This window comes from Eutrigla gurnardus (assembly GCF_963514095.1).
Source record: "Eutrigla gurnardus genome assembly, chromosome: 1".
In the NCBI taxonomy this organism is placed as follows: domain Eukaryota; kingdom Metazoa; phylum Chordata; class Actinopteri; order Perciformes; family Triglidae; genus Eutrigla; species Eutrigla gurnardus.
In genome coordinates, this window is record NC_139915.1 from 6,148,378 (window position 1) to 6,220,466 (window position 72,089).

General features: G+C 42.5%; 3 protein-coding genes across 3 annotated transcripts in view; all 3 read right to left on the bottom strand.

Annotated features, from left to right (window-relative positions):
• Positions 1-3,274: 3,274 nt before the first annotated feature.
• Positions 3,275-47,579, bottom strand: cskl (c-src tyrosine kinase-like). Its single transcript, XM_084016740.1, has 13 exons — positions 47,408-47,579; positions 23,507-23,590; positions 20,232-20,345; positions 18,563-18,675; positions 12,280-12,499; positions 8,291-8,384; positions 7,634-7,699; positions 7,436-7,535; positions 7,232-7,322; positions 6,520-6,593; positions 5,645-5,840; positions 5,032-5,118; positions 3,275-4,707 (listed from the first exon to the last, which is right to left on the bottom strand). Exons 2-13 carry the CDS (start codon positions 23,519-23,521, stop codon positions 4,525-4,527), a joined length of 1,353 nt encoding a protein of 450 aa, XP_083872866.1. The 5' UTR covers positions 23,522-23,590; positions 47,408-47,579; the 3' UTR covers positions 3,275-4,524.
• A 2,968-nt stretch (positions 47,580-50,547) lies between these two features.
• Positions 50,548-69,226, bottom strand: LOC311018248 (enhancer of mRNA-decapping protein 3-like). The gene is made up of 7 exons (XM_084017114.1): positions 69,142-69,226; positions 68,042-68,221; positions 67,290-67,483; positions 62,132-62,494; positions 54,163-54,316; positions 52,618-52,835; positions 50,548-52,223 (listed from the first exon to the last, which is right to left on the bottom strand). Exons 2-7 carry the CDS (start codon positions 68,203-68,205, stop codon positions 51,889-51,891), a joined length of 1,428 nt encoding a protein of 475 aa, XP_083873240.1. The 5' UTR covers positions 68,206-68,221; positions 69,142-69,226; the 3' UTR covers positions 50,548-51,888.
• A 158-nt stretch (positions 69,227-69,384) lies between these two features.
• Positions 69,385-72,089, bottom strand: part of LOC311016137 (cytochrome P450 1A1-like) — a 3,727-nt gene continuing 1,022 nt past the window's right edge. The window contains exons 2-7 of the mRNA XM_084013650.1: positions 71,662-72,089; positions 71,457-71,583; positions 71,278-71,367; positions 71,015-71,138; positions 70,672-70,758; positions 69,385-70,490 (exon numbers count right to left, since the gene is read on the bottom strand). The exon at positions 71,662-72,089 is cut by the window's right edge and continues 459 nt beyond it. Coding sequence (XP_083869776.1) covers positions 70,193-70,490; positions 70,672-70,758; positions 71,015-71,138; positions 71,278-71,367; positions 71,457-71,583; positions 71,662-72,089 — 1,154 coding nt within the window. The 3' untranslated portion in view covers positions 69,385-70,192. The remainder of the gene's footprint in view (positions 70,491-70,671; positions 70,759-71,014; positions 71,139-71,277; positions 71,368-71,456; positions 71,584-71,661) is intronic.

Genomic DNA, 72,089 nt, shown 5'->3' on the forward strand with positions numbered 1-72,089 from the left:
TTGCTCACATGGTTCATTTTGAGTCATTTGTGAAATCTATTTATGACTTTTAACTCGTCAGGTCTCATTTCAGCTGCAGCCTTTGAGCCAGGCAGCAACACCCAGCAACAGCACATGAAGCCAAGACTGGCTGCAAGTAAAAAAAATAAAAAAATAAAACATGACCTGACACCCCCACCACCACGCACCCTCATTCTGTCACACATGTAAATCTGTCAGGTCCAGACGACAATGCACATGTTAACTCCACGGAAACATGTGCAGCCCTCAGCATCCCCCCACAACCAAAAAAAAAAAAAAATGTGTTGGCGTAATCAGATTAATTCAGGACATAATTTGTTGCCGTTGAGTCTGCCTAGCCACCGTCACAGATCCATAACTTATCGAAAGCTGATTAACACATCAATCCTCCTGCTTGTGCCGACTAAGAACGCCGAGCTGTGCGGTTGTCAGGACCGCTTAAGTGTGAAGGGAAGACCGAGGCATCCAGACGTGAGAGCTGTGTATTAACGCTCACTCCTGTCACCACAATCCCTCATCACAGTGATACCTCTAGTTGGGCTTTACATTTTAAAATGAATCATTTTAATTCATCATATTTCATAAAATTACAAGGGTTTACTGTATTATGAATGGAGAAATGATATGGTCCTACGCAGATTGTCTGGAGGCGAGAGAGAATCTTCACACTGACTACCGTGTCCAGCTCTGACACAGTGTCCTTGAACAAGGCGTTGAAGATCATTAAAGGATGCAGCTGCCTCTGACCTTTGACCCCAGGAGAATCTCTAAATCTACTGTTTTCTAATCACGGACTGTACAAGAAGTGGACATCGTTACGTCCCTTTTGTTTGTGGACTACAGTTTTAAAACCTCGAGTTTGGGCATTTTGGCTTTTTGCAACCAGTGAAGGAAGTGACCATATTTGGACTGTGGAGGAGAGACGGGTGGATCTGATGAACACAAGCAGCAGAGCTTTACCACGAGCGGCAACCTCACTGGATCTGGATCCATCTGGCTTCTGGTGTGAAGCTGTTAACAAACTTAGCTTCATAATTCAAAGTCAACTTTACAGCTAAGTAAGTCATTTTAGCAGCTAATGGCATGGATAGCGTGATAGTGACGCCGCCGTGGCGAGTTGCCAATCACAAGGTAGTCTCACCCTAAAACACACCTTGCTTTGTCTTCTATTTACTAAATGAACATCATCAAGTGAGAAGTAGAGATGTTTTCTCATAGACTTCCATTCAATTATACTATTTTTTCCATCCAGAGTCGCCCCCTGATGGCCAGTAGAGAGAATCATTTGAGGCACTTCAGCCTTGGCTTCACTTCACAAACCGGAGGTTGCCACCTGCCAATTCATACTAACAAACTATTTAGTAGGCCAGGAAAATATTTGGTATGTCCCAAAACAGAGTCTGTCAAACGCAGTATGCCACAAATACACGGATGTCCTATACTTCATGAGGTCGCATTTTGCAGGATGCAAGCCAACATGCTTTTCAGGCCATTCTGACCCACAATCTGTGCAGCAGATATATGCGGGGTCAAAGCACAATGTCATGATGACGTAGTCTGGAGACAGTTCAGAGAGCACACACCCCAAGGAGACTTCCTTTTCACGGGGTTTCTCCACTGCCCTGTCCCCTTGAAGAGACCAGCAGCAGGTCTGGAGTCTATTTGCTCCAATGAGAAAAGTGAATGTGAACACAGATTATGACAGATTCTTTTGCTCTATAGTCACCAAAGAAAATATATCATACCGTCTTCACATGCAACATACAGTATATCCAGCACATTACAATGAACATACAATAAGGAACACAATGCTAATGTCTGATATCTTCAGTAAATCCTTCCCAAATGCAATTTAAACTGAGATTGAAGCTCCGTGTTGCTCCTTTTCAGCTCCCTTGGGAACTCAGACTGTATCGTGCCTTTTGGCAGTCAGGCGACGTCCAAAAACGTTCCCCCGATCGGCTAATGAGCAGTACTTTTTGCCAAAGAGCCGAGGAGACAAGGGAGGGGGAAGGGGACTCTGCAGCAGGCCGTCGCGTGCTGCCGTATAGCAGGATGGTAAACTGGAGCTGGCGTGATACGCCCTGACAGCAGCACAGTCTTGGCCATGAGCACAAACTGCCTTGCTTACGTAACTAGCCCATTGTCGCCACCCTGTCGCTGTCCTTAAAATTCATAGGAATCACTTTGAATAACGCTCCAAAACACTTGTTTGCAGCAGCAGAAGATGCAGAGTTTGAGTCAAAGTTGAAGACAAATCCAGTGAGACTAGAGGACCGCTGGTCTCATCTCACCCCGCCCTTTAAGTCGCACTGTGGGCGAGTGGACATCCTCCAGAGAGCAGAGGCGGCACAGTTGAACCCGGCTTGGTGTTAACCGCTCAGCTGACACGACACCGACACTCCTTCACACCTATAAAGGCTCTGCTGACACTTCACCACCTGTTCACGGCACTTCTGCTATCAAGAGATCACTGGAGGATTTATTTATAGTCGTGAGGAGACTGTGCTTTGAGATACACGTCTTTAGGGCATCAGCTCACTTTATCACTTCATGCAGTGCTTGATTGTTGCATCAACTTTTTTCTCTTTTCAGGATGTTTAATGGGATAAAATGGAGAAAAATCATCACAGCTTAAAAACAAAAAGACGCAAAATATGATGCAGTGGTGACGAATGTTCCATCATCACAAACTTCTAATAAAAGGCAGCTAAAAAAAGGAAATCTAGTTCAAATAAGTGTTTTTTTAATAGTTCTGTTCTATTAATGATTAAAAACATGTTGCAGTTTGAGCTGTTGGCATATGGACTGCATTTAAAAACCCGGATGGTGCTTTGAGCAAGGGACTTTTCTTAATCCAATACTCACGTGTGTCTGTACACTGAGTGGGTTCTTGATCACTGGGATCCTTCCTCCCGTCATGCTGGCCATGATGAAATCCCTTCATAGTGTCTCCACTGTAAGAATTTGGACACAAAATCTAGTGTTTGTGCAAAACTGTAATTTTCTTTCTCTCTCTCTCACACACACACACACACACACACACACACACACACACACACACACACACACACACACACACACACACACACACACACACACACACACACACACACACACACACACACACACACACACACACACACACACACACACACACACACACACACACACACACACACGGAGCTGTGCTTGTATGTCTCCAGACCATAAGCTCACACTTTCTCTAACTACATACACGCTGATACAATGATGCAGGTGTCTCCACACTGTTCAGATGGAATGATTTATTCATAATCATGATAGCATAACAAAACAATGAACATTGAAAGCACTGACAGTTGAACCCAAGGCCTCTCACACAGCATGCACCACCCAGACCCCAGCGTTCACAGAGACACTGAACATTCCTAACGCCGAGGCGACGCCCGGCTTCTGAAAGTCCTCCTATTTTATTCTCCGCCCAGTCAGTTTATTCCTTGTTCTTTTTTTTAAAATCCTTTAAATATATTTTTGATATAAAAACAAGCCCACGTAAGATGAATCAACCATGTTTGAGAACGGCCTTTCCTCCATGTTGCCCTCCCTTCCCAACAGTCCTCCGGCCTGTATTGGTTGGAGGACGAACACGATACTGGCCCTCAAATATTCTCTCTTCCTGTTCACGCTCTCTTCATGGACACGTTGAAGAAAAAAATCCCAGTTTGATAGGGTGATGATGGAGTTGGAGGAGATGGCACTAAAAAAAAAAGAAGAAGTGGTTTGATAACCTCCCTGAAAAAAAAGAAAGCAATAAAAAAAGATTTTATAAAAAAAGTAATAAAAAAAAAAGTAACTACAACAGTCGTGTTGAAAGACGTGTTGGAGGGAAGTCTGGAGCTCTGTAGACTGGAGGCACTTTAGCACAGAGCGAAGGCCCCACACCTGACACCACGCCGAGGGAAAGGAGGGAGGGGAGGGATGGAATGAGAGCTGGGCTGAATTCATGCAGAGTAACACGTTGATGCAGAGATCCAGGAATGATGGAGGGGGGAGAAGAAAGAGCACCTGACAAACGTGGAGGAAAAGGCCAGCCTCCCCTCCAGTTTATGCCATGTTCAGGAGAGGAGGGGAGGAAAAAACATAAGAAAGCAAAGGGGTCTTCCTGGTACAGGAAGAAGACAAACTTGGACCATAGAGAAGAGAGACAGAGAGAGTGAGTGAGCAGCGGCAGGTATAGAAGGAGGAAAGAGCAGTGGCCCATCGAGAGAAGAGGAAACTGTCTGGCAAAAGCTATACAACACAAACAGGAAAACAGTCCTTGTATGGAAGCAGAGGGCGGCCGGCGGACGCCTGAGGCCGGGGGAGGGGGCTTAGTGTGGCAGTCCCACAGGTCAGCAGGCTGTGCAGGCAGGAGGAAGGTGCCGTGGTCCCTCTTTTTCTCCTCCTCCTCCTCCTCCTCCCACTTTACAGCTGTGTCTCGCCCCCCTCCTCCCCCCCCATCGCCCCCTCCGGGTCTCCTCTTCACAGGTAGAGCTCCTTGGCTCTGATATGCTGCAGCTTCTCCCTCAGCATGCGGAAGGAGGGCCGCACGACAGAGTCCAGGGTCCAGCACTGCTTCATCAGGTCGTACACCACTGGCGGGCAGCCGTCGGGGGCGTCCATCTTGTATCCCTTCTCTACCCGGGGCACCACCTCTTTCAACGGCTGAGAGACGGAGCAAGGGGGAACATGTTGATTGATATCAGCTGGCACCACAGCATCCCACGCAAAAGGTTATTCCTCACAAATAACTAAATATGTCAATTTAACAAGCTGCGAAGCGTGCAGAAATAATTAAATTCATAATGCAGTACATAATGTGACACATTTTCATCACCTGCTCCAGCAGTCTTATGCCACAAATCTAATTATTTTGAGGTAATTTCACTAATCCTGCACAAAAAAAAAAATAGGATATACACACTGGTCCCAACAACGAAGCCTGCCATCTGCTGGTAAACCACAGACATCTGGTGTTCAGGTACTTACAATTCTAGGGTAAGGCACGCGCCCAAACGAGTAGATCTCCCAAAGTAGGATTCCATAACTCCAGACGTCTGACTTGGTGGAAAACCTCTGTTGGACAGAAAAAAAAAAAAAAAAGGGAAGCGCATATTCATTCATTAAACAAAGGCATTCAGAGAGCAGCGTGGGTATTTCCTGCTTCCCCCATCTATAAAAACAGTTAGTTTGTTTTAGTCCCATTTCAGGGGTTCAAGTGAGGAAACAGGAATAGTATGACAATAAACACAAAAGTCCTGCCAAATGTGCTCAGTGAGTTGGAATTCCACGTCAGCATAGGCTCCACGGAGCATGTGCACATGCACGTTTGAAAGATTAAAGGAGAAAATGAAGACGCAGCAGCCTCTTCTGAGAGTCCAAGACCAATATTGCTAAGCTTTTCTACAAACACGCTGGGCCTCGTGTCTTAAAAAACAAGCTGTTCTTAATTGGCACGTATTCATGACAATTGTTTTGCACATAAGATTTTCACTTTTTCATCCTGCTACTTTAAATCTTACGAGTTACAGTAGGTGGGAAAAAAAAAGCAACAGCACATTAGCACAGGTCTGCTACCCGTCCTCCCCTCGTCGCCTCCCACCTTTTCTCTTAGTGCTTCGGGCGAGGTCCATTTGACGGGCAGCTTGGCAGTGTCCTGTATAGAGGAGGCCTCCTTGGTGAGGCCGAAGTCGCTGACCTTGGCGATGTTGTCGTCAGACACCAGCACGTTACGGGCGGCCAGGTCTCTGTGGACGAAGTTGTTGTTCTCCAGGTACTCCATGGCTTCGCACACATCACTGGGTGACACAGTGGGACGGGAGAGATGACGAGAATGAGATAGCAACAACCCACAGGTGTGCAGCTACTCCCTACTCCTCCATCTATGTGGAGGTATTCGTAGCTGTGGTTAAGACTCGCCAGACACATCAAATGACGACCGAGGTGCAAATATAATCAAGGCAAACTGATGGTGAACGTGAAGGACACAAACTGGCTGAATAAAAAAAGTATTTTTTTCCCCCTCCTCTACTTGCTTCCTGTTCACGGAGTTACAATCTAATCCCTCTTCAAGTTCATGCCAGGGTGACATGGCCCGCACTGAAAATGAATCATGAAGTATTGCCTTGTGGAAGCGTGTTTACACTTATGTAATGGCTGCACTCGTTTTAAGTCTGGCTGGGTTACATCGGCCAAACGGCTGTTAAATTAGAAAATGCTAATGAAGACGTTAAGGCACTTGACTTGCAGATAAAGCAGCCGTTTATCAAGGCAAACACCCTGCGTGATGGTTGCTCGGGTAAACAAAGGGCTCTTTTATGTCCCCGCTTTACGAGCGTGACGACGTTCTATTGAAACTCAAGCTCAAATCCTGACAGCTAGAGAGCAGCGGTTTAGCTCTCGACCCCGAGCCGCGCTGATTAAACTTTTGTGTTTTCTGCAGATGTAAGAAGATGAACGGAGACGAGGAGGACTCACAGTGAGAACTTCAGTAAGCAGTCTCCGCCGAGCACGGTCCGTCCTCGGGAGCGCAGGTAGTCCACTAGGCTGCCCTGTGACACAGTTCAGGAGGACGGGGACAATTTGAGCATGAATAGAAAACAGATCTCTGACCCCCAATAGTGTTGGTGCATCCTCAACCGACCAACATGAAACCACAATGTAGTCAATCTACAAATTCAAACACTTCTTGCTGTTTCGCGGTTGTTAATGTTATCTTAAATTATAGTTATCTTGTTGACTTAAAGGAATAGTTCCACATTTGTGGGAGAAAAGCATATTTTCTTTCTGGTGGAGAGTTGGATGACAAGGTTGCTATTACTCTCATATATAATATATAGAAGCTATTGGCAGCAGGTGATTAGCTTAGCTTAGCATAAGGACTGGAAACTAGCCTGGCTGTGAAAAAAACACCAGTATCTCTGATGCTCACCAATAAACACAGAGTATGATGTTTGTTTCTGTTGTGTTATCTTAGGGGCCAAACTATTTATTGTTAGGGTGCAGTTGCCAGGCAACTAGCGGAAACTACAAGACGAAACTGCTCCATGCCAAGAGATAGCCCAATACATAAAACAGCTTCCGTTGTTGTCGGGATTAAACAAACCACATAAAGTTTTAAATTCTGAGCATTCGTCAAACGGTCATCACAAAATTTTAAAGGAAACGAGGAAAAAATTGTGTCACAAACCTTAGCCATGTACTCTGTGACGATGTAGAGACTGCCCCTCTCCTCCACAATCACCCCTAGCAACTGCACCAGGTTGTTGTGCCTCAGTTGCCTGTACAGAGCAGAAGCAGAACAAGCTAATGTAAAAAAACAATATTATGTGAAAGAGATGTGTATATCTGACAGGTGGTGTTAAGGACGGAGCAACAGTCGGGAGGCTCTTACGTCATGACGGAGGCCTCTGCGATGAAAGCCTGCGCTGTAGCGTCATTTTTGATGCACTTGACCGCCACCTTGGTCCCTCTGTAGTCTCCTACCATCACATCTGACAAGGATTCAGACAGGAAGTTTGAGTACAACATGCAAGGTGACCTTGGCCTCCGTAATAAAGGCTCAGAGATCCTTGTGAAAGCTATTCCTCACCTCCAAACTCCCCTTTGCCAATGGTCTGCAGGAGTTTCAGCTCCTTTCTGTTCAAGGCCCAGCCGCCTGTCACAACAAGACAGGTAACACTTAGGGGACTTCACAGACAATCATGCTATACGTCCAATATTACTGCAAATCTCCCAGAGGAAAGCATGCATTAACAAAGGCAACATCTTCATTGTTAAGTAAAACGCTGACATCAAAGAAGCAGAACTACATTATTAGTCAGAAAATGTATTAAAATATTCACTCAAAGATACATCTTCTGGTCAGAGTTCTACTTTCTCAACGATTCATCTGTTTTTTTGGGAGGAAATTAGGTTTATTTGAATATTAAGCTCTCTCCAGTTCTCTGGTGTAAGACTTCGCCGGGTCAGATGGGTACATGAAGCGAGACTGAGGCGGAGGGAGACTCGGATCGACCTTGGGAACCGGTGAAACCCAGCGGTCGTCCCCAGACGCACAAGGATTAATTACCCTCTGCTGATGAATGCTATTAGGACGAGGATGATCGCGGATTCTTGGAGGAGACGCAGGCCGTGTGTGCGTGGTGCCTTTACGGCATGCGTGTGAGATTAACGTGGCAGTATATAAAACACAATAATGTCTCAGTGTCCCTGTAGAGGAAGTGTAATGAGCTCAGTGTGTCCTTACTCCTGGAGAACTCGTCCTGTGCTGCCACTGTTCCTTCCATCAACTTGGGTTTAATCAGCCGGGTGCAAAGGCCGTCGGCATCTTTGGTGTAATGCTGGGGGCAGAATCAGAAACAATTTAATGCATTTCCAATACCTTAAGACAAACTGCAGTATGCAATAGTTGGAAAAGTACAACACAAATCCAGATTGTCATTTCCACAAAGCGTTGCATTGACTTTTTTTTTTTTTTTTTTTTATAAATCTAACACTTGACAGTCTGCAGATTATACAGCAGTCACTGTCGCTCTGCCATCTTAGACCTGAATGATCAAGGACTGATGTTGAAAGATTAAATCTCAGTCGTGAATGAATCCGTGTAAAAGCTTTTGAAGAATCAGGTCAGAGCTGATGTGCGGGGGGGCTCCATAGATGTAATAGGTGAGGGATGTCACCGAAGAGAGAAAGCATGAGAAAACGTATCAACACGCATCGACGAGGAGGATGGTTGTCTTGAGGAAATCCCTGCCTCAAAAGATGTAATATCAGGATATAAATATAAATAGGATGGATATAGAGTTTATCACCATGTGTGAAAAGAGAGTTGTTTGAATCAGGTTTAGGTTTAACTACGGCGATGACTGGAACAGGACTTGGATGTGTGGTTGAAGAGATGACCAAGTCGATAAGCCGAGTCACCAGTGTTGTCACTGTGAAAGTGCTTATTATAGCTCTTATAGGGCCGCTCCTCATCAGCATCAAGAGGGATTATTGGGAGGGGATCGTCTTTTAATAAACATTAAAATATGTTCATGTTCTTATTTCATGAAAAAAAAAAAACGCGTTTGTCATTTAGAATGACAGATGAGTTGCATTCAGCCCGTGTACTCTAAGGTCACAACTTGAGCTAATGATGGTAGTTAGAGCTCTTCGATCTGTTTTCTTTCAGTGTGGCACTTATCTCTTCCAAAACCATGAATCCAAACATTAACTGAAATCCAATGCACGACTGTACGGCAATCACACATCGATCGAGGTCACCGGATCAGTCTCAGCTCGGCTGAAGATTGACGTGGTGCATCTGAAGAAGGCACTGGAGTCGCTCCCCTGCTGCGAGCTGTGAAGGTTATTGTGGGAACCAGCAGCAGCAGGAGGAGGACGACGAGTGTGTGGGTGTGGGAGAGGTCACCGCATCTGAGCTTTCACCCACAGAAACACAGCCAACCAAACAACACATCGACATGTGCTTATCCTAATGAAATCAGGCTATGACATTATGAATGCGGATGTCCCATGTTCCCCTCTGGGTGCACCACAACACAAAGGAAAAGAAGAAACTACCTCTCCAACAACCAAACCAATGTTATATGTCAGTATGTTAATGTTATACAACTGCAGCACGGCGAATTGACCACAGGGTGTAAGCTACTGTGACAACCAGCAGGGGGCAGCATGGTGAAGGAGGGGTCTGCTCCACCACATTACATCCACTGACGCTCACATATGAAACCACATATGGAATCTATCCGTACACAGTTACACATAATAACATGTTCTTCAGCAGAAATGTAGCTATATCAACTTTTATGTGAAGTGCTTTTTGATAACGGGAAAAACGTACATTCAAAACAACTACGACTGTTGCATAATTGCTCATTTAACACTTAAATCCAGTCTCTTATTGCATGAACATGTATTTTAGTACACAATGGTGCTGAAAATAAAAACATTCCCTATTAAATTACATACTGAGCCATCTTTGTTCCCCTCCAGCAGCATCGATGCATAAATGTGAGAGATGTGGATGCTGTGATTGACAGAGAGGAGGCCTGGGTGTGCCAGTATATAAGTATGCACATAGTGTGTATATGTAGATCTAAGAGAAGCCTGCTGTGACGGGTGAACAAGGCAACAGGGAGCGAGCCGGATAAACACACAAGAATGCGAAGCATCCTCTCATAGCTTATTATAGAGAGAGAGAGAGAGAGAGAGAGAGAGAGAGGAGACACGGGGGAGAGGATGAAGATAGAGTGATACTGAGAGGGAGAAAAACGTAGGGTGGGGAAGCAAAGGAAGAGGTTGAGATGGATAACAAAGAGAAGCGGAAAGCAAGCAATATGTCAGGTAGACACGAGGGAGGGAGGTGGAGAAAGGAAGCGGAGGCAGAACCAAGCCTGGAGGGTGTGAACTAGAGAGAGAAGGATAGAGAGATAGATTGTGGAAGGCTGATAACACCAATGCACCGGGGATGTAAATGGTTTCGGTGCCAGCTGGCACATTCCTGTCGTCCACTTCCAAACGCCCCGCGAGGCAAAGAGATGAGGTCCAATTAAAAGTGTGATAGCCGCCAATCCAGCTCTTCTCTGGTTTATCAGAGAGGATGACCCTCCCCTCCTCCTCCTCCTCCCCCCGAGTCTCCTGTCTTCCCCTCTCCACACTCTGTCCTTCCTCTGAACCGGCTCTCAGATAACAGGCAATGAGAGGATCACACAGCTTTTTGAAGAACGAGAGTCTGATTTTAAGGGAGGCTGAATCTGTGTTTACAGATTCATGTAATCACATGGCTGCATGATCGATGGCAGTTTACCTCAATTTAATTTTTAGAATCACTCCTACTGCCATACAATTGTAACATTGTGACAGATATGGACTCATCACTAGGGATGGGGTAATATAGGATTTTATTGCCGTTCGCAATAAAAAAAACACTCACAATAAGTTGAAATCTGAGAATTTCCATTATTGGGATAATCGTAAATAGTGTCACGGGCAATATCTAAATGTATGATACATAAATAAACATACATAGGACAATACATTTATGCTCATCTTATTTAAGATTATTTGATTCACTAAAAAGGTTGTTCAGTTGTTGAAAATATAAAGTGATCCTTTATATTTTTTATTGTTTTGCCAGGATAATTGTGAAATGAAATCTTTCCATCGTCCCATGCTGACTCATCACTGCTCTGACAATGAATATTGATCCAAGAGGCAGCATTTTGACAGCACAAACATTACCCGAAGCAAAGTGAGAAACAATGGAAAGTTGATGAGATAACTTTGTGGGGACGCATCTTATGTTTGCTGAATTTTTCTTCACGCAGAAGATAAAACAAGAGCTGACGAGGCATTAATAATAACATCATTCCTAACAATTTAATATGGGGTTAATTCCAAGGCTGTAACTAATGAGCATCTTTTAATAAAGGATGAATCTGGGAATCCCTGGAATAACTGGGGAAGGTCAAAAATGATGTAAAAAAAGGCCATGACAATCTCCCAGAGTTCAATGGGACTCTTTAAATAGCATGTTGACGACAACGTGGTACAAAGACAGAAAATCCTCACAACTGAGAAGCTGTAATGGGGTGGGGGGGTGGGGGGGATATAATATGACTTCAATGATTCATAAAGGATCATAAGAGTTACAGCTGTCATTTTCTGCCAATCAAACTCTACAGTCTTCCCGAAGAAACTACGGTGTAGCATAAAGTTTGCAAATGCCTGAAAATGTACAGCACAGTACCGAAGTACAAATACTTTTTTACTGTACTTAAGCAGAATTTTCAGGTATCTGTACTTGAGTATTTCCTTTTTCTGACAACTTTTTACTTTTACTCCCTACATATTAAAACAAATATCTCTTTTTACTTTCAAAACAGCAACAGCAAACTGCAAAACAGGTAAGTATCTGTACTTCTACTTTTGACACCTGTGCGTACGTGGCGATGACATTCAGGAGAGAGGAAGTATCTTCTGGAACAACATGAAACAAGAGTGACATTTATGAAGAAAATGTCAGATGGCCAAAGGTTTCATTCTCTTATAAATAACTTCATACTCTACGGTTAGGCTGAACCACGTGACAACCGGCACTGATAACGAGTGGCCAACAGTCCTGTTCCTCCACTGGACTGAACGCCAAGTGTATTATGGGTATCAAGTGTTTAGTATGGAGTGAGTTTAGAACAGATAGAAGCTTGGATGGTGTACTCTGCTGTTCCTCACCTCAACCAGCTGCATGAGGTTCTCGAAGTACTCTTCCTCGTCAATGGTGAGCTTGCCATTGTGATAGATGATGCGGTAGTGCTCCACCTTGCCGTCGCAGCTGACGCACAGGGTGTAATCGCCGGGATAGTTGGTGCTCTCCCTCACCAGGAACAAGCCCGTCTCCGGAGGGTAGAGGAGCCGCTCGGCCTGCTCCCGAGTTATCTTCCCGTGAAACCAGCTACAAGGAGGGAAGAGGGGCAGAGCATTAATCACAAGACGGGACAAAGAGGGGAGGGGGCGATAGGAAAATACTGGAGGAAAAAAAGAACAATGAAGAGGAAGAAAAAATGAAAGGAGAAAGAGTTTAGAAGGAGGAGGCGGGGAGTTTATCAGAAATGACAAACAGAGACAAAGATTTAGAAGAAAGGGAAGAGAAAGAGAACTGGTTTGACATTCAAAAACTGACATGTACTGTTTGCATGCCTGCACACACACAAAGCGTACGAGTTGATGTGACGATCGTAGACTAATAAGAGGAAAGTCACGTTCCAGTTCTAGTAAAACACAATTGAAATCCTCATCTGCTCCGTGTCATTGCAACTCTCAACTTCCACGTACGGTGGCCTCCCTCTGAAGTAAGCCGGCAGCGCCACTTCCAGTCTGTTCGGCCCGAGCAGAGGTGGGGCGAGGTCGTCCCGACTCCAAGAGTCAGCGAGAAAGTACCTGAGCCCAAACAACAGGAAGCTCGGTGCTCACAAACACACAGACAAGGAGCCTGAGGCAGAGAGGGAAACTGACGAGCAGGCACTGCAATAACAGGAAAACGCAAAAAAAAAAAAAGTGCTCAGACCAGGCGGTGCGATAGGACACAACCAAGTCACCCATTCCTGTCACTGAGACCAGTTCATAATTCAGCCCAGATAAAAAGCTGTTCAGAGTCGTGCTGGCGTTCACGTGCTCTGAGAACATATAAAGCTCTTGCTTGGCTGGCTGTCTAACCCTGCTTCAGCCTCACCATATGGCCTGGTGGATGCATCTATAGGCTACTAATGGAGGGCTTAGACAGCTGCATTACAGCGAGCACATTTACATTCACAACAGTATGCTGGCTGTGAGCCATGTCCTGGTTTGGATCATATTCAGAATATGGTGTGTACAAGGAACATGGAAGAACCTGGTTAACCTTCCTTAACTTAAGGCCCACTTCTGAGGACCACCTTCTCAAAGAAATTAGAAAAAAATGAATAAAAATCAGCATAAAATGACAAAATAGAGAGAAAAAATCCTAACTGGGCTACATCTTTCTTGGTAATAAATCTGTTTCTGATTATGCCACTGTCGGCTGTATTGCTCATAATACATATTCTGCTTTCACTCAACCATCACTGCCTGCCATTATGAATCCTAATTAAGTGTTATGTGGGTCATATTTCCTCACCACAAGCTTGACGTTATGGCACAGGGTCGTCTCCGACATCACTTTTTCATTTCAAAAACTGATTCACAACTAATCCATTTGCTATAACTGTTAGTTAACAATAGAAAAAAACCTTTGTCTACCTAATTATGTGTCATGGTTGGCATGGTGATATTCAAACTTAATTAGGAATTCAATTATGCTTATTATTTTTGATGTTTTTTTCATTCATGTGAATTCTTGCCCGCATTTAGATATAACACTAACTAGCTTTGTAAATGACCAAAAAAATATTTTTTAAATTTAGCATAACAATTTGGCAGTAGCTCCACAGATGATGCCCACCAGTGGGGGGGCCGGCTCAGGGGTTGACAATAGCTCTTATAGAGAGGCTAAGTCCCGCCCCCTTCCAACCTCATTTTGGAAAAGAATACTGGTATGTATGGCATTGACTAAGAGACAAATACATTTTTGGTCCAGTACAAATTGTGGCCCGTATGAATTACACATATGATGCTGGATAAAACACATCTGTGATGCAAACGTTACTTTGGGATGGAAGCTAGCCAAGCTGGCTAGCGAACATGTCAAAATATTTATTTCCCCCAGGGTAGAAGTCGATAACTTAAGTTATTATTAATGGGGTTTCCCATTCTTCCTTGTGTGTATCCTCATTGTTTTGGTCTAGCAGCTTATAAAACCAGTGTTGCATGCTTTACGCTGTTGTTAGCGAATCCCCGCAACATTTTTCTGTTGTTGGCTAGCAGACGAAAGTGACAAGGAGGCACCATCACAACACAAAGTCAATGGAGAGTCATTCATAGTTTTCCCCTCTGGTGTGGGCGGGACTATTTGTGGTCCTGAGCTCTCACACAAACCACAATCCAAGCAACCTCAACCACAAAGCAACGCACCGTACCCCATTGATTTAAGTCACTCTTCGTGTTAAAGGTCATATTAGCAGAAACCGTTAGCAGCCTACAGGTCCCTCAATCCATCGTGGCGAGGGAATGGGTGCCAATCAACAGTTATAATTGATTTAGCCCGGTTTCCTGCGGCTGCCTCCGTCACTCCCTGCTCCTCCTCTTCGTACTCGCACTCCTCACACAGCAGAGGCCCTTGTGGCAAAGCAGCTTAGCACGGGTTGAGTTGATTAGATCAGTGCAGGCAGCTTCTCCGATGGACAGCAGCTCCTTAACTCCCACTAATCCGAGAGCAGGCGCCAAGCGTGGACGCCCCAGAGACACACATAGCCCTTTGGTGGACACACACTAGCTGCTCTGTCCACAGAAATTAACTGCAGTTTTCATACATTACATCATGGTGGGAAAAAAATGCACAAAAATGTGGTAAACAATGTGGTGGATAACAGGGAATGAGGAAGTAGGGCAACATGGGTGAACATTGATTACCCCAGCTTTCTTCAGAGGCGGTGCCGTTATGTGTGGCAGATATCTGCCACATGGGGGCAGCAGAGAGAGCACGCTGTTGGATGCCAACTAGGGAGGTGAGGACCCCATCTAATGCTGAGTATCAATCGGTCAGGGCGCGTATGGGGACAGAGGAGCACAGCTGAACCCTTATGTAACCCAGACGAGAGGGAGAGGTCTTCTCCGAGACATCTGTTAGTGATTCACAACTAAATCAAAGAGTCCCTGTGGGTTACAGCTAATGGCTCAAAGAGAACGACTTCTGATGACTGGAGCGTTTTGAAAAAACACTTTAATATGCAGTGATCTCAGGGGCAGCAGTAAACGGCCTGGTGGTCAGCAAGTGTAACCGCCCAAAATGAGTCTATTCGTTCCTTTAAAGTCGAGCTGAAATGAAAAATGCCTTTTATCCCTTTAAGATCACATCCCTGGCCAATTTGTGCACCAGTTGAAATATATATGACAAAAAATTACAAAAAAACATATTTCTTTGTATTTTTATATCAAAATCCCAAAAAAATTTTCTTCCCGAACTACAAAATATGAGCATGCTAGTAGTACCAAACAATTTCAACCAATTACATCATCCATTCATCCATCAATCAATCTGTATAGAGCGGAAGTTACAGAGCTACAGAAGGTGGTGAGCTCATCTTCCCAACGTTTTATCCCACCTGCTCATCCTGTTTCACTCGGACATACGGGAGACAGAGACTCTTAAAGCTCAACTTTCAGTGAAATCCAGGTAAAATGAGTGCCTGTATTGACTGATGCTGGCAATCCACCCCGTCTTTGTGCTCTCAAAATGAAAAACATACTGTGAATAACTTTTTGGTACACTCAAATGGACAACTTGGTCACACTACAGACATAACAACACGATCAATCAAAGTGATCTCCTCTAAAGTTAAATCTAATCAGAGCAACAGCAAAGTAGGAGCTGTCATTACTGCTACAGCCAAGAGTCTGGTCTGCTTCAAGCCAAATCTGTTAGCAGTTTTTTCATTGTCGCTCCGTAACGCTTGTTCCCGAGATAACGTTTGTTGTGATGAATAAGTCCTGCTCTTGTGTGTTAGCAAACTTCTCATTGTTGCACAAGTCTAAATTTAAAGTTCTCTACAGACCACACATACAGCAACCTGCCAGAGCTGGGCGACCCCAGGACCAAGTTCATAATGGTGCAGACAGGCAGCATGAGTGGTGGCAAAAGGAGAGGCTAAAGCTTTCAACAGCAGTTGATGAAGCGAGACAAAGAGGGTCAAAAGTCTATTTAAATGTTTCCTGCCATCTGGACGTTGCGGTGCTTCACCATCGGTTCTATAAGCACCGAACTAAAGACTGCCATGCTTATGACTGATCTGTTTGGGGTAGAGCACACTCTCTGGGGTTTATGGACTTCATTGTGGGCATTTAATGCAATGATGGGTCAGCTTAGTCACACAAGAGAGGTCCTTACATTCTCAAGCTGATCCAATCAGGAAAACAAGAGGACAAAAAATATAAAAAACATAACTCTCTTCTGTAAAAGCACTAGAAACACTGATACCCTTAAAGAAATATGTTTAAGGGGAGACACTACTAGTGAATAGGGCAATCACTTAAAAATAACTAAATAAACTAATGAAAACATCCACAATTGATGACTTACATTACATTCATTTTTTTTATTACAGGTTTACTGTCATTTTATGTTTAAATATGATAATTAGACATCGTCTTATGCAAATTTTCAGTTAATTTGTTTTCTTTCCACAAGTCTGAACATGATGACATGTTATGGAAGTACCCTAAAATCTAAAATGAACCCTTGCATGAAAAATTAGGTTTATTTTTGTTGTCAGTGGTTGGTGTCCCAATTCAGGTTCAAGTCACGGTTTCTGACACGAAAAAGGTCTGATCTGCAGAGGATTTCCTGTTTGTGTCACCAGCTGCTCCCGCCCCGACCTTTTGTTGCTTCCGTCGCCTAGCAACCAGCTGCGGCTAACAAGAACACGCATAGGAGGAAACTAAAGCCAGATATCATATTTTATTCTCATTATTTGATATAATGATAGAGGATATGCATCGTGATATATTTCAAGCTGTTGCATCCCAAGCTGATAAGACGCCATGTTGATTACGATCCAATCTTTACGGACATGTGATGAATCTTTGGATAAGTTGCTATGAAGGATCGTCTGAATCTGGAAAAAAGGCATTTGGCAGCCTCGCCACAGCCGCTGTGACTCATTCGCTCTTCTAATGCAGCCTCCCAAGGATCCGACCGCTGAATTGGGACACAGCTCAAGACAGCAAAAGACTGTGGCGTGAGCTCTGGGAACCCCTATAGTGCCACGTTGGGTGGTTTTTCCAGGACAGTTTTGGGGCTAAACCCAACACAGGTAACACCTGCAGTGAGGTTACACTCTGGGAAGACGCTCTGATGTTGCTCAAATATGCTTATTTCAATGTAATCGAGATCTGTAGGGAATTTGTGTCCAGAGGTGAAGTGAGAAGGGTCCATGTATGTTTCTGGTGTCGGGGCTGATTATGAATTGAGCACAAGACATCGAAGTCTCAGAGTTTATCTTTAATAAGTCTCAAATTAGCTCCTCTGTTAAACCACAGTTTTTAATTTTGCTATACAAATAAAATGTATTATTATTATAATTAATACAGTTGATTGTGGGACATGCCTCAGTGCATCTTTTCCTTATTTTACTACGTTTACTCACCATCACCAAAACAGTGAAATTAATTAACTCCTTTGATTAATCTGGAGAGGTTGAAAGACGTCATTATTACCACTTGAGGGACGCGCACAAAAGCTTCGGCAGCTTGCAGATGACAACACTTCCTAGCTGCGTGCTGAAGCTGCAGTAGCCTGCATGCTCTCGGCTTTCCTGTCTCCTTCATTTGCATATGCCATATCGTTATGTTTTCCTCTTGTTCAAATAGCTGCTGTTTCAAAGAGCCTGATTCAAATGTAGTGTGCAGCTGTTCCTGGCCTCCGTGGCAGTCAGACACAGACAAGAGAAAACTCACAGCACGAAACCAAAATACTTTAAAAAGACGGAATTTCCATCTTTTGATGCTTTGCCTGAAATCAACACTACATTTTCCCTCGCTGCAGGGAACTGAAGTGGCAACTTGTTCACACACTTAAAAAGGAAAGAGAGCACAACGTGGCAAAGTTGCAGAAGAAAGATAACCAGAGTTCAAGTTGTTATTTTGATAAATGCTGCATAAATACTACAAATTGGCTATAGAAATAAGATTTCAGTCCCGTAAACATGCTACAATTATTTATTCTAGAAATGTAAAGTCCAACTCTGCTTCTATAATGTCTTTCATCAAGACTCAGACATAGAAATGAAAAAAAAGCATTACATTTGAGTGTGTTAGTTTGTAAATAAATACATTGAAGAAGAACACACACACAGTTATCATCCTCCATTACCCCTCTGGTACTTACGGCATAAGACTGAGCTTCCCTCCTGACTTGACTCCTTCCCTTTTCTGGACATAGTTAGCCGGGATGGTGCCCTCTCTGCCCACCGTGTTCCTCGCTCTGTACCAGTTGGGATCCTGAAACAGCCGAACACTTAGTACTCATTTTTTTGCATTAAGGTACCAGGTCATTGTTGACTTTGCTAATTGTATGGCTGCTCTGATTGTTAGCAGCATGCCAGTTGATACATTAATGGTATTAAGATATGAGCATTAAGGGGTAAGCTTTTGATTGACTTTTAGTATCCCACTTTAAATGAAATACAACAAATATGAACAGCAATCTTACCCTTCAGACAGGTTATATATACAGTTATATATTAGATGAGATGGATGCCCGGATAACGCCCCGGCCACACTGTCTGTATGAGCAACGTGTGCCTTTTATAATGGCCAGAATGTTACTTTTAATTTATAATTTATATTCATTTTAGATAGAAATAGGTATATAATACCAATCTACAGTTAAAAACTGGTAATATTTAAATTATAGAGCTGTGAAAGTGATAGAACAAAATGGAGAACTGTCTTCTACTCCTGTATAATGTAACATGCTTGTTTCTCCAATAAAAAGATTATAAAAAAAAAAAAAAAAAGAAAGTGATAGAACCACAAAGTGGTTGAAATCGGTTGGTAGTATCTGATGAAAGCACGTCATAATGTGTTTCCCAGGAAATATCAATATTTTGGATATAAAAATACAAAAAAATTATTTGATCTTTTTTCTGCACACATTGTTAAAAAGGTAAATGGATCTGCATTTATATAGTGTCTTTTTAGCTCAATAGCTCCTCAAGGCGCTTTTACACATTCAGTCACTTTTACCCGTTCACACACACATTCATTCACACGTCGATGGTGCAGCATCGGGGGCAGTTTGGGGTTCAGTATTTTGCCCAAGGTTACTTCAGCATGCGGACTGGAGGAGGAGCCGGGATTCGAACCGCCAATCTACCTCTGAACCAAAGCCGCAATATGACCTGGATGTGAGCTAAAAAGGTTATTTCACCTCAACTCAAAGAGAAAAATATCTAAACTACAGTAATGCTGCTAGTGTGACGTCAATGTGAAAGATCTTTTTCAATGTTTACTTCTGCTGTGAGCCGTGCGTGGCCAGTGGGTAAAATAGGCCAGACCATGAATCTCTAGAAGAGACACAGCTGACACTAGGCCGAGTCGCACCTGAGCTGTGCAGCTCATTATCATCGTTGTTGCCTTGTTGTTGCACCTGGAAGAAGGTGCTGTCCTTTCACTCTGTAATCAATAACACAAGCTGCTTTCTGAGACGGAAAAGGAAAGCATGTATTGAGTATTGGAGCTGTCATGACCTTAATTGATTTAGATTAAGTGCGATGAGAAGAAAAGGTGCTGCTTGTGTGACAGTAGTACAGATTTAGGATGACATGGTTGTATCCCGCAGTCTTTTTGTTTTGTCTGTACTAGTATTCAGTACACGATCATTAACTGGGGAAAGACAAACTGTAACACATAATTCTATATACCTGTACTTAACTGTACATGATGAAGTACATTAAAAAGAGTTTAAACCATCAACTCTTGGCTCACTTCCTGGACATTAATGGTGGGGCCAGAAAGCAGCGTTGAGCCATATTGCGAGCCACCTGCCTACTTACCCTGGTGGCTCCGATGATGGTCAGTAAATCTCCTTTACAGAAAGGCAGGTCCTGTTCGTTGGCAGTCTGGAAGTTGTACTTGGCTACACACTCTGTGCCAGTCGACCATGGTGCCTACGTCACATAAGACAGAGAGAAACCAACATTAATGACAGCAGAGTTGAACTGAGATGTAACAGAGCAACAGCGTCAAAAAGAGAGGGAACAAGGCACTGAGGGCGGACTTAGAAATACTCAAACGGGCCGGTGTTTTTACATGATATGCCGCGATCGTTTATAAATAACTGGTTTGTGGCGTAAAAACCGCAATGGTGTCTCCTTTTGCAGAAGCATCCCGGCTTTGCGGAACCAGAGACGCCATGACGTGTTACACACTGAGGTCATTGCTGCTCAGAGGAGGAACGCTTGTGAGAACCTATTCCGTTTCAGTACCTTTTACAATAACGACTGTGAGGAGTGATACTCCTGTAACGAAAAGGCAGTGTAAAAGGGGCTTTAATGTTAGTTCAGTCATTAACGCCACAGCCTCTCAGCAAGGTGTTGCTGGGTTTGAATCTTTCTTTATGGAGTCGTTCTTCTAGTGTTACTGCAAAGCACACCATTCCATATCCGTTGAATGTGTTCATCCTGTGCAGTTAGCTACAAAAACAGAGTAAAACGACCACAAACAAAGTAAGTAATGACACTAAAATTACTTGTAACAGCCGTTCACATTGCAGGTCTAAATGGATATTCACATAACAAGAGGCAACCAACTAACACTATAAACATCAGCATGCATTTTCAATACAGAGTGCTGAAATCTCAGGGATGTGATGTTGCACACATCCCTGGCAATGATCTATCGTATGCATGCTAACACCACCCACTTCACAGATTCATATATCCCAAGGTGGTTGTGTGAATCTTGGCAAAAATGTTGAGAAGACAAAAGCAGAGAGCAGGAACTACAGACGCAATGAAGTTGAGGAGAAAAAAAAAGCATCCTGATTATTTTACATCGCCGAAGAACCCACTTAGTACCAATAAAAATGCAGATGCTGCACTCTGTCTTAGGATCCTTTTAAAGTTATGAGGGGGAAATGTGTAAATAATGAACATTTCTGGATGCATGAAATACATTTTATTTGATCATTTACAATTCAAAGCTTGCAGTAATTAAAAGTATTTCCGCTCAGCGTCTCACCAGCTGGCTAAAGCTCCCACATCAACTTTTATGTGTTGCGTTGTAATTTTGGACTCCTCCCTACTGCTGACCTGTCCAAGGTAACCGATTGCCATTTGTCCTATGGTTGCTGGGACAGCCTTCAATTTCTCTCCCACAACAGAATATGAAATGAAAAAAATTAAACATATGCTACGCACAACTATGCATTTTAAAAACCAAAATAATCAGTTCCATTTTTGAGCAGCCACTGCCTGATCCCTGGCTCATATGAAAAGAAGTCATAATACCACAGCCGCTGCCTCATAATTTGATTTACTGAATACGTCTTGAATGGCCACCTGTGCTCATTGCCAGTCACTGTGAATAATGTAAATGTGGCAGCTACACGCCTCAAATACAAATGGAAATGACAGCTAGGATAAGGATGCTGTGTGCATTCAGTTTGCCCCGTTAGATCAGAACAGTGGGTGTGATGAAAAACACGCCACAATAGAGTGAATGAGATGAAATGAGAAAGCCGGAGCACAAAGCAGCAGGTGTGAGTGAGCGGCTGTAAAGCTGAATGTGTCTGATGCAGTCTCAGTCAGTGGTGCGTAATGAGTGAGGACCGCTGGTGACGACGCTGACTGACGGGTATGTGGATACAGAATAACCCCTATTCTCCCCTGTTGACTTCCATGTGGTCATGTGGTTCCTTTACACAAAGCCACTGGGAAAGATAACCATCGGCTGCATTTAACCTGATGTTGCATTCACACATTTTAGATTTTAGAACACAGGCTTCTCTTTTATTTCCTTTTTATTTATCCAGTTTTTATGACTGAAAACGTTAAAATGGCATATTCCTGTAAGCGTCTTCCTCCTGCAGAGTCAGATATATTGCAAGTCAACTGTATATATCATTACTTGACATCCAAATCCATCTACTGAGTGAACCTACAAGGATTTTTCTCCACCGGATGTAGTGGGTGCACAGCACTTGCTGAATCTTTGACCTTATGGTCAAAAGATTGGTAAGATTACCAGTAGGTCACACTGCTGCCCATCAAAACAGTCTAGGCCAAAAGAATGTTGTGACCTCTTGACCTACAGAAATCCACTGAATAGCTCTGGAAAAACACTCACAAACTTAAGCCACAACCCACACAGAATCCATAATGCATTCATGTTGCTACGAACCAGAGTTTTCTGTCAAATAGGCTGAATTATCTGACATTATTATTTCTGCATGAATCATTAGTTGCAATTAACATTCACGATCAAAAACATAATAAAAACTAAAGACAGAAACAAAAGCATGATAACAAAAAAAATCTATGAAAGTAGCACAGCCTGCCTGAAAATATTGAATTCATCAATTTTATGTGATTAAACAAACACAAGATTATAACAGATTCAAAGTGTTTAGTTCCATCGCCTTGATCTTCTTAAATCCCCCCAAGAAATGTAGGCCTTTAAAGATCTTTGCCTGACTGTGGTGGAGCAATTCGGTGTGACAGATTAAAGACAACCTGGATCAATAAAGGACATGAGAAGGCAGGATGCAGGAGAGAAAGTAATCCCACTTTGAAGCGAGCACTTGTGAAGCATTAGCTCAAACCACTGCGACTGTCGGGTAATATGAAACCACTAAAACTGACCCAACACTTTGATGGATGTGTGTTCACCAGCTATGTGGGCTAATACATTGCTACAGATATGGGTTTCTTTCAGCACATCTGAGTCTCACACACAAGTCCTTCAGCATGTAATATATAAATGATATATCATGTGAATATATATATTTATTTATTATTATTATATATTATTGATTTATTATTATTATTATTTATTATTAATATTATTAATATTATTATTATTATTAATATTATTATTATATTATTATTTATTATTCATATTTATATATTTATTTTCTTATAGACCTAGTCATTTATATAAAAAAAAATATTAGCTCATTTATTGTCATGGGCAATAATCAGTTGTTGCATATACATCCATAGTTTACCTTTGAACAACTGACTTCCTTGTTAATATGGACTTTTACATGAAAGAGGTTGTAGTGTTTAAAAATTGCAGGGAAAAAGAAAAGAAGTAATGCTTCACTTACATGCATCCCAGACATGATGAAGGGAATTGGGCAGCAGGTGTCCTCAGGCAGGTAGCGGTCACTGTTCAGCTAGTACCATCAGAGCTGTTACCAAAAGAGAAGCAAAGCTTTAGAAATATAACCAACAATCTGTGTATTTCAAGAGCTCATAACGAAGATGATCACAGTCCACATTTTAACATCTTGACACGTTGCATGCAGTGCTAACACGGACAGGTGCATGTCCACAGCACACAAGTCAAGTGAAGCAGAACTAAACAACCCCATCCTGCTTACCAGGCAAGCAGAAGGACAACCATTTCAAATGACTGGTCCTCAAATAACCTATTTCACTTTTATATTACATATTATTCTCTTATAGTTGCACTGTGTGGAATAACTGGTGAATAGAAAAGCTATAGATTTATGTATGATAATATTGATTAGGATTTACCGACATTGTTAATAGACTAATGACTACATCACATATGTGACCCTGGACCATCGGTGCAACTTACAGCATGGTAACCTGTATGTGAATATTTTTTACTTACATATGAAATGAAACATATTTGTGTGTGCATTGAAAATGTATTTGTGTTTTGAGTCACATGTATATACAAATCCCCAAATACATTTGTAAATCTTTTTTGTGCATTTATGAATTTCTGTGTGCATTTATGAATTATGAGACTGTTCTAGCTCCATACTGTGAGGGTGTGCTTCCATTCTGTGCTAAGGCTGTAGACGACACACCCAGGACCAAAAGATGGGGAAATAGTGGAATAGTAAGCAATACGCTCTGGCTTCAACATACATGTAGATCAAATAAAGTCTCTGTCCTTTTTAATCCAAGAAGAATCAATGTACAGATCTCCATCAACAAATAATAACGCACAACAGTAAACATATTTAAGCTGAAAAATGCATTACTTGCAATAACTCAAAATGTCCACATATAATACTCAATGTCAGAGCAAGATTTTGAATTCCTATTCCTCGGACAAATAAAGTTAGCTGCAGCAAAAAGACACATCGCTAGCTGACAGGTGGCTTTCTAACTCTTTAATCTGATCCACGCTTTTTAGCAATATTCTACAGAATCTGAAATCCATGGAAGTGAGTTGAGGGCAGCTCTCAGGTGTGAGCCAAGTCTAAGTCTTTGTCTTTCAGCCAAACTGAATCCAGGCTTTTAAAGAGGTGTTCTTGGTACAGTAACAAAAATGAGGGAGAGGAAGAAGGGGGGAAAAGAGGGAGAGACGACCTATAAATACAAATTGTTAGAGATGAGAGAATGTACAAACTGTCAATGTGTCTCAATCAGCATCTAAAAGTGTCCTTGTCTGGCTGGGCGTGTGTGGCTGGAAGTGGGTAAAAGAATGTATAGGGTGCTGGTTTGTGCCTGACCGGGTGTGTTTCTAAAGAATGCCATTTTCAACCCATATCTGTTTCTTGTGTGCTTAAAAAGTGTGTTTTACATCTCTAAACTGCCACCCAGAAAAAGGTTTCTCATTTCATTAATTGTCAAAGACGGTGGTAAATCAGCGGCATCAAAAATAAATATTACAACGGTTCAAAGGTAGCTGAATATCCCCAAAGAATCTCACTTCCGATCAGCCAAGAGAACAGGAAGTTGAAATGTGGAGGGAGGTGAGTGGGAAGGAGGAAGTAGCCGACGCATATTTTCCAGTGCTTTGTATGAGTTAGGGAGGAGCCGTAGTAGGAGTCCACTGTGAGTATGGGTCCCTCAGGTCACTGCCTTCCTTCAGGCCGACGACAGTTACTCTTCACGGAGTCACATCGCATAAAATTTTCTTTTTAATAAGGGCCCCTGGTTTTCATCATGATTAAGTCGCTTTCATGTAAAGTACCATTTTGCCACCGAGTAAGCCAGTTGTTTTCCACTTACAAAGCTACCGTGTAATTTCAGAGCCATGAAAAAGATGCATCTCCTTCAGAGGGCCTGGCTCCTGGCTAGCATGCTCCCTATCCATATCCTGTGTTGAAACAGGAAACAGCCTAATTGCAGACCACTGCAGATCTGTACGCAAACTGACAGAGCCAAATATATCCAAGGCCAGGCTGCTCTGCTACACCCAGAGGGCACCCGTTTCTTTCCTTTTGCCATTCTTTACGTTTGGAGCAGCGCTGCTGGAACAGAGCAGCGCCTCGCCAACCCACAGCCACGCTAGCGAGCCAATAGACGAGAGACAAGTGAGTGCTATTCTTATCTTTCTCCAGCGCTGAGGAATGCCTGCGAGCTATTCAAGCTTCAGCATCAGGATGCTCTCCTTAAGTTAGTCAAGTGGTACTCAGTGAAGGCTGTGAGTGAAAAGAGGACTTCAATTCAATATTCTTTGGCAGACTTGCAACGCCACGGTGTACACTTTGGTGCCAATACTTCGGAATTTCTCAGAAGAATTTGGCTCCAACACCCATACTGGAAAAAAAATGCAATTACCGTCTGTGTTTGATGCTCAGAAAAGTAGGTGTTCTTTCTCCACCAGGTGTTATGCTACTGTACGGTGCAAATGAGTTAAGCCCAACAATGGCAGTGCACCAAAAGAAGCAAGGTGTTGCGTGTATTGGGACGTGTTGCTAGAGTTACCGGTTAAAATTAGGGATGCACGATATTGATTTTTTGAAGCCGATACCGATATCGATAACTTTCTGCTCCTCAGGACCGATACCGATACCGATAACCGATAATATTGTTATTCGTTTTTGAATGTATATTCAGATCAAATTCAGGTCAAAAACACTAATGACTAAGCTTAGGTAGATTTAGCATAGCTTTGCCTTTTACCAAACACCTAACCAGATGTATCACAGTGACATGATAATTATTACTATGAACAAAAGAAAGCCAAGAACAGTTTTGACTCTTCAATAAAATGACAATATTTATTTTTTTCAAATAAATATGTAAGTGAGTCAGTCAGTCAGTCAATGACAACTTTCCCTGAGCAGCATGGGATATGCACACACAAGTGCTGCTACATTAAACTGTTGGTCCTGATCCACACAGAAATGTAAACTACGGTAATAGGCAGAAATATCAGCAAAGCAACAGCCACTACTGCGGATGTGATCCCCTCCATTCAAGCGCTGACGCGACTGCTAAAACAAACGTTACCAACAGACCACGGAGTGAAAACATCAAAGGAAACCCCGTTAAAAGCAGTGGAAACGCGTTTTGGTGACATCGAGGAAAAGCCACTGTATTATCTCTCAACTATATTGGACCCGAGGTACAAGGACCGCTACTTCACCCGTGCATCAAAACGCTAAACTACGGGCTCGCTGCTTCTTTAGCGGCGCCGGCGTCTTCATACGCTTTTAACACACCGTCGTAGCGATGGTGATGTGCGAGGTGACTTTTAAGGTTGGATGTATTAAAGCTCGATGCCTTTTTCCCTCCTCTTGGAACTTCTGCATTGCATTTGTTACAAATGGCAAACGATTCAGTTTCCTCAGAAACTTTGAAGTAGTCCCACATTACAGACGCCATGCGTGTTTGTTTACTAGTCTTCCTCCTCCACTCGCTCGCAGCCTCTACGTCACAGCCAGGCATGAGAAGGGAGCGCTCGATTTGTGGATTAACTCCCTCCTCCGAAACCTGTGATACCACAGTAACCACATCACATGCTAAACGGGAGGCGCCTAGAAAAAAACTAACGTCCCTCATCCCAATCCACCCGTATGACTGTTTTAACACAAACATCCTATCTTCGGATTATCGGAGGTATTAATAATTGTATCGGATTTATCGGGTTGACGTCATAATTCCTATTATCGGGCCGATAATTATCGGTCCGATAATTATCGTGCATCCCTAGTTAAAATAGGAACCAGGAAGTCCAGCCTGAAGGTTGTCAGATTCCAAGACACTGCACAGCAGTTTGTATTCCTTGAAACAGACTCTGAAAAGGTATTACCATAGCGGTGTCTTGCTCCTATGCCTTGATGCCTGCCATATAAACAATAGAATTAACATTGGTGCACGGTATTTTACACACCGTGTGAGGCATTAATTGGATTTACTTGGATTGAATACCAAGTGCGGCTGAGCTGGCATCAACCGCTTTGTGTGACTGCCCTGCGTTCTCTCGCCCAAATTAATCAGGAGGCTTGCATTTTTTGATGCTCTGCTATTGTTCGTCTTAACACGGCCTGGGACTTTGTATTCAAACCAATGACACAAACCTACCAGATGTGTCACACAGAGTGGTAATCACTTGCCTCCTAGTTACCGCTCACTGTGCAACAGGTGTTGCCAAATCAAATGTCAGGCAAGCAACTGCCATTCCCGTTGCTGATTCTTCACTCGTGTTGGATCTAATTGTCAGAACTTTTTCGTCACGCAGAGACAGACTCGTTCAGCGAGCTATTAATGGTCGGGTAGAGGCGGCATATTTTCACATGAATGACGTTCAAGTTCGAGTTCTTCCAATGAAGTCTGGTGGCTTTGAGGAGAGCATATTAATTGCATGTTTTCTAAAATTTGTGTTTTGAATCTGTGTATATCTGTGTTTTTAGGAACGCAAAATCGATATTCCTGCCGAAAAGGGTAATGTGATGAATTAAAAAAAACATGTCATTTTTTGTGCACTTGCTACAGTGTTCCACTGTGTATTCTGTGAATGCTAGGAAGGCGTCCTGCCCAGCCTCTGAAGGAGAAACCCCCCACTGTGATGTCAGAGCAGCCTTTTTTAACAACTTCCCAGAGTGCAGTGCTGCCTTTTCTTTCGCTGTGCCAGATGACAGTAATATTATCACTGTGCCATTTTCATTATGTCTTGTTTTGTGTTACTTAAACTGCCTTTGTGCTCCGCGTCTACTGCGACAGCCTTCTTCCCTGGAAGTGCTTTGACGAATCTAGATGAAAGTGATAGAGTGACTGTGGGGTCTTGTTGCTCATCTACTATCATCTCGTTTCACCACATTAATATTTCACTGCGCTCTGCCTCCAAGACAAATTCCTGCATATTCATTATACTTTTGAGAATAAAGCGATGTTTTGTTTTTTGTTTTCCGTGCTACAACAACACACAGAACCCCGGAGCTACGCTGCTGTGTTCAACTCAAAGCCTCCTATGGCAGGTGGTGTCTTTGCTCTAAGCCGCCTAGGCCTTGTTAAAGACTCCTCAAAGGTGTTGGAAAACAAATCATCTCTCAATCCAAAGGTGTCTCTTCCACCTCGTTGAAGTGGCGGCAGAGAAAAAGATTACTGATACACTCACATATGATGGAGAATAATGCTGAAACGAACAAGGATTTAAAAAGAACTAAAAGAAGGTCTGAATGATAGAAAATCAGCAACTTTGAAAAGATATGCTGTAGTTTGTGGTGTTTTTGTCAAATTGTTGCTTTTGTGGCAGAGGTTGATCACACATTCTCTTTGTGCAATTTACTTCTCTTCACTTTATGTAGGAGTGATCTAATTAGATGTAATTTTACTATTTAAAGCAAGCCACAGACACAAAAGCTGCTCTGACACTGAATGAAAGATTGACTCGACTCAGTGACAGACGAAGATGATAATAGCACATCATACTTAACATTTCTTTAGCACTTAGATGACACGAAGCTCGTCTACATGTAAAAGCTTAAATGACCGTCTTTCAAATGAACAAATCAGTCTTCCAGTTCCAAGCGAAGGCAGCAGAGTTGTCTCTTGATGGACTAATGAGTCTTCCATCTCCATTTTTCTGGTAGAAAAGCAAGCTATTGTTTTAAAACGACATTTATTCCAGCTCTTATTAGCCGACGCTCATCCAAAGAATCACAATGCTGTTTGTATTGGACACCTACCATGTGTTAGCAACTGGAGACTGTTTTGCTGATTGTTCCTCTGTCAGCATTTCCTGGATAAATAAAGCTTGAACAGAAGTCAGAGAGTGCCGGTTGTGTCAGTTTCCAAAACTATAGTGGCAAAGCCAGGGGTTATGTAAACCACAAGTCTGGTCCAAGCAGGCCCAAGTCCATCCACAGATTACCGTCCTGCTCGCACAGCATCTAGTGGAGGTTATAAACGTCTACTTTGACTTTGGGTGACAATTTAGCTTGGCTCAGACATATGACTGTTGAAATCAGGATGTCTTTAATTGTGCGGAGGGGAAATTCCAATTGTCTGAGTCAGCGTTAAACAACAGCTGCCATCACACTCAACAAAAGGACAGTCTGAAATCAATTAAGCACTAAACAACATTCCCATCGAATTCCAAGTCTGGTTCGTCAGGTAACACCACACAAGAGCTCTGTGTGCTGCAGAAAGAGCACTTATACACACCACATGAATGTGATTTAAGTACCACTCAATCTGACCATGAGTCATGTCACATAAGGGTTTGATTTGAAGATGTAAACTATGTTAAGCCAACTTCAGGGACAGATAAACACGGTCACTATATTTTTAACCACGTCATTATCCCATCAACAATGTCTTATCTCTTAAAAAGTACAGGTCAGATATGGCTATCCAACACTCAGTAAAGCCAGCACAGCTTGTACACTAGAGCAGCAGCAAAAGAACCGTGGAGGGGCATTTACGTGACCTACTGGCTATGCAAATATACAGTACAAGCTCATAAAACGGTGCTGGAGGCTCTGCAGAGTGGACAGCATGGACCTGTCAAGTGTCAACAACGGATGACTTGTGGCTGCATCACATTTCCCAATATGTAAAGGACTTGACAGCAGGCCTGTTTGCAACACATATGAAGCCAAACAGGTGCTGTCCAGTCAGTGAACAAATATGAAGCCGCTGGTTGGCAAATATGCAAATATAGACATGTGTACAAAAGTAAGGTAATAGCCTTCATTGTAGTGCCTGTCCCCATTTTTTAATATCCAACACATTTTGCATTTACTGGTCACACTATCAGTTTTATATTACACAGACATCTGTACTGGTGTCTATTTTTGACAGAACTAGAGCGGTCCCAAAAGATTATTTTAATGATTAATCTAGTAATTTTTGTGAACAAATCTAATATTTTTTTTCCAATTCACAGAATTATGTATTTTTTCAGTTATCGATTATTTCACATTACTTGATTAATGTAAGTATTTACACAATATGGATATAAAAAAATGTCTTGTTAGCATTTCAATATTTAAACATTTCTTTACCATCACACTTGGCACAAACTAATGAGACCAACAACTGCTTTGTGCAACGTACTGTTATGAACCTCAAATAAAACAGGTACATATTAAAGAGGGAGACATCACAACAGAGCCCTGCGATAGAATGGCGTCCTGTCCAGGTGAACCATGCCTTCCTCCAATATCAGCTGGGATCGACTTAACTTAACACGAGTCGGTAAAAATAGATGTTTTCTGAAAGTGCTAACAGAGAAACTAAACCTCAGACCACAGAGTTTCCGTCAGGCCTGAGAGCGAAACACAGAGTCATTTAAAACGTCTTTGCTGCTCAGACATGGTGAGTTTCTCACAGAGAGACTATGCGAGATTGTGCACAGAAGAACTGCCATGCCATGACCTCCATCCTGGAAAAGAGTTGAAAGTCATTTAGATTCCTAGTTCCTGGGAAAGGTGATGCCCCGACTGAAATGCAGCCTCAGAAATGTTTTCTCCGGAAGCCACTGAGATATTGTATTCCGCTTCAAAAGCGGGTTTATTGTCCTTAGCAAAGATGCACAACTGATGTAGAGTCTGTGTTTGGTCCCTGTTAAGTGCAAAGATGCCGAAAGATAACAAGATTTCTTCACCAGGCTGATATAAGGTCAAACAGTGTTCTTTAAAAAAAAACATAAAAACAAAGAAAGAAATATACATTCAAATACCCCAAAATCTATAGGTAGGCAGGGCACTGAATTCTATATTTCATAGATACCGTGCATGCAGTGCCAGGAAGCAGGAACTATTTACCACAAGTCAGACCACTAATCAACCATTACAAACCAATAAAGATTAAAAATGTAGTTTTAAAGTTTGGCCTTGATCACAGCAAGATGGGTTGCAACAGGCGATGCTGCTTTAAAAACACCCCTTGGAAAAATCAGGCAAAACAGCTGGAGTGGGGGTGCGTGTGCAGCGAGGCGATCAATTGTGGATTCAAGCAGATGTGGAGCTCATGCTGTTGCTCTGCTGTTGGATGAGGATGGGGAAAAACTCATAAAATGTTCTGTTTTTGTTCACGACATACAGAAAAATAATTGTAATTAGCCTGTACCTGTGACATTGATGAGCGTGACCTGGCGCTTAAAGTTCAGAATATTTAAGTTTGATGTTCATTTAAAAAATGCAAGAAAATCTTCTATCGAGAGAGAAGCGGACGCCAGGCCCGACCTACCTACCATATAGGAGAACAATGATTTTGCGAACGCTGTGTTTCTAGCGAAGCATCTTGGTGTGATTGGCCCATTTTAAAAGCTCAGACACCTTGAGTATGGATGGATCAGGGAAGAAAGTAACGTTGGGTGAGTATTCTGGTACAAACAGGTGCATGGAAGAGCTGCAAGAGATGGTGAATAATAAAAGGAGGAGATCACGGAGCAAAAGGAAGCTGAGAGAGACCGTGGCTTACTCAATAATTACGACTGTGCCTGCCACTACCATCTGCCACATGAAACATTTCAAGCCATATTCACCTTTTTTTTTTTTTTGCTGCGGTGCCGTTTTCACTGTCCCACAGAAACTCTTTTCCCTGGCTGCTCTTTGGCTCAGCAGCAACAGAAGGAAAGCCGAACGCAGGGTTGAGGCTGTTATTTGACTTGAAAAAAGCTGCCCAACACAACCACAGACTTCTAGCATCAACGAGCAGCTGCACAAGAGGGATTAGATATAGGTGCCTTGCTCAAGGGTATCACACGGTTAATCTAAATTAAGAGAGGAATGAGACCTGTGGGCTATTTTTGGAAAGAAAATATCCAAAATACACATTTATGATGTGTATTTTACAGATTCACCAGATGGCTCAGAGATTTAAACCAGATCACTGTAGTGGCTTTACTCCCAAAAGTGTTGAATGATACATGACTCTGTCCTGCTCCTTCTAACAAACAGTGATAAAACACGACGGCTTGAGTCAGCCTGAATGCATTAAGGCACCCCATTTGTCATCAACGCCCGAACAGAATGTGAAATACCAACAAAGAAGACAAAAAAAGGACATCCTTTCTTTGCATTTAATCAAAGGAGTCATGCTATTGTCTAATCCACAGCCGTCGCCCCCCATTTTTATCCAACCAAGTGAAAAATGGAGCAGCGTGACAAAGAAACCTCTCCCACCACAGGCAGACAGACAGGTGGGCAGACAGGCAGCCCTCCTGCCTGCTTCTGTGACGTAACAAGTGACAAGCTCGGGCTCACCGCTGATGACAGATTGCAAAAGCAGGGAGGCAGGAAGTGGAAGAAAGAAAGGAAGAGGGAGAGCGACTCCACCCCCCCTCCCCTCTCCAGCTCTGGGAGGCCGCTGGACTGGAGAAAGCAGAAGGGAGGAAGGGTAGTGGTGTCGGCTTATTGTTTGAGCTCTGTGTGCAGCGGTTCCAGTGTTAGCACACACTCAACCAGGCCTGGCTATTTATATCTTCTCAATAACCATGCAGGCAGAGGCAGGCTGCAGTCGTTTCCATCATTGCATACATTATGGAGGCATTAAAGAGGCTGCCTGCTGTGAGTGCGCAGGCTTGTACTACTTTTCTTTCAGGATTTCCCAATTTATATTTGGATCATGTTGGCTCTTTTAAAGAAGCACACATGTACAGAAGTTAAGAATCATTCAATCAGCTAAAAAAAAAAAAATGTAATACAGGAAGGGGTAGTCGAGCAATTTAGCATCACAAGAAAGAAAAAAAAATTGCCCTTCTATGTTCTTACCTATAGCACTTTGATCATAGCACTGTTGTACTAAAGGTATACTACTGAACAGCAACCACTTTACTCAGACGAGGACCTTACACTTGTTTCTATTTTTGCTCTTACTTTATCGGCAATGATATGTTGTAGTTTCTTTCTTTAGACAAATGTACTTATTGTAAGTAGCTTTGGACAAAAGTGTCTGCTAAATGCCCTAAATGTAAATGTAAGATTAAATATGATGTATTTAAGTACATAGTAGGGGTCAAGCTCCAATAACACTGTCCCATAATGCAACTCAATAGCATCTGTCGTGATAATGACATCATCAGGTTCATTTTCTCAGACTTAAGGCTACCTGAAGAGCCCCAGAAGGCATTAATACTTTCACAGGCTGAGTAGAACCTTCAACATAGATTTCAAGTCTCTTTAGAAAAACTGCTGATAATAATCAAAACATAACATCTCAAATCAGGTATGAATGATCCAAATATAAGCCGATTTTATTATATTATGTTGCCTGACAAATCAAGTAGGTTTCAGTTTAATGGAAGGTCTCTTTCTCTCTTAACTATAAGCGAATTAAGCTAATGCTAACATCTTACTACGGAAAAAACTGCAATTTTCACTGCAACAAAGTAAAGACCTCAACCCAGGCTCCTGGAAATTCCAGTTCCTAGTCCAGTTTTAATGGTTGATTATTGAATGATGCTAAAAAAATAATTGACAGATTATTCACTCATGACTGTTAGTTGCATCATTACCAACGTTAACGTAACGGTGTGTGTGTGTGTGTGTGTGTGTGTGTGTGTGCGTGTGTCAGTGGTTGTACAGACTTGGCACCAACTATCCATTAGCCATGACGTGTGAGATGAAGAGGCAATCATCATGCTGGTGGAGGTATGCATGTGTCTTCAAAGGCAGAGTGAAGCAGAAGGATTGAATGACTGAGGACTACACTGGAGTGCAAAGTGATATGTGGAGGCAGGCAAGGATAGGAAGCGCCCAGAGTGGCGATGGGAGAGATGGGATGCGGAGAGGGATGCCTGCTGGGAGCCAGAGGGTTGTGGGATTCTGGAAGGCATCTGTGCTCTTTTGACAAGACATCTGTTTTGCAGGTGCTCAGGATCCCAACACTGTTCAGCCTTTGCTTATCCTCTCAATGCTACTGAACTCGCACAACCACAAAAACAACGCACAAAATAGCCTCATCGTCTGGCCTAATATACACTATATTGCCAAAAGTATTCACTCACCCATCACTTCATTGAAATCAGGTGTTCCAATCACGCCAATGGCCACAGGTGTATAAAAGCAAGCACCTAGGCATGCAGACTGTTTCTACAAACATGTGTGAAAGAATTGGTCGCTCTCAGGAGCTCAGTGAATTCCAGCGTGGTACTGTGATAGGATGCCACCTGTGCAACAAGTCCAGTCGTGAAAATGTCCTCGCTCCTTAATATTCCACAGTCAACTGTCAGTGGGATTATAACAAAGTGGAAGTGATTGGGAACGACAGCAACTCAGCCGAGAAGTGGTAGACCACGTAGAATGACGAAGCGGGGTCAGCGGATGCTGAGGCACAGTGCACAGAGGTCGCCAACTTTCTGCAGAGTAAATCGCTACAGACCTCCAAACGTCATGTGGCCTTCAGATTAGCTCAAGAACAGTGTAGAGAGCTTCATGGAATGGGTTTCCATGGCCGAGCAGCTGCATCCAAGCCATACATCAGCAAGTGCAATGCAAAGTGTCGGATGCAGTGGTGTAAAGCACACTGGACTCTAGAGCAGTGGAGACACGTTCTCTGGAGTGACGAATCACGCTTCTCCATCTGGCAATCTGATGGATGAGTCTGGGTTTGGCGGTTGGACAATGGTACTTGTCTGACTGCATTGGGCCACGTGTAAAGTTTGGTGGAGGGGGATTATGGTGTGGGGTTGTTTTTCAGGAGCTGGGCTTGGCCCCTTAGTTCCAATGAAGGGAACTCTGAATGCTTCAGCATACCAAGAGATGTTGGACTATTCCATGCTCCCAACATTGTGGAACAGTTTGGGGATGGCCCCTTGTTGGGTGGACCGACGTCATATTAAACCCTATGGATTAAGAATGTGATGTCACTTATGACTTTTATATGCAAGTCAAGGCAGGTGAGCAAATACTTTTGGCAATATAGTGTATGCTTGCTGCCCCTTGCTTACATATGCAAACGTATTCTTCAACCATGGCCTAATATATGCTGTCTCTCAAAAACGCACACAGACGTACAAAAGTGGCTTCAAATATCCCAGGAGATGAGAGAATGAGCGAGGAGGAGGGGGAGGGGGTGCTTGCTGTCGCTTCCATTGCCTCTCCTCCTCCTTTGATGGCAACACATGACAAGCCCTCCATTCACACCAGAGGAGGAGACAAGGAGGCAAAGCACGAGGATGGAGACACAAAGAATGTCATTAGCAGCAGCCACAGCGGGGTGCTGGTACAATATGGCAGCGGCATTAGTGGTGACTGGAGCTCCAAATCTCTTCAATAAAAGAAGCATTCAGTGGCAACAGCACTGACACCATGGAGGAAAATCAGAGTCAGTGGACTAAAAAAGAGGGGAGAGAGGGAGGAGAGGGGCACATGGGACGAAAACAGACCCTGAGGGGAGAAGCTGGGGAGAAAATCTAAAATCGCAAAGCACACTGGTATACTATTGAGCTCAAAAATAAGAGATTATACAGATTACCTGAGCACAGAGTAATCCCAAATTGACAAATTGAGATTCGGTGAGCGCAGCCTCTAAAAAGAAGGTGGACACGGACATACTTGGTTGCCCAAGCGAGAACACAAGGACAGGTAGAATAAGAGCTGTACTGTGAAAAATAACACTCATCAGGCTGTCGTGGTCAACACAAGAGGCGACGGCGGTCGAAACCTCGTGTCCTGGAAAACTGCAATAGTTTCTGCTCAGCAATCCACCAATAAATGACTTGTAAACGTAACCAATTTGACACATTAGCACACATTGCATGAATTAACTGACTAGTGAGCATCGGCAGAAAACATGGTCAAAGTAAATTGAGTGAAGCTGCCCTAATGTTCATTACCTTGTTCAAGTAATTACTTGTTTTTTGAGAGAGAGAGAGAGAGAGAGAGAGAGAGAGAGAGAGAGAGAGAGAGAGAGAGAGAGAGAGAGAGATGCACACAGATGGAGAGGGCAGATCAGGAGAGCAAGGGCATAGCAACAGAGGAGTTAGAGGGGTGGAGTAGAGGGGCGTAGATGGCCAAGGATGGAGGATAGAGACAGAAATGAAAGTGTAGAAGACTGCCTGGTTTCTTGGCGGAGGACAGCGTCTGCTGGTCCTTAATATTAACAGCAGTCATCTGTTGGTTCCAGTGCCAGCCATTAATAATAGAGGCTCCACCCAGCTATGCCAGCACTCTGAATTATTAATTCACAACCACAGACTTGCATTAGCACACAGTGTGGGGCACTCTCCACTGTGGGGCACGAGCACATTTGCCTGCTTAGACTGAACCGCATGTCCACTAGCACACAGGAAATGAAAGTGTGTGTGTGTGCACACAGATTAAACAAATGCACATTCTTGCATGCATGTTCACACACTGATAGGAAGTGAAATAAGTGTGCTCTCTTAAGAGTCTTGCAGGTTTTCCCATAGAGCTGCTAATACATTTGCCATTATTGCAACAAAACATATGGGGGGTTTTGTATGTATAAACATCGTCTTGTCACTATTTCAGAGTCAAAGATGAATAATAGTGGAATTATGGGCATTCAATCAACACTAATAAAAAGGTCTCCACGTCTGATGCCGAAAATATCTAAAATACTGATATAAGTGTTTGGTTCCCCAAATGTTTGAGATGAAAATGATAAAAACTGCCTGAGAAATATCTCATAAAATAAACTTTTAATAATCAACACTGTTTCAGCTACAATAGCAGAACCCCAGAGACAATCCAACGAGGTCATTGGTTTCTTTTCATAGTCTAGGTTAAGAAATGTAGCCTAATTAGCTGAAAGGAGAACTGTCTGACAGATGTAAATCAGTACAGTGTTGCTTTGACACTATATTATAAATGGCTTGTATGTGAAAGTCTGGCTGTGTGTCTCTCTGAATGTATTAGAGTCAAAGATTTAAGCCTTTGTGTGGTTAAATCACACCAACAATGAACATGCAAACACAATGACGTGCACACAGGGAATTCTTTCTCTTATCACCGGCTTTGCATCTGTTGCAAGGAGATGCTCACCTCAAAGACGGATTCTCCTACACTCCACACCTCGCTTTGATCAAAGCAGAAAACCAACCTGCTTCCTCACACACACACCAAGCCAGCATACTGAGCCTGCCAAACAGTCTCTGGTGTCAGGCAGAAAAACAAAAACACATCAGCTGAAGCAGAACTGAACTGAAACACTGCGAAAAATGCATACAGTGAACAAATTCATGGAGACTAAAAGAACATAGAGCGGAGATAAAGTATCTAAAAGTGTGTGTTCTACAGAGAAAAACATCCAATTAATTCCCCATATTCAGACATGTTCACATAGTTGTGTTGGGGGTGGGGAGGTAAGATGATGGCAAAGATGTGGATGAGAAAATCCAGGTAGACAGAGAAACACACAAGAGGGATCAAAGAGGAGAATTCCTGCTAATGCAGAGTCAATGTTTGCAGTTGCTGCCTCTGAGAGCGCAGGGCTCAGTAGATTTCTCCAGTAAATTCACAAAAGACACACACACACACACACACACACACACACACACACACACACACACACACACACACACACACACACACACACACACACACACACACACACACACACACACACACACACACACACACACACACACACACACACACACACACACACACACACACACACACACACACACACACACACACACTTCTTGAAAGTGAAGAACAGTTTTGGGTTTGGGACCGTCTGACAGACATAACAAGAGGTTGGAATCTCGCACTTGATTGGAATTTTTCAGCATTTTCTAACACCGCTAACGAGAAAGATAATTTGTTGCAGCCTTAGTTATTTTCATTATTTAATAATCTCTCAACTATCGTATGATTGTTTTAGCATATAAAATGCCCTAACATAGCAAAAAAAAAAAAAAAAAAAAAACTTAATTTCTGTCCTCCAACGGCTCATTTTCTTTCTGATCAACAGTCGACACTTACACAAACAGGAAATCTGAAATCTCTTGAGGAGCGGCTGTAATTTGATATTATGATAACTGACGTAATTAATAAGCACCATTTCATCGGCTCACACATTAATTGTTTCAGCAAAAACAAAAAACATTTTCTTAGGTGAAACACGGCAGAGGGAGCAGGAAGGAACAGCACAGGACACAACATGGACACACCTGAGCAAACATCCTAAACTTGTCTTGCCTTTTTCAGTAAAACACAGCATGAAGCTCTTACAAATATACTACAATAAGACTCCGGCCATATGCTGGATTCACCAACAACACACCATTGAATATATATAGATATATATGTGGACATGCGCTCATAAAAGGGTTCAGGACTGGGCCAGGAAAATTGCCTCACACAAGCACATAAAGAGATTGGTGCTTTATTACTGCAATAACATCAAAGTGACAACATGAAGTGCCTCCTATGCCAGCAACAATAGACAATTTTGGTTGCCTGACTGAGCTAAATGCAGGAAGCATACTTGGCAACAAGCATGAGAATAATCTACAACCTAACATTTATCTAAACTCTGCCCCTGATTTGACACAATGAGGTTAAAACTGAAGCAAATTGAAGAATATGCAGGGAGGGGTCTGCGTATCCTAAATGCTTGGTACATTCTTAGGCTCCCCGGAGACTCAAGACAGAGCTTTGCAGAAACTTGAGACGGCTTTATTTCCCTCCTAGGCTGACCCCGTGGTCCCCTCAGAGACTTGGACATCAGCAAGAACCGCAGATGTGGGCGACAGAGAGTGAACATGTAATCATTTATGGGTCTGAATGGATGGGAGTGACTCAACGTGGGTGACAAGTCTGGAGTCGATGCAAGAATGGAACGAGTGGAAATGGGAATGTAATTTTAAATGAGTGAGTGAGAAAAAAGATGTGAAAGAATTAGCAGCGTCAGCATAGACTATAAAAAAAATTCACTATTATTAGTCAACTGCAGTAATCCTCAATCTCTCTATTGACTAGGGGTGGATAAAAATATCAATACGTCATCATATTGCGATACTTTGCCGCCCAATACAATATAGATTTTTCAACTCCAAAGATCGATTTATAAAAAAAAAAAAAATTCATGTTTAGACGCATTGTGAATGCAGTACTTTATCCTTTTTCATTTTATTTGCAATATTTATTCCAGTGAATTTCATGGGAATTAATAAAATGGAGAGGCTGTTTTGAATGAAATAGTTTTGACTCAATTTGTCCTCTGATCAATATCATCTGATGTACATATACAGATACTTGTGTTTTCATCTTTATTTATATCGCAATATCGTGATACGTATCGTATCGTGACCAAAGTATCGTGATACATATCGTATTGAGGTTCTTGCCAATACTCACCCCTACTATTGACTGACAATATTATAGCAACCAAGAACTGTTCTTGCACATTTCATGCTGAGAGGCTGAAGTAGATGTGATGTCTTAATAATTAATTAATAATACACTAAAGAGCAGCACACAGAAACAGTCATATATAGCGTGTGCCTATCCTAACTAAATGTATCATGAAGTAAAACGTATTGGGTTCTGGGTTCTTGGCTGAACAATACCTGGGGAGAGACCCTGTATCAGGTGGGAATACAATATTGACTTTTCACAAGCTGCACTAAGCAGACTAGAGAGGAACAGTGTAGGCTATTTACATGCAAAATAATATTCTGAAAGTTGTACCATGGCTCTTAATTTGTCTCTCGCTGTTGACTACTGTACATATTTTTGTCCAACATAAGGTCCAATGGGGAACACAGGAAGGGGCGTGACTTAGCCTCTCTATGGAAACAGCATCCCAACCGTCAACAGGAAGTTTTGGTTACAACCCATTACATACGGGTTAATATCCATAGCTAATGATAAATTACTCGTATATTACAAATTAATGAGCGCATGCAACAACTGAAAACCAATCCTGAATATGACAATGATATTAGGGAGCATGATGTTAAGCTAATGAGCAAGAGAACATAAAATAAAAAAGCCTTAAAAGGGATGACATAGGAGACAGAGTGACAATTTTACTCCAAAACTCACAAGTCTGATGTGGTGATACAGCCATGCTTCATTTACAACGGATGTTTACATCAAACGCAATGAGCCTTCTCCCTTTTATGTTGAAAACCGTCCAGGGAAAGATGCCCGCTAGCTGATTCATAATCAGTACTGAATGATCATCAGAGCAGACTACCCATCTGTACCGTGATCGTGACATTCTTGTGCTCCTAGGATTTCCGTGTATGATGAAATGGTAGAAGATAAGACCTAAAGAATTATCCCTCTGCCTCGTATCTCTAAATCCATAATTCTGTATCTATGCATCAATCTACCCGGCTACCTTCCTCTCCATAAGCCAGGGGGCTCATCAGCTGGTGAACAGAAACATGCCCACATGTAGGCCACGGTCAACAAGAAACGGCTCAACACGGCGCAGGTTTAATCTCCAAAGTATGTTTGCCTTTATTAAAAGGACAGCCTGAGGGGCATTCTACAGAAAGAAAAAGATCAAGTTGAAATCTTCCTTCAATAGAATAGCCTGTATTAGAGGAGAGATCTTATTCAGGTCCAATTTCCCAAACACTACTCACTCGCAGATAAAAAAGGAAGCTCTGAAGCCTCCCTGCTGAGACAGGATTCATTGTCATGATCATGTGTGATTCATCCTGTAGACAAGGCATGGGACGATATGAACATTTTACAATCATCTTGGCCAACTTTGATTTACAATATTCAATATAATCTTCAAAATAGGTTTCATACTGTTAAAATGCCACTAAAACATACAAAAACCATCTTTTTTAAGTGGAAAAAACAAATCTTAAATAGGGTAAACATGAATCATAAGGTCCCCTGAATATATAGAAGATACATAAAAAATTGTGCAAACCTGTGCATTTTCCTAAAAATCTCTCTGCTCATTGGGACATTCACGATTATCCAGATAATGGAAATCACTACCACTTCCTATGCATCTCCCCCTTAACACAAAGGCCTTTAGTGTACCAGGACACAAGTGTTGTTGTGTGCAGGGAAACAGTGGTCAGACTTTGGAGGCTAGCAGGGGAAGCCCCACATATAAATGATATGTTGGCACAGGTCTTTGGTGAAGTCCACTTCCTACTTGACTTGGGAACTTGTATGGGGGTGTGGCATCGCACTATAGAGCAGTTAACAACATGAAAGATACAAATAAACATCTTGACATGGTACATCTTCTGTGAATTAAAATTGGTAAAAGTTAATGAATGAAAAATATCCCAAATTAAAACAGAACGCAATTATATTAAAGTGCAATATTGACATAAAGCTGTCCTATTGACCTGCTCCGCCTGGGCTCAAACAACTACATAATATGAGATTGGTAGCATTTGACCTCTCAACAGGACTTCTGTATGGCTCATAGCTCAGGGTGCTTGACTTTTTGCCTTGTTTTCACTTATGCCAGTCTCTCTCTCCCTCTCCTCCTCCAGCATCAAACCATAGGACATATCATGCCTTTAGAAAGCGACGGCTGCTTCCATATAAGCTTCAAGACGAAATCATATCCCATGAATAATATCAGGGTACAGTATATATCACCATACCGGACAAATGTTAAACAATCTGGTGTTTAATTGTATTCCTTCTTCCTACGACTTAATTGCACATTTTGAACAACTTGTGCTGTTTTCCCGTGTTTGCACACTCAACACCGCAAGACGGGGGCAGTTTAAACCTCAAACGTCACAAGACAAAATCTGCCTGAAAACACAGTGAGGTTGAACATCAGGCTTGATAAAAGTACAGTCTTGGTTATCGGCATGATTTCACACAGAAAATGACTAAGACTACTGTGTAGATCAATCAGCAGCAACTTAAATTATCACAGAATAATGAGGATCTAACTAAACGACAGTGAGATATTGGTAATTATAATTGGTTTGCATCACAGTAATTAATTAGAGCAGCAAACATAGGTGTGTTGGGTACTCAAATACAAGTCATTCAGTCAACATCAGCTGGAGATGTGAACGGTAGGATTCCTGGCACATGTAAGGCAGCACCGCTGATCAATCACCATGTTTCAGTTAGACTGTTTATGCAAAGCCTCAGATTGAAGTTAGTTATTCATCCGCTCAACTTCTGTCAGTGCTGATAGTGTACATGTTCAAACTGTTTTTATTTATATATAAACGTTTTTTTCAAGCTCAAGTCTTTTCCTCCAAAAGATCCTTTGACTAGAATCCCTCATCACATACCTACAATACAGTATGTTGCTATATAACGTGCCCATTAATGCCCTTATTTGTTGTCTATGTTTTTGTTATTAGATTCAATCATACTGTAGTGCTGGAAACATAAGGACACAAGCAGAATGTTAAACAAGCAACAGCAGCATCCGACAGACTGCTTGTTTATTTTCCTTGCTGATTAAGCCCAATGATCTAATTTGAGTTAGAATGGTAATTTTATTGTGCTGAGAATTTGATGGTAATAGCGTCCTACTGTGCATGTATTTGTTGCATTGTGCATTATTCTACAGGAGGGTCCTGCTGATGCTGCTTTCACAGAAGAATTTGATAACATACCAACATCATATTGTAACACGATTAGTTGGGTGTCTGTCCAATTATATCAATTTCTGAACAACAGTTACACGGCACAAACTTAAAAAATGTCTCACTGATCATCACACCTTGCCATGTGATCATGTGATTGATGTTTAAACAGTTATCTTGTCATTTGACAGATAATAAGTGTCATTGCATCGTGCTGGTTTGCACCATGAGGTAGCTCTGGGTATCGGTGGTACAGATGCTCCATTGTGGGACAATATGAAAATTTCATGTTGAGATAATTCTGCCCAAATTAATTGATATTCATGATATTATTCCAATAATCCTCAAAATATGCTTACATGTCTTAAAATGGCAATTGAACATACTGAAATAATTTTATATTTATTTAAGTAACAAATATGTTATTGCATCTTTTTTAGTGAACATCCTTTCGAGTGGAAAACATTCAAATAATTGTCAATAAGAGGGACATAAAGCATAAATAAAGGATACATATTTCTATGTATTTCTGGATAAGACTGAGAAATGCTTAAAAGTTGCATCATCTTTGTGGGAAACGGTTTGCAGTGGGAAACCTCTGGAGGCCGTGGGCGTAGTGATAGACTGGTCATGTGTCAGGCCTGCGGCTCTACTCGTTGCCTACATTGTGGAGCTAGCCAGCAGGCGTGGCGGTAGAAGCCTCCCGGCCTTCAAGGAGCCGCCTGACTGACCAGCCGCTGCCCAGATGGAGAGGCCTCGCTGAGTTTGCACGCAAGATGGCAGCCACAATGCCACTATTCTACTGGGCTGCATGATCCCTAGGAAGGAGGGCATGAGGGGGTTGCCTGTATTACAGCTCATCAGGTGCTGAACAGAGAAGATGACATGGGAGTCAAACAGCGGTGGATAAATTAATATATAGTCATTTATGATTTACCTTTAATCAATCCTCTTGTATATGTGATAGCTTGGTGAACTGTTACACCACTGAAAGCTGGTGTTTCTCACCAGTGAAGTTAAAGAGAAAAAACAACAGCAATGACTTAAAACCAATGTGAACAAAATGTATTTTTAAAAAGAATATCATTATAATAGAATTAATCTATGATGCTTGACATGGTAACACTTGTATCAAACTGTAAGAGACTAAAAAAATAATAGATTAGTCGACTGACAAAATGTATGAGCAACAATTTTGATAATGTTTGGATTAATTGTTTAAGACACATTTACACAAATACACATTTATATATGTTTAAAAAGAGGAAGCACTGCTGCCAGCTTCATTTTCATCACTCTTCCTCAACAAGTGGACCATGGCGCTGCTCGCCACTTTGCATCGTACACGTCTACAATAAACCTGCATAACTCAGAATGTGCAAATAACTTTACAGTAATATTAAAATACATCACTGTGTATTTGGGTATAACGACTAATACACTACTAGTACACTATACCAGACTGCCGAAATGCAGACATCCAGCATGTTCACAACGTTGAGTGCATCTATGCAAAGTGACGGAGCCTCCTGTGCAGAGATACGTCTTGCAACCATCTGTGATGTCCTGTTGCTCGTGAGTGGCAGTATAACGTTAAGCTCTGCACCAAAGTCTCCACGATAAATCCCTCCTCTGTTATTGTACTTGCTGATTAAAGAGACAGCGGACGTGGGACTGAAGAGGCTGGAGGGGAAAAACGAACTAAACGCGGTCATTGTGTTGAGGTCAGCAGGGCCTTGGACAGGCTTTAAATGTGCAATGAGATGGTCAGCGTACAGACAGAGCAGCCATTACTTCCCTGCCGAGCATAGAAGACAGGCCCAGAGCTTAACACTAGACAGTAACACAGCTCAGCTCCTCGCAGCTTTAAGGATCGAACAGACAGCGATCCCCCCCTCCTCATAATTCATTGCTAAAAGAAGCGAGCGGACATGCAACTGGGCCCGCGGACATGTCTCGTAGACATTTCCTGTCACCTCTAGTCCTCGTCAAGCTGCACCACGATTAGACTACTCCGATCTGGCCAGTCAGTCAGTCAGCGAGATAAGGAGAGAGCTAATGACAAAGAGAGAACCAGAGAGAACTCAGTGTGGTCGAAGCTACTTTAGATGAGTCTGAGTTCACAGATGGAGAGCTGTACAGTCTCACTACTGAGTCACGCTGTGTTTACAGGACTGGTTAATTACACAGTGTGTTGAAAATAAACCATTCGTGCTTAAAATTGCTTAACTTTTGCAACAACAAAAAAAAAAGCATTCATTGACACTACTCCAAGACAGACCCTTGTTGCACTATATTGGACATCCCAACACACCGGCAGCAGGTTCACCCCGACAGACGCAGCTTATGGATCCCCAACATGTTGCAGTCTGGTTCACCAGATTCCTCTGGGGATAATGAATGCCAAGGCCTCGCATTCACCCCTCAATCCAACAAATCTCAGTAAAATCTCTTGAAAAGAACCCCCAAAGCTCTCGTGCTGCTTCGTCAGCCCTCTGCACTCGTTTAAATCAGCCCAACTGTTAAGACAGGTGGGCATCATCATGAGATAACAACTGTTGCACAGAAACAAACGACGAACACCCACCCTCACTGAGTCACAATTTCTAATCTTAATTTAATAATGCACAAAATAAATGCAATTCTGAAGACACGGTTCTAATATGTGTGAAAAATACTTGAATATTCTCATTTTTCAATTATGATGCAAAATACAATTGTTGGTCAGCCTCATGATGGGGGATGATCATTTAGATTGTGAGCAGTGACAGGTCAGATCACAGGCACTGACATAATATGCTGGGAATAGATGTGTCCCTTGAAAACAACCCAGGAGAAAGAAGAAAGAGAAAACTATGTCAAGTGTCAAAGTAGGCCCACTACATGGTTTTTGTCAGTCGTGCCACGGCTTGCAAAGGTATGTCCATTTCAACGTTTCAGTCGGACGGTTACCTTTGAATTACTGAGCGAGGAACTAACAAACAAGGCCAAAGATGCAATGGATGGCGGCTGGTGTGATTTGTCAAAAGCAACAGCAATATGTAACAATAGCACAATTTAATTTAACTAAATTCATGTTTTTCAATCTGAGTATTAGCCATCCAAGAGTCAAGATGCTCTACCATTCCCAGGATGTTGTTCAGGAAATTTTGACCTCTAACCTCCGTGCGGAGGGGAGCAAGAGAAAACATATTTCCCCATGGGTTAAACATTATAATAATGTTATTTTACATGATTTACTGTCATAAATAACTCAGTCACCTCTCCACAGTTACATACAATGACATATATTGCAAACAAAGACAAATGCTACACAATGTTATAATGGTAGACCCGTTACATTAAAACGAGATCAGTGGAGAGACACGGATGAGTGTTTCCTCGATGCAAGGGGCTGAACCTCAGCTCCAGCCCCCCATGTTGTAATGCAGCGCGGAGGTGGCTAAAATAAAGGAGTCCATTATCGGACACTCACATTCTTTGGTGCTCTTCCTCTGCATTTCCCAACAAAAATGCAAAACGATGCCAAAAATCCCAGACCACAGTGTTTGGACGACTTCTAAATCCATGTAGTCATCATTTCAACTGTCCCTCTAGAGTGAGTTAAACGACATTTTCACACAAAATCAAAACGGCTAATCAGCCTGAAGCACAGCGCTGCTTGTTTAACCGACTCTCAGCTTTATTTCGGGGCTTGTCCACAGTACTGAACTAGGCTGTGTCAACAAACATTCATAGAAGACTGGGAATATCGTGGCAGGTAAGTAAAGGTCAAAATCACGAAGCGTTAGACGCGGGACCAAGGCGTCCGACTATGGAACCAGGGAAGAAGAGGGTGGGTGACTCGGAGGTTTCGGGCAAAGCCGCAAAAACCGCCCCCCCAACAAGAAAATCATTGTAGGCAACCAAAAATATCGCCAAAACGTCCTTTTAACGGCTGCCTTGTTTGTGTGTTGCTGTTCTACTGTCAAACACAACGAATGTGTCGGGAAAACGACTGGAGGGGTGACGTAAAATCAGTTTGGACCTAGCATACACTGTGTCCGAAAATGGATCTCGTGACGTTACATTGTATGTTGACTAGCTGCTAAGGCTAACGCTCTGAAACAGATTTAACGTTAGCTCTGTACAGTGTGAACCGTTCGCCGTACTATTTCGAAGCCGTTAGTGAATGTGACGTAAAGCCTCGTCCAAGAAGTTGGAGAAAACGAAGCCCAACAATGACATTCCCTGTGCGCTATCCTGAAGCTTCCCGAGCTAAAAAAAAAACCCCGTTGCAACAGCAACACAACGAGACAAAACAGTGACTGCGCTCTGGGTAACTCACCCAAAAGATACCGCTGTGGTGTCGGGCAGATGTTGCTGCAAATTAGCGATGTAGGCCCATGAGGAGGACTCCTGCGGTTGGGGCGCATCCAGGTTCAGCGGCGATACGATTAGGCAATCCCAAACGTGGCTTTGCTTTGACGTTTGTTGCTACTCTGTCTGCATATGTGTGTATATGTTTGCGCATGTGTGAGTGTGTGTGTGTGGCAAAGCTCTGCAAGGCCTGCTGCTGGAGGAAATGGTCTCCGCTCCGTTGGCGGACCGCGCATGCGCAGAGGAAGAGCACAGACACCGCGCGAGCGGTCTGCGAGCACAACCGTGCGGCCAACAGGTGAGACTGTCAACCGATGGCAGACTTGTTACTGAGGGAGAGGATGCTGCCTTTCAGACTGGGTAAAGCCGTGGATACAGGCTCTGGTTTACTGCTACCACTTGTACTAACAAGTTCAGTAACTTGTGTATATATATATATATATATATATATATATATATATATTAGGGGTGTGAATCTTTAGCTTCACAGCGATTCGATTCAATTCGATTAACGATACAGCAGATGGCGATTCAAGGACGATTTTTCTTTTTTGTAACAATTCGATTCGATTCTGTAAACCACGATTCGATTCAGTAACTTGTAACCAAAATTTTATATCCATGAAATAAACATGCAATAATGCAAGTGAGATTATCTGTATTCTTCTGAAAGGTGAAAATAACATATTTATTCTAGAAAAAAGTAGTCCTGCATAATATTTTATGCTGGATACAAAAATGTAATTTAACATTGCTCAGTTATTTTGAACATTATTCAATAGAGTACATGCTGGCAGGGGAGAGTGTGTCTTAAACGTATTAAAACATTAAATCATAAGAATCACGATTCATCTGATTAAATGCATTTATATCGATTATTGGTGAATCCAAAGCGATTCATTCTATTTATTTATTTTAGCAGATCGATTTAGTAGAATCTATAGGACTGACAATCGATTCATCGATTAATCGAATGAATCGTTACACCTCTAATATATATATATATATAGATAGATAGATAGATAGATAGATAGATAGATAGATAGATAGATAGATAGATAGATAGATAGATAGATAGATAGACATTAACTAATATATAATAACTTTATATTAGTATCCCCCCCCCCCCCCCCCTAGAGAACATAACACTCATCCAGGTGGGCCATTGTCTGCACCGGAATAAAAAGTTGGAAATCTTTATTCATTACAAAGTGCAATGCGTTGACAACAAAACAACATAAGGATGATTAATGAAATCAAAATCCTCATCTTATGGAGGTCTCGATTCAGAATCATATACCGAACATCAAAGTGGAAAATCAGATCGCAGGCTGATCCAACTTTTTTGGAGTTTTTTCAAGACGTGTCAAAATGATCCTCAGTAGTGCGTGTGGCCTCCACGTGCCTGTATGCTCTCCCTACAATGCCTGGGCATGCTCCTGATGAGACGACGGATGGTCTCCTGAGGGATCTCCTCCCAGACCTGGACCAGAGCAGCAGTCAACTCCTGGACAGCCTGTGGTGCAACATGACGTTGGTGGATGGAACGAGACATGATGTCCCAGATGTTGCTCAATAGGATTCAGGTCTGGGGAACGGGCAGGCCAGTCCATAACATCAATGCCTTCATCATGCAGGAACTGCTGACACACTCCAGCCACATGAGGCCTAGCATTGTCATGCATTACAAGGAACCTAGGGCCCACTGCACCAGCATATGGTCTCACAATGGGTCCGAGGCTCTCATCCCGGTACCTCCGGCAAGCACATGGAGGGCTGTGCTACCTTCCAAAGAAATGCCTTCCCAGACCATCAGTGACCCACCGCCAAACCGGTCATGCTCGGTCCTGCTGTTGGGTTGTTGTCCTTCTTCGGCCCCCTCCACGTCTCCTGGAATCTCCTCCATGCTCTTGACACTATACTGCTGGGGGACACAGCGAACCTTCTTGCCACAGTGTGCATTGATGTGCCATCCTGGATGAGTTGCACTAACTGGGCAACTTCTGTGGGTTGGAGAAACCGCCTCATGCAACCTCTAGTGGTGCAAACACTGCCAAGATTCAAAAAAGAAAAAAAATCTGCCAGAAAGGCCGAGAACCGAGAAATGGTCTGTGGTCACCACCTGCAGAACCATTCCTTTATAGGGATGTCTTGCTAATTGCCACTCGTTTCCACCTGTGGTCTGTTCCATTTGCACAACAGCACGTGAAATTGATTCCCAATCAGCGCTGCTTCCTAATTGGACAGGCTGATATCTCAGAAATATGATTGACTTGGAGTTACATTATGTTGTTTTAGAGTTCCCTTTATTTTTTTGAGCAGTGTTAGCAGACTGCATGTCACAGCAGGAAAAGCAAAGGTAAAAATGATAAACTAATGATGGCTGAATTCCATTTAGCTACTTTAGTTTCAGGGTCCTAGTATTTAATGCTTCACCGGTAAGTGTAGTCTGGCTGTCTGCGCTTCATAATGTTGTTACTCTCCTCAGTGAGTCCACGACTGTAGCTGTGCTGTAACTTGCTTTAGTTCATACAGAAGTTAGCCTACCACAATGGTCACAATGGCAACAGTACACACAAAAGTCTGCCGCTGTCTGACCATCCTATATATTGATTTGAATAGGAATGTTCATTCTTCTCCCCTTTCAGAGATTATATTACTGGATAATTATCCATGGTGCATTATTGTGCATCTTGCACATCTGTATGTGAAAAGCAGCAACGTGTTACTCTAGCTGTCAAACGAATATAGTGGAGTAAAAAGTACAGCATCTCCCTCTTAAATAGTTGTGTATTGAAGCATTAAATGTAAAATTGTGTCTCAAAACTGCACTTAGTCGTAATTGAAGTTTCTTCTCTCAATTACCAAAAACAGAATCTCTTAGTTTACGCAGTGGTTGCATTTTCCCAAAACAACAACAAAAATGCATATAAAAGGAGCTCCCACTCAATGCATTTGCATCTTATCAGAAGATCCATGCAGCTTCAATTGTTTTGCCCTGTACTTCACATGTATATCTAAAGAGAACATATTTAACAGGCTAACTAACTTGCTTTGTACTCGTCTCAGCTGCTTTGTCAGAAATACCAAAGCAGGCTGGCAATTAAGTCAAAACTTAAAGTACAAGATATTTTCAAGTGTTGGCTACTGGTGGAAAAATGTGAGACACAAACCCATTAGCACGAAATGTACTTTATTTTGTATTGCATCTTTTTCCTCCCCAAAGTGTAGAAGTTAAATGAGAAAAAAAGGAAATTATTTATAGCTACAGTTTTTTGACTTGAAGTCCTAGTTGATGTAGCTTTTTGACTTGGTTTAACTTGAAGTACGGTTGGAAAAAAGTTAATGATACAAGGATTTAGGACAAAGAGCTCTTGAAAAAAGCTATCAGCATTATAATATCTTATCTGCCCGTCTAAAAATACAGATTTCCTTTCACTTGTAGAGTTGACGTTTTGCTGATCCGAGGTATTAACTTAACATGACTACGGTGACCAAAAGAGTGGAAGTGGTTACTTCACTGAAGGTGACTGAATATGAGGTGTCATAATGGAAAATAATAATTAGGTTTCACTACACCTAACTCGCCATAATCCCCAAGGATTAACCTGGTCCAAGAGGTTTTTGGTCACTGGAATGTGTTCTTCAAAATCATGTCTAATCTGCAAGAATTCAGAAATTAATCCTCAGGAGTGCCAGCTACTACTTTTCATTTTCAGTGTCGGTGGTTATAATCTCAAGACACCCAACAGTTCAAAGATAGTGCTATCAAATGTAATGTCAATGCAAATATAAAGTTTTTCCATTCATTGTTCCTGAGATGTTACCAAAAATAAATACAAATACTACAAATATAGATCATGTGAAATATACCCTTTTTCAGTGAAACATGCTACAACCATTACTAGACAAAACACACCCATTTGAGTGAATACAAAATTGCATTAAATTGAAAGACAACGGACTCATGGGCCAGATGAGTGGCGGGGTTGGCAGACCGCTTTAGGCCGAGCTGTGCACGGGGTCGCAGGGTCAGGACCAGCGCCGGCGTGCAATCTAAAGGAGGAAACAGGAACTGTGTTTCTGCTGCTCTGACTGGTCACAGGATCAGAGGTCAGAGATAGACTCGCATCGGTCAGCATTTTGTAAACATATTCACATCGTCACAGAGCCCTTATCAAAACACGCCAAAAGAACAGGAAACCTTTCCCTCTCAAAAACAAGAGGTGTCGCACGCAACATGCGGCAACCCCCGGGGAGTTTCCCGCGGGGTCGGGAGGAAAGACCCCCACCGTATGCTTTCAGACGTGTTGTACACACTTTGTAACAAATAGTCATATAGTTGCTCTTCAGATATTGCCACATACACAATGGCACCTTAGTGGAAAAAGCAGACCGTTCCCTCATATTGTCCCGTTTTAACCAAGTGCAATGTCAGTGGGTACTCTGCTACGCCGTGTGCAGAGGAATGACAAATTTACATCCAAAGGGTGAGTGGTAGCTGATTCCAACTTCCTGGAAAACCAGTTTAGGGATCCCAATGTCACAGAGGTAGACCCTGCTCTCCGTCTCGGCTAAAGGCAAAGGGAGGCCCAAAGAGAGGGTCCACTTCGCCTCGACAGTCTCATGCTGACTGCTGATCGCGGGGTCGATATTTAGGACCGGAGCCCGGTTCTGGTTGGCCCAGTCAGCGGCTGACTGGTACCAGGACTGCTCCCTCAGCAGTAGGTTCTCGTGGCAATCCAGGCAGTTGATGACCAGATCAACTGGGCTTGTTGGCAGGTCTAGAACAGGAGAAGAGGAGAAGAATGAGTCAGTCTGGTGAAAACAGTGGTTCAAACCATGAGAGAACGTATTTTTGGTGCATGGGATCTTGCTAATAACTGCCACCAGGCGACATGCTCCCTAACTGTCTTTAAACAACTGTCTATCTAAATTAATTTCAAATATGTGGAGCCATAAATGATCTTCAAAAATGGTTCAACGTTGCTCAAATGCTGCTGCTCCACTAGAGGGCAACATTTAGCTTCAATCTTCCAACAGCACTCCGAATCCCGTTTACATTTACCACCAGATGAGCCCGTACACTTACATACAGCCCAGCATGGTCCTTTCAATCAGCCTCACTACATCCCGACTCGGCAGGGATTTAATAATCGACATACTCTCTTGCTGTACCTTTGACGCTGGCCACTTGCTTGCTGCTGGTCCTGCTGTAGAGGTTGACCTCACTGGTGACCGACTCCTGCATCTTGACAAAATTGGGCAGGAACAGGATGACCTCCACTTCGTGGTTGGCCAAGTGTCTACCACAGCTGATGCCCTGGGCTCCCTGGATGTGTGGCCCACACAGAAGGACCACAGTGGGCCTCTGGTGGACATTTTTAGGGGTGAGTCTGGAGACATTCAAGAGATGGAGATTAATTAATTGCATCATTTGCACCATGCTGATTGTCTGATATTCAACCCTGACAAACTCTCAATCCAGGACAACATGAGAAAGGTTGTTTAAAAGTACCAGGAAGCCCTCTATCCTGCCAGTGTACAAAGGACATGCTGTTCTGAACCAGCATGCAATCTCAACTCGTACTGTGATACAGTTGGGACTATCGATCCGAGTTAGCTTTCTAAGTTAAAACAGTGCTGTTTCATTAAACAGTGATGGAAGACGTGTTTTTAGAAAAATAAAAAAACTGTCCATTCACTGAAAACGGATCAGAGACATGAATTTGCAATTATACAGGTTAGGGAGGGAAAAATGGTCTAATAATGCTGCTATTTACAATAAACAAGCTGAACTGCTGGCTATGTAGAACTTTATTGTCAATAGAAAATCAGTTAGTTAGCTTACTAACGTTACGTCTATCTGCTGCATTTTGGAGCAAACATTCAACAAAAATGTATCTGTAACTAAAAAAAGTGTCTCTGTTGTGATTACGGACACATTGCAGAAACTTTCAAACTGTCCATCTCATTTATAGTCACAGGTTCAACATGTTCCAATTGTTTTTTTATTACTAGACAAACAAGTAGCCTAGTGTCTTTGATTTAATGCTTCAGTATCTGTACAATAGGACTTGAATGACTTGTATAACAGGGGACAGGGAATAGTGGAACACTACTGTGGTGCCAGTGATCCTGGCGTTACACTTGATCTGAGCAGTAGGTTCCAGCATAAACTTGAGACACATAAGTATTACTGCTAAGTTGATAAAAGAGTCGGAGACAATAAACCTGTTTGTAATACAAGCCTCTCTGGTTCTTTGATCTGAAATAGGACTAAATAGCTCATAAAGGTGAACAATATCAAACAGGGCTGCTTCAGTCTGTTAGGATGTTCCTGACCTGCCGTGTGACTGCTCACTGTAGTGCTTTCCTAAGAAAATAAACCCTGAGGGACCAGGGGTCAAGGTTAACACCATGCAACCTATGTAGAAACATGGCAGTAAAGATGATTGCCATGGAAACGGGAAAACATGACATGAAAACAAAACGTAGGACAGACCTGCTCTAAAGACTCTATAGCCACTCAGACAAGGATGTTTGGCACACTGTTGCACAATCCGTTTCTACTGAAATAAATCAGTGGCTCTATTTCTGCTGTACTTCACATCAGACGAGAAGTAATATACGTCAGGAAGTGTCTAACTTCACACTTTTGCACCCTTACCAGACGGTGGTGGGCTGCCCCATGACACCAGAGCCAGGAGTGGCATTTCTTACCTGTTTGGGCCACCAAGCAGAGTGAGAGCCATCTGACTGGAACAAACGCCGATCGTCTCCACCCGCCGCTCAAGAGACAGGCCCCAGCGCTCTGCAGCTGCTAGCAGGCGCTTGTGAAGCTCATATGGAACGCTGGGAACCACCAGGCCTGAATCTGCAGAGAGAAAACACGCAATATGTGATGAACAAGCTCTATTTTTCATGTCTTATGTACTCTGGAACCTTATTTACTTTCAAAGTGCATGAGAAAAAATGAAGTGTGTACCACACAAAAATGGTTGTTTGCTCTCCAGCTTACCGTAATTATGATTGTGATGTAAATGTAATTGTTAGTTATTATCAGTATTGATATCGAGTACAATCAGAATACTTCACAACTGTTCTATTTACTGACTTGACTAGAGTTGGAAACTGATTTAATATGTTTAAGTACATTTACTCAATGACTGTACTTAAGTACAATGTTAAAAGTACTTCCACTCCAAGTTATTGCTACTTTATACTTCAACACCACGACATCTCAGAGAGAAATATGGTACTTTTTGATGCACTACATTAATCTGACAGCTTTACAGATGCAGATTAATAAAAGTAAATATAATAAAATAAATTATATATTATTGTAGATTGAACTACCAACAGTATATAAAGTAATTTAAATGAGCTCCACCTTTACCAGCTAAAACATTAAAGTGATGAACACATGTATTATGATATAATTAGATTATAATAGAATAATATATATTAATCTGCACAATGAAAACTTTTACTTGAGACATATTTTGAATGTAGGCCTTTTTCCAGTAACAGCATTTTTACACTACTGCTGATGGATTCCACCACTCTGTGTTGACATTGGTTTATTAAATTACTGAAGGGATTTCTTTCACTCACACCCTTTTCACACAGTTCATGTGGTTTTAGTGCTCCTACACCTTGCTTCTCTACAGAAAGACCACCTGCACCTCTGCTGTTCCTCCTCACCGTGAGTCATTCAGCTGACCGTCACATCCCCCATCACACACATCTGGTTTACAGACCTGCATTTACTTTAACTGTTATGTTATGACCACTACTGCACATTCACGCACATTATGTTTTGTTGTCAATCTTCACAAGTTTACATTTTAAATAATATTTGTGACTACACTCAAAACATTCGGGGCTTAAGCCCCGGCAAAATTACCTGGTGACGCCACTGACCGAGTCAGATGGATGGCATGTTAATGTACAGGGTTGGTGATAATAAAACATGTTCCTGCTTCACGTTCCTGCCCAGATGAAGCGTCCCGAAGTTTAACAAAAAAGGCACAAAAAGCGAACTTCTCCAATAACAATAAACTCCGTCATTAACATTCCTCCATTGCTATCAAAGCTCCATGCCAAAACCAGGCAACCCAACCTTACATGGCTCATTGGTGAAGGCAGTCCATTGGTACTTAACTGTAAACATGATATATGTAACATTTCTGATTTTACAACAATGTGAGACTTAGTGGGAGACATTGTGCAAATAAATGCCACCAGGTATATTGGATGTATAACGAAGTCTTACATTTTAAAAAGTCAGTCTCGTTGAAATAGAGAAAGACAGAAGAGCATGAAATTCAGGGAAAGCGTAGGAAACCTAATCTAATTTCAGAAAAGGATGAAGCATCCATTGAAATGGTATGACATGTACCATATTTCTAAATTAGACCCAGAACTGTAATACATCTTCATTAGTACTGTCATTTTGCAATTTATCTTCATCAGTGCTTCTTGAAAAAGAGCAGCTGCAGGAGAAGTGAAACCCAGAAACCTGACCCTTAAGATAACGACAGACGGTGGTCTTCAGATAAACCCATAGGAAGCCGTTCCCCAGAGGAAAGCCCTTCCTCCTCCTCATGACCTGATCTTGTTCCCGTCACGGAAGATTCTCCATTGCTTCTCCTGTTTGTCACCGCTGTCTGTGGCAACAAAGGGAAGATTGGCAGCCTTTACAAAACATGACAAACATGAGGCGGCCAGAGTGAGAAGCCTACTCCCACCGGGCCCCGCGTTCACACGCACCATCACGTGGTCTTCTGACCAACCCACAACTCCCTTAGCTGTGAGATGGGGCCGCACTGGGCTGGACCCCCCACATCGGCTGCTGTCTCAGTCAAAACATGCAGCGGGTTGGCGTGACAAAAAGGGGACAAACATTATATATGTATATGTACGAACACCTGCACCTGTATCCCAACGGCTTGTGGTGAGAGATTGGGTGAACATGGGGGAGGCATGGCAGTAACTGGCCTAAACATTGGATTCAATTCACTTTCTTAGAATGAATTGTTGAGAGATCTACAAATGGCTATTAAACAAACAAATCCCAGACTGTAATTGTTAGTTATTTGCAGTTGTCGTTTCTGTATAAAACTGTAACATTTCAAGGAATGCGCAGCCTTTTTCACATGGTCAAGTCTTTGATGAAGCACGTGTCAACACTTAATGAAAACACCATCAAAACTCTCAATATTGCAATGTCAAACACTTCAGTGCCCCTTTAACTCCAGCAATTGCCGGTTTTCCAGATGTTGCCTGAAGGAGGCATACATTTTAAATTAAGCATCACAAGCAGGAATATCAGAATCCAAATTTGGATTATTATATGTCTTAGAGTATTTATAATGGATTGATACATTTGTGGGCCAAAGAAGTACTATTGGTCAAAATTAAGACAATATTGCGGGCGTTCAGTTTCTGAAAGGCTTACATACTGCCCGTAAGTCCACTACTGACACTCTAGAAAATCCTGTTTCCTTTTAGTTTATTTAAAAAGGAAGTAATGACATGACAACAGTAGGGGGGGAGCACCACAAGCCATAAAGTCCAATTATACTGGTGAGAAGGCAGACTGTTCGGCCGATATCTCCAAAACTAGGCAACTCTCACCCCAACAAACAATCTACATAAGTGGTACTACAGGTAGAGGACACATTAAGTTTTGATTTTGGTGTGAACCGTCCCATCAACAGCTTTTACATAGCTTGTTTTTCACCTTCTTGTTAGTAACCATCTTCCTTTTGAGAGAGAAAATCCCTTTGTTTTTATGACTTGTCACGCCACGTTCTATAACCTTGTCCAAATTGCTCTCATTTGTGTAGTTTTTTAATGCCTGTATTAGAAAACTACAATTCAGCCTTTTATCACTGTACAAACTGTAGTGTGTGGAAACCTTTAAAGAGCCTTTGCTAATCCCGATCTGTCTACTACCCGTGGCACATCAGAAGGGTAATGAAAGCCAAGCTGGGGGAACTGCAAGGCTCAGGATCCCTTTGATAAATAAAGCTGCTGGAAGGCAGTTAAGTCCTTAATGGTCTCCTAAGGATCGCTGGCCTGGTAGCTGAGAACTTGGTGGCCTCATTGGTGTGCATGAATTTGCACCGACACACACACACACACACACACACACACACACACACACAAGCACAATTGTGTATAAACACAGAGGCTCATGCCGTGCCTGAGTGAAATTCTTGCTTATCTTTAGGTTGGCCCTGCTCCCCTCCCACTATTCTTTCATTGATACCGCACAAAGACTGCTTATATGTTTCAGCGGGCAACAGAAATGCCTATCCTCGCAGGAGTGATAAGCACAGGAAAGTCAACTGCCTCTTGTCATGCAAACTGCTGCCTCGTGAGCCAACCTCAGAGGAAGTGGGAGTATGCACTCGCATGCGCCAATTGCGTTCCAACCATCCCACCAGGTGCACTTCTTAATAACTCTCTTGCTGAAGTTGCCGCAACCAAAAGTACCACCACTCCCCTGACATCCACACGCCATCGCCTCCTCCCTCGCACACATGAAGTGATTTATGCACAAATTCACACGCACACACACACACCCACTCTCGATGTGGTGCAAAAAAAACTCAACTCATCAGTCAACTAGCTAAACCGGGTAGCCATGAGTATGCAGCAGCACTAAAATAAACTGAGCTGGAAGCAATCCTTCAAGCATGACAAGGGAACTGACGCGACCGAAAGCAATACACGCAGGCTGGATGCGCACCGTGTGTGACTAAGGCTTGTGCTGGGTTAGACGAGGCTGTTCCATTCCTCTCTATTGCACCGCAACAGTTGAACTATGTTGACCTGCACCCTGAGGAGGTAGCAAGATGGGGCACAGAAAACAAGCTCAATGCAGTCATTTGTGAGATTCCTTTTTTCCTTCCCATTTTAGTTATTTATTTATAGTGCCAACAACAATCAAACCAGGTAGCCTATTGTGTTTCTTCTTGTTAGATTTCAGCTCCACTGACATGAGCACAAGAGAAACTCCACAGTTTATCCATAGCAGACTGAAAACTTATTCCGGTCTGATTTCAGTTTGGCCATAAAAATAAAATATATTGATTAAAAAAAAGACTTTCACTTGCGGTTTCTAAATGTACCACATGAATCAGTTCAGCATATTTAATGAGGTTGATGTACTTGCATGATTCTTGCATTTTTTGGGTTGTATCCACATGGTTGAGCCACTTATTGTAAGTGTCTTTGGATAAAAGTGTCGGCTACATGTAATTTACAAAGTTGCAAACGGTGAAGCCCTATAGACAGGTGAGTAGGATCAAATCAAAGAATCTTGCTCATTTTTTATTTATCCATGAGTGTGCATCTCTGCGTCCATCCTTGGCTAATCTCACTTTTCTGCTATTCTACTATTTTGGATGACCAGTTATGGCTGCATGCTTAAGAACCTCTCCTGGTTGTGATGACTCACACTTTATCAAAAGACCTTTTACTACCTGTTTTATACTTCCATTGACTGTCTGCTGACTCCTCCCTCACTACTTTTAACTGCACCCTAGCTGGTAGGGCCCACTAGTGATAACATAGCTCATTGCATCACTGACCCCCCCCAGCTGCTACTCTGGATGCAGCCCTGTTTGGCTAACAGCCAACGGTTGGCACCAAATGGAACTACCAGTACGTTGCTGTACGTTGCCACAACTCAGCTGCTGTTATGTGTGCAGACAGCTTGGTGAGCTAATTTGCAAGATGGTCTGACGTGTCTTCTATGAGACGTCGAGCCAATCGCCTGCATTCATTACCACTTGTTTGTGAGTTAGAATGAAGTGAGTTTTACGACGCCTAACAGGCCATTGGTGTCTAACCACAAAGTCAATGTGAACCTCATCAGCTGAGCCTAATAAACCGCCACGCTGCAACAGTAACCCTGATGCACAAACAAGTTAAATCATCGTTTATTAACAGCTGCAGTAAGCAGCTAAACAGACAGTCTAGTGAGTCTCCACCACATCAATTCAATTAGCTGCGAGGTTGTCAGCTGTGTGTCTGCTGCGAGAATCTGTCAGGGTTTCCACCAAAGTATCACAGCCTGACGTAACGTATTAAATAAATGAGAGAGAGAGTGACGTGAGTATTAAGTCAGCAGTAACATTACAGCATGAATGTAGCAGAGCAGTGTGTGTGTAACTTTTTATTTTTAATATTTATTTTAACTGTTAATCTCATATCATCCCTACTGCCACCTCTGCTCCGTTTGGATCAGGAAAAAACAGCATAATGTTGTATTTCTACAGTCAGATATTGAGGACTATCTGATGAAAATTAAAACATGTTTTCAAGGTTATTGTTAAATCATCATGAAGGTCTACTGATCCAATGTCAAAACTGCAGCTTGAAACTTAAAATGCACCATGTTTGCCTTCTCTTTGCATGACAGCATGACGTTTCAAGAGGAGATCATGACACACACAGAAGGATCACATCCATCCCAAGGCCACTGGGTCAGATGGGTTAAAATAGTTTGTGATGACACTCATTTATTTTGCATCCTGCTTTCTCCAAAGTGAAGGAGCACGCACAAATAAATCAAAAGTAGGAAAATCAGCCAGACAGTTGGCTTGGATGCAATTTGTGTTGCGGCCTGGCTTGTTTGCGCTGAGGAGGTTTCACTGCACAGCTGGAGTCAATCACAACACAGGAAAAGCAAGACAATAGCAGAACTAAACTTACACACACTGCGACCTTTACAGTTAACAATAGTCTATAGAAGCAGGCCCGCCAAACACCCATAGTGCACTATAGCAACCTTTAGAATACAGGCGGGAACGTTGTTTTCATTTTCTTATTTCATATTGTTGATTTATCTGTTTACTGGCAAAGATTCCGGGACAAGAGCACTGCGGTTTGTTCCTGCTTCAGAGGTGCTGTTTATGTAAGCCTGTACGGCGGCACGCTAATTACAGAGTGCAGAGGATGGGGATTATGATGACAGCCCTGGGAAGCAGATCTGCCTGCACGGTAAGAAAAGGAGGCTCTGCTCAGCAGCTGTCTGCTGATGTGCTGAACGGTAGACAGCTGCTCCCCGCTGAGCTGCTCGGTGTCACCACAATCTGATCGACAGTCTGGGATACGCAGCCTTATTCCAGGTATAGTAGTCCCGTTATTTTATAGGGGAGATACTGCATGACCGCTGATCAGAGAGAGAGAGATTTCAACCAGAAAGAATCTACATCAGCCCCACAAACCACCTCGTCATGAGACCAGACAAAAAGGTGGAGTTTGGTGCCCATTAGTTGTAGTACAACACCTACTCATACACCATACGACTCAGTCCTTTCTCCAATTACCCACAGGGTGACGCCAAGGCCTGTGTCAGCATGCCATTCACTTAACTTACGTCAGTTATGTAACACTGGTTCCTAGAGCGGGCTGAAGTGTGAAAAAGGAAGGATTTATCATCTCGGTGAAGGGAGAGGGAATAAACAGTAACCAGGAGGATATGATTGCAGTCTGGCTGCCCCACGGTGATCTTTCATTGGCCAATGCATCCACTGAGACATGCCGTTTTTCCTCATCGCATTCAATAGAATGAGACAGTACAGCACATTCCTGAGTGAGAGCTTCCCAGTATTGTCCGCAGAATCGAGTGTAAAAAAAAAATAGTTTTGACAAGAGCTGTAACTGCTTTCAAAACAGTGTTTGGTCAAAGATTAAACACAGTAGGAAAAAAAACCTAGTCCTTCCAAAACAAATACTGCGGTCAAATACTGACATGCTCACTGCAAAAATAGCCCAAAAAGTGTATTAGTGGAGTTGTGAAATGATTCTATTTCTTTCCTCATATCATATATACAAAAGTTCATATGACAGACTCACATCAGTACACTCGGGTTTTAAACACAAGCATTGTGACTGATAGGAAATTCTGCCCTCATCATTCCTTTTTTAAGCCGAGTACGTTTCTAAAACATAAGGAAAATTTATTTTTAGCAAACATCTTAAAAACAGAAGTCAAAAAGTGCTTCATTTGAGTCATGTTTTGACCCGGTGCTTATTTGCTGCAGGTGGGCGGTGTATGTGGGACTGCATTCAAAATATACTTCAGTCTTCAGTCTTGTTGGCAGTAATGAAGGAACATGTCAGCCACTTGCAGAGGCTCAGCCATGTGTTTTTAGTTTCTCAACAACATTGAAGGTTTTAAGCCCAGAGGAAGAAGCTATATCAAGTTACACAGAGAACACTTTGGTTGTTTCATAGCCTTTGCTGAAAATAAGAAAAATGTAAAACACGTGTTATTATTTTTACTTTTATTGTTATTTTTTATCATTACTGTTATTATTATTGCTATTATTATTGTTGTTTTTATTATTGTGTTATAGCATTATTGTTTTTAATGTAATTGTTGTAATTGTTATTATTGCTATAATTTATGTTGCTGCCATTGTTATGTTATATAATTGTTATTATTGTTATTTATTAATATTATATTTTACAGACTAGCAGCTACAGTATTGATGAGCTGAAAGCTAGTTGCTGTAAATCCAGATTCAACAATAGTTTCAATATTTGTTGAAATGTTGGTTGCTGCCATGTTGAGTCATAGAGTGTAGCAGGAGAGGCCATAAACAACGCTCTAAGTCCTACACGTGTGTGAGTGTCTCCCTGTGTGCTGTATGCGTCTTGTTCTCACCGGTACAGTACTCTCTGCCCCCATGCTGGGGCACCGTTATCTGTCGGTATATGACGGGCTTCACCTCCAGAATATTCTCATCATGGCGATAGGACAGGGGCTTCTGTTCGCCCGTTGTGCCGTGATGCTGCGCCCTGTTGCTGTGGCTGACGGTCCCATCCATCTGGGAGAAGACGGCGGCTTTGTCGAACAGAGCCAGGTTTCCCTCAAAGTCAAAGTCTGCACCCATGGTCTCATCGGTCCCGCCTCCGAAGCACTCGTCATCCTTTGACCTCAGCGGCCCTCCGACACCTCCGTTCCTCACACTGTTTTTCTTTTGTATGGCCTGCGTCGCCCCTCTGCTGTTAGATGAACCTGCAGGGGCTGGAGAACACAGAGACACAAGATAGAAGCAAAAAGACATGAGAGGTTTTGTCATCAAGCAGACATGTCTTTATGAGAGTCTTGTTTGTTTCATCTCTATCAAATCACCTGTGTTTCGTTTTGCTTCAGCAAAACGAAAAAGAAAATAACTAAAGATCAAGGTTGCACTTCAGATATTATATAAAGAGTGTTCTTTCTGAAGGGTTAAACCCTAAAACATAAGAAGCCATTTTGGCAACAGCTTATTTAAGTCCCCACATTTGGCATGTATAAGCAGCATTTTAACATGGAAAATGGTAATGTATTTGTAAGCAGATGAATGCATTTATTACCAACTATACCTCCCGTGAGGACCCATACGTGGCTTTGCTCTGGGACATCACAAGCCCATTTTGGCTTTTATCTCAAACCCAAAAAGCACAGATTACCCAGAAATCCTCCCATGTCTCGGCTGTGCTCACATCCTAATCGCCTCTGAAAGGAGGTACGAGCTGTCTAACTATACATCATCATGCTGTAAATGGTGTAATCCACACACAAAGAGTTCCTTTACTCGGCAGTTTCAAATTCAGGCGAGATGCTCGTAACTCGATTCATCTCGTGGAAGTCTGCCTGCTACTTTTCTTACACTCTCTCGGTTACTTTACTACGACGAGCTGAGAACAAACTGCAGACGGGCAAAATGGCCGACTGAGCGGCTTTCAATAAAGTTTACATACATGTATGCACAAACAAAAGAAACTAAATGAACAGGGAACAAAAAAAAAAAAAAAAAAAAAACTGGAAAAACCTGGCCTTCAACCCCAACCATGCAGAGCTCTCACGCTAACCGGGAGACAGAGAGGCACAGTCTCACGCTACTGTCACTGTGACAGCTAAGGTACTTTGGACTCTCTCACGCAAGACACTGGGAGGCTCAGTCATAGTACACCGGTACTGATAGGAAGCCATTAATCAACTATAAGCCAATTTGAGACTGGAATCAATAACACGATGCAGCCTTACAACCACCAGTACAGACAGGACAGATTTTGTGTACTAGTATTCATTAGTGATTTACTAATTAACTCCAAGTATGAGAAGAAAGCATAATCGAGAAGGGTGGGGGGTTAGCGTTCACCTGTGTGAACAGTGATAACAAGCTACCAGCCTTTTTTGGCACATGCCAACAAGGTCTTTATTTGCAAGGAAGTGTTTTGTCATGCTATGAATCAAAATTCTGAATGAGCTGGGCAGACCTCCAAGTCAAACAGGCTAATGAATAACAAGTAGGGAGACAGACGGTGAACTTGATTTCAGTTTAGACAAACTTGCCACCACAAATTAGTACAGGTCCAGGGATATTTCAAAACTGAAATATGGGCTTTGGTGAAATTAGTGAGGGATCTCCTAACCGGTCCTTAAACATTTGATATTCAATGTCAATGACAGTCTGTTTACATTTTTCACAGCAGTTCCAGGGATGGGACATGAAATATGTAAACTGTTTGTCCTGAATAATCCTGTTTTGTTACCGTCAAAGTTATCAGAAGAAGTGTGCTTGTTGCCAGTTTGAATGCCTGAACCAGCTGGGAAAATCTGAATCTGTAACGTTCGCTGCCTCAGTAACTACAGCTGATGTGCCTGCGAGCACGTAACACACTGGAACACACGGGAGTTGCTGTGTGGTTAACAGTGGAAGTCCTTAATCATACTGGGAAGCTCTCAGTGTGAATTTAATAAAAAATGAATGCACAGCAAAACTTAAGCCAACTCATGGGGGAAAAAACTAAGCTGTAAGTAAATTCACTCCATATACAGAAATAGCATGGTGGTTATGGGAACAGTTTTCCAGTAACGGTCTGGAGGTCCTCTTCCAAAATGCCCTTTTAATGAGATCTGTTGGGGTCTGATTGGAATTCGACTCTGCATCATTCACAAAAGAAGTTTCTAAATTCCCATCCTACTCTCCCAGAAAGATACGTAGCAGATATTCAGAAACCATTTCTGGAATCCGCAATCTTGTATAAGCAACGGCCCACCCTGCTTTCCCCTCTTTGTGGCCGGGGGGCTTCTTGGGAGCATGGCATTGCGTGTGAAAGGACCAGCCCTGCCCAAGCCACTCAGCACTTTGGCCCCATGCAATTTGGGGCATTAGCTCCCTGGCCACCATCCTGAGAGCTGGAGATTAAAATAAAAAACTCAAAAGGTAAACATTGCCTCCACAATTGATATCGCTTTTGCCTTCCGAGCACACTGGGACAACATGGCTTCCTGTTGGGGAGGGGGGTTTCCTGTGCTGAGCAGGAGTGAGAGAGGGAGAGACGGAGAGAGAGAGGGAGAGGGAGAGAGAGAGGACAGGAGGGCACCGAGGCACGAAAGCCAGGCTTTGCATAACATTCTCTTTAGGAGCAGACACAGAGGGAGGGGGAATGTTTATTGATCTTAGTCACACACATATTGTAAAGAGGAACTTTGGTACAAGCCGTTAGCACGCTATGGGAATCTTAGGGGGGAGTCATAGCAAGACGGCGTTTGGTCCCATGCTCATGCTTCTGAATAGGAACAAGTGACACACAGGGAGTAACTAAGCCTTGTGGTCAGTGCAATACGAACACATTTCTTTTCTAAACAGATTTTCTTTCCTCTGAAAAAGAAAGGACTGGCCTCCTTTTGTGCAAGCTTTGTCCTCCACGCACAGGAAACGCGCCAAGGGCAGAGGTCATTTTTACAACCAGGCTAAAGAATATTACACAGTGTCTATTATAACCAATGCTATTGACCTCCGACTCCTCCATTGTTTGGTGATCCCAAGTGTGAAAGTGAACTGACTTTTAAGAGATTGTGGCGGAGGACAAAGCTGTCCAAGCAGACTTCCTGCTGACAAGAGGAAATGCTGTTTTATGGCTTTATCTAATCAGGAATGTTGAGCAACACACTCTGGTGTTTACAGCTATATGTTCAGCTTGGGATGGGAGAATGCACATGTGAATTTCTGTATCAATGGTGACTGAGACATGTGACAACAGAACAGCCCTAACAAGCTCTCATATTTGGTAAATTATTTAGCTGATATTCATTCACATTTTGAATACAAAGGGTTTTCAATGATCTCAACAAGCAAAAAAAATGCTGTCAGAATCATAAAACTACAGCTAAACTGAATGTTTTATAAAATGCTATTTACAGCCAAAAAGCCAAACTGGGCAGGAGCAGGTTACAATGTATCCAAAAGCACCACATGCTACAGCACATTAACTTTGAAATTAGTGAGTCACTGTTACCAAGAAAGCTATGACTCACAACACATTCCCATATGACCAGAAATCAGCCACAGGAACAGTGGTCACAAGCCGACCCTTATCACTGATGACTGTAAGCGGGGGACAAGACAACTCCTTATTATCAGTAGAAACCACAACCATTACCACAAAGTACTGCTGCCGAGTTGAATCAACCCTTCAACGACACAGTCTAAGCTGAGCTCTACTATAAACAATAACATAAGCTTCTCAATGAAAGAATGTTTCGGCGTGGGCCACAACATTCCTAGAAGTCAAAAAAGTACATCCGAATGTCTTTTCAAAACCACTTTTCCTTAACCTCGATGGAAAGCATCATGAGGTCAAGGAAAGATGTGTTCATAAGGAGTTGTGAAACGACGAGCACGGCTCAGAAAATCCGACTGCTTTTACACTAGCCTACGTAATTATAATAAAACGTTGGAGGTTATGGACTGCTATGGTGAAACTACAATGTTGTGAAGATGGACTACAAGAAGTGCATCTTACATGTTGCCCTGCACATTCTTACAGTGTTATTTCCTGCAGGGTATATAAACAGCTCCTTCAATGGCAGTCTGATGTGAAGTGTGTGAAGCAGAGATACAGCAGGTCCTCTTTCCTACTGCATCACACTTTACGTCAACACTGCTGCCAAGTGACGGCACAGACAAAAACTGACAATTCACTCGTGTGCAATAACAAGATTTCTTATGTGCAATAATGGGAATTCAACCATCCAGTCTATCTACGAAATATATCTTCTATTTTTATGGTTTACCATTTAGTATGGGCCCATCTTCTTTGCATTTCTTCCAAAGAAACTAATGGTCTTGAGGCCAAGAGCCACTTTCATACCAACAGAAAAAGCCAGATAGCATAGAGAGGCGGACTGCTGTACTGTTCGTTGTGGTCTTTTCATTGGAGTAAAAATCAACAAAGAGCATTGTGACTTGGCGTGTGAAAAGTAATTTTGGACATCACATCAGAGTTGGGTAATATGTGACACTGCAAAGTATCACATTTCCTCCTGTCAACGAACAGTATCTATGTTCTGTTCCTCAGAACTGGAGCGCCACTTCCGCGGTAAATTCCCATCTTGTAATACATCTGACTGAATATGAAGAAATGCTGCTTCACGGTGAATAAGCAGAATCTTTAAATAAACAGGGGCCTTCCTAAACTATGAAAAGGTGAGTCGTAATATTTTGCAACTTCTGTAAAAAAATAGCCTGTTGATCTCGTATTCCATCGCACAATGACGCACTATTTGGACAGTGTTCACTTGTTGTCAGTTGTTTAGCACCTGCAGCGCAAACTTCCCCAATCATTAGAACACCAAATTGCATTAATTACACACAAGATGTCAAACAATTACATCCTGCTACTTCAAACTAAAGGCGCTACGTTGCCATGTGATGTTACCGAAGTAGGTCCAATGAATGAGATTCTACACGGCCACTCATTAATAACCGTAATGTCAGTATTTTTCACTATCAAAGAAAGTTACGCGTGAGGGCGACCCAGCTACCTACCTCTGCGTAGGATGGTGATCGGAGCGGTGTTGGAATGAGAGCTGCTGCTCGTCACCTGAGGGTGACTGACTCGGTTACTCTGATGGCGCGATGAAGGCATGAAGCTTGGTTCTGTGGCAGTTCCCTGACCAGAACTGGGCTTGTTCACTGTATCTTGGATATCTAGGAACTTCAACTCCTTGATATCCATGGCACTAGAACACAAACACTAATTACTAGAGCTCAAACAGCAAGACAATGAGACACGCACGCTATACCTCCACCAAGCTGCACAATCTTCTATGTGGTTAAATAGTATTTATAAAAGCACTGTCTTGTAATGATAAGGAACAGTTTTCCTATGAAATGCATTTCACTTGTTGATCAGTGATTTCCACCAAATGCCATTTAGCCCTTTTAAAAGGTTTTGACATTAAAACCCTCTTGGTGGTAAAAAAAAATATATATATATAAATCTAATTCACAGCTGAATGGAAACATTAGTGTTTTTTTTATGGAAACTGTTTGGGGAGAATACATGAAAATGTACTTTTTTTACATGCAATACCTTCCAACCTTCTGTGCAATACGGTTTTACCTTTGTATGTATTTCTATCATCCTATAGGCACAATGTGATCTCTTCTTTGACTTGTTTTATATTCTTATTACTGAAAAAGTGTGTGCATATATGTGTGAACAATAAAGCCTTCAACATTGCTTAAAGCACATTGTGCATTTCTGTGAAAATGTGTCCATTCTTCTTCTTTCTTACCTGAAAGTGACCTCGGGGAGAGGACATCTGACCCCATTGTGATAGAGCTGTCTCAGTGAGATGGTCTGGCTTTTGTGGTCAACCGATGACACCTCTCCCTGATAAACTCCCAATGTCAGGCCACAGTTTATAGAAACCACACTACCCAACCAGTCTGCTGCCATTCTGTTCACTGCGATTCTATGGTTCAAAAGCATAAGAAAGAGAAGTCAATCTATAGCAGTGGTAACAATGACATGTACATCTCAGGCAGGGCGGTAGTTGCCATGATATTAGGGTGAGAGGAGTTTTAAAACATGCATTTTTTATAACCTAAATCAGTCAGACATACGTTAAGGATTCAATGTTTTTTTTAAAGCTCTTCTATTTGGTGTATTGTAAAAAGTGGGGGTGGTTTTGTGGGTTTATTGAACCTCAGTATTTCTGAAACCATCTGACTTCCCTGGTACAAAGCATTAAACCAAACTCCACTAAACAACCTGCAAGATTAGTGTCTTTAAACGTATCGTCAGATGTTGTATACCCAGAACACCCTAAATGAAGACAAATGTAAATCGATGTGATCTTCCGGTGTCGCCTAATCGATCCATTAACGTTACAGCAGCTGATCGTAATTAACTGGTCCACGCTGCTCATCCTGCAATGTGGCTAATCCGCGAGCTAACGTTACTTCCAACGGCGAGGAGAAGACTAAATGTAGATAACCCCAACTTTAATAAATAACTAATCATATTCGTATATTTATAGGATGAGCAGCACATTAAACGGTCTACATGTATGCTCCACTCTGTAACGTTAGCGAGCTTCGTGCACATTTTAGATAACAACCGTTCATTTAACCGTAAACTACGCTGAGGCAGAGTTAACTATTTAAAAAAAAACAGCACCCATGTGAGGATAGTATTCAGAGAAATGTGTGGAAACAACATTAACTACACCGTACAACCAGTAAGCTGTGCTGGCTAGCCGAGCAGCTAGCATTAGCTTCGGCTCTGTTCGCTTTTTATCGGAGCGGACTGTTGTCAACGTGTGACGACTGCTTACTTAAGCAAACAAACTGCTCAACCCGAGTATAATCAGTCGATAACGGATAGATATACCTCGTCGATAAATCTGTAGCGAGGTGTCAAGGAAAGCCAAAGCGCCAGCTGTTGTTTGTGCAGTTTTCCGGCTTTATGCTTTACGTCACTTCCGTTACGTCCCACGTGGGTTTGTTGTGATTTCTCTTTTTTTTTTTCTTTCGCCCTGAGGTTTGAATGTGTTCACGCGAGAGCTCAGTTTTATGACTAGTGTTAGAAGGGGGAATTAATTTTCTATCAAATAAAGCACACACACACAAGAGCTACAAAGTGATCATTACAACAAGTTTTATTCATGTGGCTGATTAATAAAGGATGCTTCATTCACATGCCCTTACATACTGAAAACCACTGATACATTATCGATAGAATTACAAAATTGTATTGCCTGCTTATATATTCCAAAAAACACTGGAACTCTTTTGGTGTCCTGATATTTGTATAGATGCACAGCCAAAGTATTTCACACTAGGCAAATACAAATTACTTAATAAAATACAAAATAAATTGATATACACACAAAATCACATTTTGGGATACAAATATAGCTTCAGTGTCTTACATCCACATTATAGTGGAATCAAAATAATTAGCTTACATGTGTAAATGTATCATAAAATAATATCTGCTCAGTTCAGAGTCCCGTGTCACAGGAGGAAACAATCTGGGTTGCAGAGTAATGCCTACCCAGTAAAATATACTGTGTGTCCCAAAGTTGGATAAGGCAACTTCGTGTTTCACAACTTCTGAATGGGAGCAGTTTAGTTTACTCCGAAACACAGGAGAACCAGGTATCTCCTTATACTTCACAGAGAAGCACCAACCGCGTGCGGGAATATCTCTTAGACAATCAAAAACATGACAGAGACATGTTCAAACATAGACGTCTTTGACAACCTGCAACAAGCACATTTCACTCATCTGCTTCAATGCAATTAGTTCTGTAAATCAAATTTGGCATCCAGTGCCTTACAATCTGAGATATATGCTGTTATCCTGACTGTGACCCGTACAGTATTAGAGTCAACTCAACACCATCTATCGAGCCACACATTGTGCGTTATAAATAGCTTCACTGCTCATGCCTAGCTCGCATCGTGGCTCTCAGGTGGCAGCGTTTGTTCTTCATTGTGAGACCGTATTCTGGGGTCATGTCCAGCGGTTCTCCGGGCATCGTGTGGAAGCGCAGCTTCTGGACAATTATTGCCAAGAAGAGGTAAACTTCATTCCGTGCAATGACCTCGCCAATGCAGCGCCGCTTTCCCATACCGAAGACCATCACCTTCTCCCCCTCCAGCTTGTTGATCTCGGTGCCGTCACTGCTCAGGAAGCGGTCGGGGTCAAAAGTGGACGGATCTTTCCACAGCTCACTGAAAAAGTGCAGAGAATGAAGAAATAAGATAAGCTGCTCTTCTTTTACAGCTCATCCTCAAGCAAGATCTTCCAGTGCTTTAACAGAGTTCTCTCTGCTGGCTGTGCAGGACAGCTCTGAGTGTCATCCATCTTCAACTGTTTGAACTAAGACTTGAAAATGCAACAAAGACAACTTACGGATCGTGGTTGACCTGCCACTGATTGATGAAGATGCAGGTGTCTTTGGGAATGAAGAAGCCATTCAGAGACGTGTCTTTTGTGGCGCTGAAAAAAGAAATGTGAGTCTGTGAGATAAGTTTATATCAGCTTCTGCCATTTTTTTAGTTGCTGTGTTGCTTCTGAGAAAAGTCATGTTATTAACATGCAATGTGCTACTGTAGTGCATCTAAAGGTGATCTCTGAAAGCTTTGTTGTAAGTTCTAACCTAAGCAAATCCAGTTGCCTACGACAACACTTTCAAGATTACCAGAACCTGGATGACTGAGAATCTTCACAAGCATCTAAAGGAGATGGAGCTCACCAGTGAGGGATAGTGAAGGGCAGGAATGAAGAATGGCGCAAGAGCTCAAGGATGAACGCCTCCAGAAAGGGTAATTTGTGTTTGTCAGAGAGAAGAGGGGAGCGATCCAGACCCACTTGTTCCTCTGGAAATAAAAAGATATCATTAGTTCAGGCTGAGGGTTGAGGTTGCAGTCTTTTGACCTCCATTTGAACTACTAATCAATGCAAGAAAGTCAATGGAACATCCGGGGGAAGTAGACTGTGTGACACAACTGTACTTACTCAGTTCTTGATAAATCCGTTCCTGTATTTCTGGGTAAGCCACCAAGTACATCACTGACCAAGACAGGGCGGTGGAGATGGTGTCAAACCCTAGAGAAGCATAACCTCTGTCAGGACGTCTTTTATTCATTTATTCACCTCGGATCAGATCATTCAACATGTGGAGAAATTCAACCTACCAGCTCCAAACAGGTCATTGACAATGCCTACAATCTTTTCATCAGACATCTGGACGTTGGAGTTCTCATCCAGCTTCCTGTCCTCGCAGTGATCAATGAGGGAGTCGGTGATGTCACGAATGTTGTCCTGAAAGAAGATTAAAAGGGGTTAGTCATTTCTCTTGTGGAAGAAGGGACTAAATAGACTGTTTAGTGTGCGACGTACCTTGTCGTAGGTGGTGTAGTGCTCGCTGACAATCTTCTGCACAAATGCGTTGAAGTTGGCGTTGATGCCCATGAATTTCTTCATTGTGGAGCTGGGCAGGAACTGAAGAGCAGGGATGAAGTCTGCGGGGTTACCGCTCCCCACCACCTGGCTGAACTCGTCACTGAGGTTCACCAAGCTCAACAGCTCCTGGTCGTTGTGGTTGTAGCGTCGGCCGAAGCACATTCCACAGATCACGTTGGCGACGGAGACGACAATGTGACGGAAGGGGTCGAAGCTGCCGTCTTCCTTCATGACGGTGTTGAGCTGTTTGATCAGATAATCTCCCTCTTTGCAGATGTGTTCCTCCAGCATGCAGGAGTACTCTGGGGTCGTGCCCTCCAGGGTGGAGAAGGAGCGCAGGGCGCTGTAGGCCAGCTTCCTGCGTG

Excerpts from the sequence above, each read along its gene's own strand:
- cskl (XM_084016740.1), bottom strand. Across the intron at positions 18,676-20,231 it reads CCATCATCGGAGCCACCAGG|GATCCCAACTGGTACAGAGC; the intron begins GTAAGTAGGCAG and ends CGGCTGTTTCAG. Across the intron at positions 8,385-12,279 it reads ACCTCATGCAGCTGGTTGAG|CATTACACCAAAGATGCCGA; the intron begins GTGAGGAACAGC and ends TTCTGCCCCCAG.
- LOC311018248 (XM_084017114.1), bottom strand. The coding sequence starts at position 68,205 with ATGGCAGCAGACTGGTTGGGTAGTGTGGTTTCTATAAACTGTGGCCTG. Across the intron at positions 54,317-62,131 it reads GGGCAGAGAGTACTGTACCG|ATTCAGGCCTGGTGGTTCCC; the intron begins GTGAGAACAAGA and ends TTCTCTCTGCAG. Across the intron at positions 52,836-54,162 it reads CTGCTTGGTGGCCCAAACAG|ACTCACCCCTAAAAATGTCC; the intron begins GTAAGAAATGCC and ends GAATGTCTCCAG.